Source organism: Benincasa hispida, chromosome 5 (genome assembly GCF_009727055.1).
Source record: "Benincasa hispida cultivar B227 chromosome 5, ASM972705v1, whole genome shotgun sequence".
NCBI classification, from domain to species: domain Eukaryota; kingdom Viridiplantae; phylum Streptophyta; class Magnoliopsida; order Cucurbitales; family Cucurbitaceae; genus Benincasa; species Benincasa hispida.
Window position 1 is genome coordinate 6149988 of NC_052353.1, and position 72089 is coordinate 6222076.

Genomic DNA, 72089 nt, shown 5'->3' on the forward strand with positions numbered 1-72089 from the left:
TTCGTGTAGTAATTATAATGCATACTTAGAAAAAAAATAGTTTATTGCTAAGCTATACTGTCAATTACCAAAACTTTAAGTATAGCTATACTGTCAATTACCAAAAAAATAGTTTCTTCAAAAACTAATTAGTTATGCATACTCATAATGTTCTGTAAACTACGATAATGCATACTTAGAAATTCAATAAACTACGAGCCTAACGCTTTGATACCAATTGTTGGAAAAAAAACATCTCACTTCTATTGCAATAATAATAACAAAAATAACAAATAAATTAAAAGTCAATAAAATTTAAAATACAAGAATTTATGTGGAAAACTCTGACTCGGAGAAAAACCATGAACCAAAAAAAATTATGCAATGTGAAAAATTATTACAATCACACATAGATCTCTCTTCGACCCCAATTATAAAATCACTCTCTTCAAAGCTTTTGCTACTCATATCTTTTTTTTTTTTTTTTTCCATTCTTAAACTAGAGAATGCAAAGAGGGAATTTAATTAGTACATGTAAGCTTTAAGTTTTTCCAATCGAAACATTTAAAAATGAAGGGTATGGGCTCCTTTTATAGGTTTGGAACCCACCCCCTCCTCTTTTCTAATTACCAATGTGGGATTCCCACATCTTGCCAAAATTTGAACTTCCAACTTCAAAAAGTTGGAGGACACCCCTTTACTGATTAGTCGAAGATCGGTGACGGCAAGAAAAGAGTCTAGCTAAGACATCAACTATTTGGTCATATTCATGCCCTTCTCCTAAGGAGTGGAAGAAAAAGCTATCGACTTAGCTTACTTTGACTACACTATTAAGGGGTAACCCCTAAAACCTGATAAAGTTGACAACGTATTAAATAACGGAAGATATTATTAACAACGAAACATTTAACCAACAATCATATGATCAGAAATCCTCTCCTCCCTCATAACCATTAAAAACATAAGAAATTTCAATTAGTGCTAAATTATGTACTCATTTTGGCCTAGTATATTGGATGTCACAAATATAAATATGAAAATCAAGTAGTCGGAAAGGAAAAGAGGTTAGAATTTGGACATCGAGCATTTTGTGTGAAACATGGTATGTTATACTCTTTTTTTTTTTTTTTGCTAGTGTTATTAATTTTAGTGCGACAATTAATAGTTTGAGTCTATATTTTAACTGTAATTTAAATTTTGTAATACTTATTTTAAAAAGTTATAGTCGTTTATGTTTTAGTCTCTATTGATTAATAAAGAGATTGAAACCAACATAAACATAGCTCAATTAACATCAAACATACACTATTTACCGCGATTAGATTTCCACCACAAATGATTGTGCTACAAGATAAAGAAATAATTAGTTATGAAGTTTGAAAAAAAAAAAAAATCAAATTTTCATTCTTTTCTCTCTCTCATATTATGAGCTAACTTTTCTTCAATTTTTACTTGCATATCAATTTCAACTAATAAATAAGGCACTATCACTTTAACTACTTTAGTACAACAAATGTCTAGTGAGAAATTTAGGCTTCATTTGATGATTATTTAGTTTTTAATTTTTTATTTTTAAAAATTAAGTCTATAGACACTATTTTCATCTCCAAATTTCTTTTGTTATCTATTTTTTTTATCAATTATCTAAAAATTAAGCCAAAATTTGAAAAATTAAAAAAAAAAACTTTTAAAAACATGTTTTTGTTTTTAGAATTTGACTAAAAATTCAACTATTGTTTTTAAAACATATACAAATTATAGTGAAAAAATGAGAAAGAAATAAGCTTAATTTCAAAAACTAAAAGTAAAAAAATAAAATGATTATCAAACAGAGCATTTAATTTAAAAAAATATATAATAAATAATTCTATCCATTAAACAATGCTTTAGTTATTGGTATTGTAATTATAATGTTAAGCTATACTGTCAATTACCAAAACTTCGTTTTTTTTCCTTATTATATTATAATGCTAGCGTTGTACTTAAAAGGAAAAAACGAAAGAAAGAAAAAGGATAGTATTAAAACAATGTGAGTAAATAAATTAGAAGAACAATGTCATATAAAATATTCAAATTCCAACTTGGTCATTTAATTTTCTACTTTGTTCATTTTATTTCATAAATTTTCGAAAGGTTTATTTTAGAACTATAAAACTTTCGAAAGATAAATATTTTGATCATATATTCTTTTTGTGGAAGGTTGTCTAAGACAGGGTTCTAAAGCCCCCGAATGAGTCCAAGTCTATAGAGTATCGGAAAAGGGCATAAGGGAGAGCACGTCCCAAATCGAAAAATGTCAGTACCTTAAGGTTTAGATCAACCAGCGAAGTTCGTGAATATATACTAACCGAAAAATAATCAATTCGGATTCGAACTAACATCCTACAGCTCGAGCGTCAGAAACATCCTTGACACCACTATTATCACACGTAACAATAGACATGTGTTAAATGACTGACCTATAAATAGTCGCACTTGACCACTCCAAAGGAGAAGGTAAGTAATATCTAAATGAGAGATTTGACCTTACTTCTTTTTGTGCATAGTTGAATTAGCTACTCCTAATACTAATTTAAGCATCAAAATGCAGTAGGTTCGACACCACATGGGTGCAACCGTACAAAGATCTCTTTTACAGATTAACTCGGAGAATATCAAGATTAGATCAAGGAGAAGAGTGGTGAAGGTCAAAATCACTGGATAAGATCCAAGTGCCAAAACTATACTTTCAAAATCTATCTATTTACTCATCAAGCTTCCCAAATGCAAACATGGTACCTAATGTATTATTTTGAAGCTTGAATATTCACTTCCATAATGCTTATATACGATATTTGATTTAAATCCTTACCCATATTAATAGATCACAATAAATATATATGTTCACACACTCGATACCACGTATCAATTTGTTAAATGTAAAGCTAGAGGTACTTTGAAAGTTAGTCACTAAAATATAGCTGACTTTTTAAACCTTAAATTACAATGTATTCTTCCGACTTTTAAATTTGAACTTCCAAAAAAAAAAAAAAAATCCATTAAATTTATAATTATGATGTCAAATAAATCTCTAACATATTTAAAAATTCTAAAAAGTTTGGTTTCTTACACATAAGATTGGATTTTGTGTTTGATAAGAACTTAAACCTTCAAAGCATAGTACAATAAAATTATAAATTTCAATACATGTTGAACTTGTCTATAATCTATTAGAGGCAAAATTGAAATTCATGAATTTACTGGACAAAAATTTAAAGTTTAAGTTTTTTTTTTTTTTTTTTTTAAAAGAAATCAATAATTGTAAAAAGTGATATATTAAACTAGTGTTGTTTGTTCCACGAGTTTCTTTGACACTCAAATATTGTAGGGTCAAACAAGTTGTCCTATGAAATTAGTCGAAGTGTACACAAGCTGGTTCGAATACTCGCAGATATAAAAAATAAAAAATAAAAAATAAAAAATACTATTATCATTTGAGATGATAATTGATACATTCATTCACTCTACTATACTCGTAGGGAAAATTAAAAGGATATTGTCCTTTTAGAAACTATTTAAGAAAATATTGTTGTTTTCAAACTATTTGTAAAAATATTGTTGTTGTTTTTTTTAAAAATAAGTCGATGGTTGAAAATTCGACCTAGATCCTTTCCACATTTGCACGTCGAACTTTGAACCCTCGACCTTGCCCTAACATTATTATTGAGTCTGTTTAATTATCATTCAAGAGACCTTCCTCATAATTATTTGATGTAGAGAGAACGAAAGACCTTTCTCATTCCGGAAACCTTCCTCATAACACTCATAATTATTTGATGTGTTAAAAATAATTTTGTATTGGGAGAGAACGAAAGAGGGAAGAGTAAGATTTTGAGAGAGCGAGATTATGAGAGAGAGCGAAATTTGAGAGAGAACGAGATTTTGAGAGAGCGAGATTTTGAGAGAGAGCGAGATTTTGAAAGCGAGATATCCGTATAAATTTCACTTTTTTTCTTTTTTTAATTATTACACATTCCACCTTCTTCTTTCTTTCTTCCTTTTTTTTTTCTTTTTTTTAATTTTCCATTTTATAAAAACAATTTCTAAAAATATTTTATTATTATTTATAATTTTTTTTTTAGAAAAAAAAAACTCTATCAAAATCTTGGTACCAAATGTACAAAATGAATCCAAGATCATTATTGTAAAATCTTTTAAACTATTGACCTCAGTACTATGATTAAAATTTTTGTTCTTTATATCAATAATATAGTCTTATTTATAAACTTGCATGTGAAGGTTTTGAGTGTTGATTTGATTTATTATGTCCCCAAATTATTATCTAAAATATGTAAATTTGAATATTGAAGTTTTTTTACCTAATTTTTTAGATTTAGACTATCTGATGTTATTATTTATGTTAGTGACATTTAAAAGCTTCTATATCAAAATATTACTATTCATAATATATAAAAAGAATATATAAAAAAATAATATCTCATAAAAATAAAAAAAGAAATTAAATATCTCATTTATATAAAAATAATTACAAAAATCAATGTGTCCCATAAGGCGGACGTCATCGATTTCGAGCTGGTTGTCGTCGTCGACTTCGAACTTGAGGTTGCTCGGGTTCTTCTTGATGTTGCTCTGGTACCTCTGCAGGCGCTTCATAATATAAATATTCATTATGCTCTCCATGACCCCGACCATGTCCATGCACGTATGAAGACGAAGGACCAGCCTCTGAGTCATAATGTCCTGAATCAAATGCTGACATCATCATCATCGGACTAACATAATTAGTTTGACTCTGCGTCTGCATCATAGGGGGCAACTCTTCCACATTACGTCAACCTCATCAAACTCATCATCTTCCCGAACAGGTCCTCTACGTCTAGGAGCTAGTGGAGGAACAATAGGTATATCGTACATATAATGAATTTCCTCCATATAGCTTTGGTTGTCACTACATATAGCAATAACCTGGTTTGGATCATTCGCAACCTCACGGAGTCTACGGTTGTTCGATCTCTGTGAATTATAAAACAATTAGACAATATTTAAAATAAATTTAAATTAAAAATAATTAGATAATATTCATTTACCAGATGACCCACAACTGCTCTCTGACGAGTGACGTAATGCCTTGTGATATTATTATACCAATGAATATATTCTGGAGTGACATCTGTGTCAAACTGTTCAAGAGAAACCCCATTGCAATAAACCTTGCACGATAGTGCCATCGCACTACCAAATATGCAACTTTTCCGGACCATTCTCCAGTCCTTAGGTCAATATCATGCAATACGGGTTCAGTATTACAAGGCGATAGGACATGGGACATTCTGCTGAAAACCGAATTGTCTCATCACCCTGTCAGGAAGATGACACTCACCAATGTGAAAACATGTGAGAGGACTCATCGTCCGCCATATGTTTTGACCATTCGTACAAAAATTAGGCAAAGTATTCATAATAATTTTGTACGGCTCCCAAATAACCTGAAACACAAAATATTATATTAAAGAATATTAAATACAAATACAATAAAAATGTGTATAAAATAATCAATTAGGTTCAGTGTAATGTACCTGTTCGGGTTTAAGCAGATCAAATATGTATCTATACTGGCTGACTACATGTGTGGTTGTCCTAGTCACACAAAATTTGTCTTTCCACCTAAATTTTTAAATTGATAATTTAGAATTTAAATTAACTAGATCAGTGATATAAAAATTAAATTGAATTAAAACAACATACCGAGAACCGTAGACTCGTCTAACTAACTGAGTGCCATTAACATGTTGTAGTTGTGGAACCATTGTTGGAAATCGTTCCCAAACCCATAGTTGCAAAAGTATGAAGCTCATAACTTATCTCTCGTAACCTCAAGGTTCTTGTGTTGAGCTAATTGATGATTGCTATTAGTTAAGTTTATCACAAACATGCAAGCATTGCTCACACAGCACCAAACGAAATAATTCTGACCCCACATCATGGAGAGGTTAGCTAATAGTGACAGGTAATCATCAAGTGATACAAAATGACTTGATTTTATTCTTGAATAATAGACTTCCACCCATCATTTGTAGTATATTATCTCGCGCATATCTATATGATGTGTTTCCTCGTCTGCATCATCTATGAGCTCACAAAATTGTGCACTCTCCAACAGACAATATAATTAATGTATACGTCTCGAGCCTCCATCTCTCGACAAGGCTATGATCAGATTGCCAGTCTATCTAATAATATCCTAATTTGGCAATCTCATAAAATCCAGATGGGCCGCAGTAGCGGTGGTATTCGAGGGTGGAGCGGATAGTGCATTGGAGAACTGCTCAACGCCTGCAAGATATTTATCCAATAGTACAATCTTGCCATACAACAAGATATGATGAATGGACTGGTCATACAAAGCATCGGGATCAACAGGTCCTGGTTTAAAGCCATGATCTAAAAAAAAAAATTATATATATTTCTCAATTAAAAAAATATTTGTTTCTCAATTAGAAAAATAATGTACAACTTAATTAAGATAATGTACAACTATTAAAGAATAATGTCAACTTATTAAAAGAATAATGTACAACTTAATTAAAAAGAATAATGTACAACTTAATTAAAAGAATAATGCACAATAATTAAAAGAGAAATGTATAACTTTATAATAAAAAATTGAATATACAATAAATTTATTTACTTTCCATAGAATAATATATATATATATATATATACATGACCAATGAGAAAAAAAGCTAGTAATCATTAATGAAAAAATAACAACAATAACAGAATTTTGAATTGTAAGAGAACGAATTCTGAGCGAGATTGTAAGAGAGAGAGAGAGATTGTAAGAGAGAGAGATTGAGAGCAAGATTATAAAAGAGAGGGAGATTGAGAGAGCGAGATGTTCAGAGAGAGCAAGATTGAGAGCGAGATTGTGTTACAATCTCGCTCTCAATCTTGCTCTCTCTTATAATCTACTCATCCACTATTCTTCCTTGTTAGAGGTTGAAGTTTCGACTTATGTATGCGAAACTTCAACCCTCGACAACCCTATTATACGTATTGTTTTCCAAGTGTTTTTCTTTGTTTGTCGAGTTCTGGCAACGTTTACGACCATCTACATTAGTCGAATCCTCAACCCTCGACTTCTAGCCTCAAACTCCCAAAACAACAATATTTCTCTAATAAGTTTCAAAACAACAATATTTCTCTAATAAGTTTTAAAAACAACAATATAAATATTAAAGGTCCACACTCGTATGGATGTATAAAAACTTAGAAAAATAGCAATTTATAACCCTAAATTTTAGGGGTTGTATTAATTCAAACCATAAAATAATAATTGTATTAATTTAAATCTTGAACTTTTGTAAGTATATTAGTGTAAGTGTACCAGTTTACACTCTCCATTATGTTCCATTTGGGAATACTTTGTGTGATACTTATAATTATACCAATTAAACCTCAAAGCTTTCATAGATGAATCAATAACTGAACTCTTGTAAGTATATTAGTTTACACTCTTCATTATGTTTCGTTTGGAAATACCTTATGTGATACTTATAATTATAACAATTAAACCCCTAAATTTTCATAAATGAATCAATTTAGACTTTTAGTTAAAACTTTATTTTAGAATCGTTCATGCGTATTTACTCTAATCGTCCATTTGGTAAAATTGACACTTGAGAAAGTCTACACATGATTGAGAATTAATTAATATATCAAATGATTTTATATATTATTTTACACGTATAGTTTTAAGGGCTGTTTTTAAATATATAAAAAAAATAACCAAAATATTTACAAAACATAACAAAATTTTAGAACTATTAATGATAGACGTTGATAGACACTGATAGTAGACACTGATAGAAGTCTATCAGTGTCTATCAACATCTATCATTGATAGTTCCAAAATTTTGCTATATCTTGTAAATATTTTACCATTTGAAATAATTTCCCTAGTTTTAATTACTTGAAAATAAAAGATAAAATAGATATTTATGAAATATTTAAAGGCAAAAGATGTGATTGTTTGTTCAAACACATCTCCATCCAAGTGATGATTTATATCTATGGTCTAAATCAAACCCATACATGAGAAATATTACTTTAGTCTGAATAGTTGTAACGTGATAAAGAACGTGACTGTCCGTTTAAACATATCTCTACTAGTAGATCATGATTTTTCATACTTGTACTCTATATCACACCCATACACGAATAGATATATCACTTCAACCCAACTAGTTGTAATGGGGAAAAGACTCGTCTGTTTGTTCAAACATGTCTTTGTTGTTAGATCATGATGTTCATATTTATGATCTAGATCGTATTTGCATGTAAGTGAATACATCACTTTGAGTATAACTATCTCTACTCCAATAGTTGTGACAAAGGACAAAGTAGGAAAATTGCAAGGGTAAAAATAAAATGGAATCTTTATAGTATATAGAAATTTAAGTATATATATGTGTGTGTGTATATATATATATATATATTTTATATTATTAATTTTTCTTCAAAAAATAAAATATTGTTTAAATGAGTAAAATAAATACGTTATTTAAAAAATGAAAAAGGAAAAACCCGGTCATCACCGTACCGGCATTCATCCGGTTGAAGCAATCCCGCCACCGCGCGCCCTTTCATACTTCTCATCCGTTTCTCTCCTTCCAATTTCCTTGATTTTCAGTCTCATGAGTAACCATGGCTTTCCAGAAGATCGAAGTAACCGATTTCTATACGGTTCTTCTATGGTTTATGGTCTACGCGATAACGCACTGCTCTGCGGAATCGTCAACGTGCTTGATGGTGTACAAGGAAGGCGGCGCTCCGGCCGTATTTCAATCCCCGAAATGCCCTCTTTGGAAGCTCTCCGACTACACTTTTCAATCTCCCAGCGCCCCTCATTGTCAAATTGCAATGCATCAGGGTCGAAGAAAGTATCAGGAGGATCGCGCTCTTTGTGCTCTCGACGTTCGAATTCCCTTTCCAAGTACCGCTATCTCTTCCTTTTCTGGATTTGAATATTCATTCAGATTTATGAATATGCATGTTGCTAAAAGAACTAGGAGCTCTGTTGCATACAAGGTGTGTCTGTTTAAGATTCGAGAAACCATGGAGTTAGGAGCTTATGCATGTCATTCACTTAGTTTAGTGAGGTTTTTCCATAGAAATGTCTCTCGCTTTTACTAATATGTCACAATTTCCCTTTTCCCGATTGCGTGTTAACTAAATGATAATCAAATCGTCGTGGACTGTTTTTTTCTTCTAATTTGGAGTATGATAAAGTGATATCTTTAAATATTTGTAGGTAAAACAGGTCTTAAGGAGGTACCTGTTGGAATTATAGCAGTTTTTGATGGTCATAATGGTGCTGAAGCTAGTGAGATGGCTTCGAAGATTTTGTTGGAGTATTTTGTTGTGCATACTTATTTTCTTCTTGATGCCACTTACTCTGGAATTTTCAAGAGATCCATTAAGACATCTTCAAATGAGAGGGAACATGGTATCCTCTTTAATCAACTTAGTTGGAGCGACAAAATTAGTAACCGTGATCTGGAACTCGGAAGGTGCTTGTGCTTATAGCTTTAAATGTTTTCTAACTTCGGTAGCTATGGATTTAATAGCATTATTGTTATTGTTTTTCTTTTTATTTTTTCTAAAATGTCAATTATTTTGTGTTTTGTTTGGAAGGAGAAAGAATTTGCATTCCTAGAATGAAAGTTAATTATCAAAAGATCCCCTATTAAAATTTCTATTGTCCGCATATCTTCCTTTTCACTTCCTTTGTCTGAAAAGTCCTATTGTCGCATTCTTGCCACAATTCCCAAATTCAAGCCTTCACCCCATTCATTCATTGAATTCTGCTCTCATTTGCAAGTTTGCAGCTGCATAGTATTTGAGGGCATCCCATTTTACCTTGCTATTATTGTTTTATTGTATTTTCTAATTTTCAGTTCAGCTATGCATAGGAGTGGTGGGGATTCAAAACCTCGCACCTCTTGAGGCAAGGACTATATACTGCCTCAATTAGTCAAGCTATACTAAGATTGATATACCTTTTAAATAATAAAAAAGAAGCAACCCAGCTATAGAGATTTCATAGGCCAAAGGAAGAATAAGTGATCTTGGTATTCTCCAATTAGGCTGGGGGAGTGACCCCAAGTTGGAAAGAGCATTGTCTTGGGCCATCTTCACTGTTTGATCTCCCTTGTGTAAATGCCTCCAAGAAGAAGAGTCTACATAAGGGACTTGGTACTTCTGTTTTGGTGGTTTTTTCTTCAGATTGCTTTCATCACCCTCTCGAGAGGGATTCCTCACTTGTTTCCTCTAAAAATCTGTACAAAATTTGATCGTGAAGTTATCCTAGCTTTCATGGAGCACTCATTTGATCCGGCATACTATTAGAGTTTCCATATGACTTTTCATTGAACTCCTTGCTTAGTCAGCCCATGTTTTAGAGGCAAATTCCAACTACCACCATTACAATCCCAACACTTCGAATTTGGAAGTTCTTTGACAGAGTCGGTTGGTGTATTGTTTTGCCCTCCGCTCATTCTCCCTTAAGTGAACTGGGGTATTGAGTTAGCTTCCACCAAGTGATTGAGCTAGCTTAGAGTGTTCCTCCATGAGCTTGTTTTGGAGATATTCCTCTTTTTTCTTGAAAACCCACTAATATGGTTGATCCCATGAATACTCTAGATCCCTGAATGCCAAAGAGTATTGGGTTTGACTTGTAATCTCCACAACTATTTTGTTACCATAGCCAAATCCCTTCTGCATTTTCTAATTTTATTTTGTAGCTTTCAGGAACATTGCAAGGTATTCTGGAGACTGGAAAAATACAGCGATGAATTAAGTAGACATATTGTGCTACCACTCTCAATCACCTCTTGGACAATTTTCTTTTACACCTTAAGAGTTTTGCTAAAATTCTTCCCCATTTTTGGGCATTCCTACGTCCATTACAGGCATAGGAACGACTTCCTTGAAGCATGTGTTAATTTCTTAATTTTGAAAAAATTATTGGAATAAACAACAGATTTTTTCAAGGGTATGGATTGATGCAAGTAATACAGTAAGAATGAGTAGTTTTGTGTCCATGGGAATTTTTAATTTACTAATGGGTGGTTATATCAAGTGAGTTAGAACTAGGTCTATTTGATTGATCTTTTATGCAGCAGCATAAGTTTCTACTAGGTTGGGGCTCATGGCTTGAACTGCAGTGCCATACATGAATACTTATCTATGTGCTTCTGTTAGAGAATTGACAACTAAAGTGGATAGGAAATTAACTTAATAGGGCTTACCTCATGTTTATATATCTCAGTTTAAGAGTATTTAATTCATTATGTTCAAAGTTTTATCCTTTTCCAGGCTTAAATACTTACTTCCAGCAGATTTTGACGATGATTTTCATTTGGAAATTTTGAAAGAAGCACTTATGAGAGCTATACAAGATATTGACAAAACATTTTCCGAGGTAAGTTGTATTTGATGTCTCTTTCTATTATTCATGTGAGAATTGTTGCACTGGATGCTGACAAAATCTATTGTATTATGAAGGAAGCACATAAAAATAATCTTGTTTCCGGTTCTACTGCTACTGTTATATTATTAGCAGATGCACAAATTTTGGTAGCGAACATTGGTGACTCAAAGGCTTTCTTGTGCTCTGAAAAATTTCAGTCACCTTCAGAGGCTAAAGGTCAGCAGGAAAGCACTTGAAATAAGATCGTTATAAATGTCCTTAATTGCATCAGGCTGGTCTTTTCTTTTTCTTTTAATTTTTTAGGGGTCTTCTTAACAGATTGAAGCATCAACTAGAATCAGGCTATTGACTAATCTAGTTTCATCCTCTATTTTTCTTCTTTTCTTCTTTTTCTTCTTCTTCTTGCCTTTCTTAAATCAGTGATGTTGAAACTCATAATTTGGTTTTGTTTGATTCACGGTTATTGCATGTTCCTTCCTTTTAAGAATAACTATTCTGGCTCTCATTGTACTTGTTTTTGGTTTTCAGAAGTAGAACCACATATACGTACTCTGGGCAAATAGTTTTTTGAGTCTTTTGTCACTGTGATGGTTGAGTGTTTTCAGCCTGCAATATTTATTATTTAATATCCTTTATTGGATATAGAATTGATACTTATACTGTTTTTCATTCACTTCAAGACCCAAGCAGAATTGAGCCTAACTAACTTTATTCTGGTCTATTATGGTACTATGGTATGATATACCCAAAATATCTGGTAGATTTGTTAATTAACCAAATTTATTACCTTGGTTTTAAGTTAGAAAAAACCATTTTTCTTTCTAACCAAATGTTGGAAAAATTGGGTCCAAAATGAGATAGTTATGAAAAATCGTAGTGGTACTTATTAGTTGAATATATGTGTGTGTGTGTGTGTGTGTTTATGGTTATCATATTTTTAATTTATCTGTTCATTATCTTAACATTCTTCTTTCTCATGTCAGTAAAATCATAGTAAAAGTTTTCTATTAATTGTTTTTGTTGAATTGAAGCCACCTTTGTAAGGTTATACAAGCAAAAAAGATACAGTGGTGCTTCACGTGCAAGGGGATATGGAAATTCTAGACCAGATTCGTATGATGGGCTGATGCATTTTTATGTCAAAGAATTGACGAGAGATCATCATCCAGATAGAGAGGATGAAAGATCTAGGGTGGAGATTGCTGGGGGTCATGTTGTTGACTGGGGTGGTGTGCCAAGAGTAAATGGTCAGTTGGCTATAACCAGAGCAATTGGTGATGTGTCTTTTAAAAGGTGAAATCTACAAAATAATTCTGTTGATTTGAGGGAATGTTTCACTTTAGTTCACCATAGATCTTGAACTTAATGCAAACTGATTTAAAAATCTTGGCAATGTATGATTAGTAACTAATAGGCATTTAGAATTTATAATCATCAATATTTGTACCAAATAACTAATTTATTTTAATCAATTATCAGCTATGGGGTTATATCTGCACCAGAGGTGACTGACTGGCAACCTTTGTCTGCCAACGATAGCTATTTGGTGGCTTCATCTGATGGCATTTTTGAGAAACTGAGCCCACAAGATGTTTGTGACTTGTTGTGGGAAATACACAATGATGGTATGTCAAGTTCTGAACATTCTCCTTCATGCTCATACTCACTGGCGGATTGCATTGTTAGCACTGCCTTTGAACGGGGAAGTATGGATAACATGGCCACTATTGTGGTTCCTTTAAGACCTGCTAGTTCTTCTCGGAGATTTCAGGAGGGGAGCTTTGTTGCACAGAGAGACTCAAGTTTTCCCATATCTGGAATAGAAAATCTTATTAAAGAGCACTCAGGTAATTTTTTGGGCTGTTAAAATTATAATGTCTACATGGATATACCTTACAGATGAAAGGAATCTCAGCTCATAGAAGTTCCATTTTTCTAACTAGACTATTTTCCATATCTACTTATATAAACTATGAAAACTGAAAACTATGAATTATGAAAATTTGTGTTGGGAAATTCTAAAGTTAAAGAGGGAAATTTGGATAGATAATTGGGTGGATGATTACAGTTGGTCCAATTTCGAAGATTTATAGGTGGGGAACCAAAATTCAGACCACCAGGTGATGTATGGGACTCATGATGGTTGATGAATAGTTCGAATATCGTCATGATAAGTTTGTTGAAGGAGGGGAACGTGAGTTTCTGAAATTCCTGGATTGCTGAATTTAATAATTGAGAATGATGGAAGTGTTCCGTTGTAGGAGAAGGAAAGAAGATACTCTGTTAAATCTCTTTCTTGTAATCTGATCGGTAAAGGTTGTGTTTTGAGGTATAAAATTTTTGTTTCAAATTTTAGAGAGGATATTGCCCTTAGACTTTTTGGTTTCAGATAACATTGGCAGGGGAGTCATAGCTATCAAGGAACCTTGCTGACTCCTTCATGCACTCAATGCTATAGGTATTTGGTTCATTATGAGAGAAAGCGAAGAGCTTTTGAGAGAGTAATTGTGAGTCTTTGCTGCTTTGATCAGGAGGATTGCAAGAGTAAGATTCAACCATTCATATTTATTTCAGTTTTGTTTGGGGTAGAGTTATGCATGGATAACAAGTGGATTTGGATGGTAAGCTTACCCAACATGTATGGATGCTGGTTTATTATTTATTTATTTTAAATTTAATTATTTAAGAAAAAAGTTAATTGATAGTTGAAATTTACAAAAAAGAACAGAGAGAAACCCCATGTAAATTGAAGTTTAAAGACTTGACGGGTTCCAAGAACTGGATTTACTAGAATGCGTGTTATATAGTTTAGAACTCCCCTCCCTCCAAAGTACTGAATTTGGCCTTCGGCAAGAAAATTATGTTCCATCCCAAATATTTGCCTATCCTAAAGATTTGCCTAACTTCTTAGACTCCAAAGACCAAACGAGGATGGGAATTTAAAATTTGTACCTTTATGTAGGAATTTGGTTGCTAATCTGAGATTGTTCAACTGGTTGAGGTATTATATTCTTGACTAAGACGTTGAAGGTTTAAATTCTCACCCCACATGTTAAACTAAAATTGTAGGAATTGATCATCTGGTTATATTTCACGTGCACCACACTTTGTTGGAGTTTTGAGCATTCAAAATGCTTGTAAGAATGGGAAAAATACGATATGCAATTAAAAATTGGAAAATACTTTGGAAAAAAAAGGAGGAAAATGTCTCCTCTCTGGAGGCAGTAAAATTTTTGGTGGTTCTTGCTGGAAATATTGTCATTAAAAATATTATTTGGACTTTTGAGAACGTGCATTTTCTTAGGATTAAACAACATAGTATAGAGTATCCTTGTTGAGATGTTCTACTTGTTTCATGTCTGGATGAAGTAATGATAGAATTCCATTATAATTTTAGAGGCAAAGTCATTTTTTAAAATGAAAATTTCTTATCGAGTTGAATAATTTTCTAGGTTTGTAATTTGTTTATTAGGTATTTACTATTTACGTAGAAGTTAACAATCTAGTTATTTTATTGACTATTTATTGGCTCAAATTCAATTTTCTTTATTGCACTGATCAGGCAAGGGTGTCTCTTCCAGTGCTGTGCAGTTGCAGCATTCTCATCCTGTTATGTCCAAGTTCAACAGATTATTGGTAAGGCTTAAAGAAATCTGTTTATTTGATTTGTCTTCCTTTCTTAAAGTTACTTATTTAAAAAATTAATTGATGAAAATAAAAGAGGAAGAAGAAGAGAAACACAAATAGTTTACATGGAAAATCCTAGAACCAGGGAGAAAAACCCACGATAGAGACTTGTTTTTTATTATTGAAGTGATACAAAATACAGGAAGACTTGCTCAAATTAATAGACAGACAGGAAGTCCTAGGCCCATGAGAAAATTACAAATAAGCCCCTAGGGCAAACCAAACATTTTTCGACACTCCCCCTCAAGTTGGGATGTAAATATCAGTAAGACCCAACTTGCTGATACAATAATCAAAACTCTGTCTTAACAACCCTTTTGTAAGGACATCTGCAATCTGCTGATTAGAAGGAAGGTAGGGAATGCATATGCTTCCATTGTCCACAGTCTCTCCTTGATGAAATGTCTGTCAATTTCCACGTGTTTGGTCCTATCATGCTGGACCGGATTGTTTGCAATACTTATTGCTGCTTTATTGTCACAAAATAATTTCATCGGAAGCTCACTGTCTTGATGAAGATCTATCAATACTTCAACCAGATTTCTTCACATATCCCTAAACTCATGGCCTTGTACTCGGCTTCTGCACTACTTTTGGCAACCACCCCCTGTTTTTTACTTCTCCAAGTGACCAGATTGCCCTAGACAAAAGTGCAATACCCAGACATTGACTTTCTATCAACAGATCCAACCCAGTCCAAATCAGTATGTTCTTCTATGCAACGTTTACTTGACTTCTTGAACAGTAGGCCCTTACTAGGAGTGCCCTTCAGATATCATAAAATGCGTTCAACGGCTGTCATATGTTCCTCGTAGGGAGCTTCATGAACTGACTGATAACACTCACTGCATATGATATATCAGGTCTCGTGTGAGATAAATATATCAACTTCCCGACTAATCGCTGATATATCTCTTTACTGACAGGAGCTCAATTGTTAATATTGCTCAATTTTGCATTATACTCCACAGGGATGTCCACTGGTTTACACCCAGTCATTCCTGTTTCCTTGAGAAGATCCAGAGTGTACTTTCGTTGTGAGACTAAGATACCCTCCTTCGATCGAGCCACCTCCATCCCAAGAAAGTACCGCAATTTTCCCAGATCTTTAATTTCAAATTCTTCGGCCATCTGTGTTTTAAGTCTCATAATTTCAACAGTATCATCACCGGTCAAACACAATGTCATCTACATAAACAATAAGTATTGAGATCTTTCCTGAACCAGACTTCTTTGTAAACAACGTGTGGTCTGAGTGCCCCTGATCATACCCCTGTGCTTTAACAAACGTGGTGAATCTGTCAAACCAGGCTCTTGGAGACCTTTTTAACCCATACAACAACTTCTTTAATCTACAAACCCGGTGCTTAAACTGGTTCTCGAAGCCGGGTAGAAGGCTCATATAGACTTCTTCTTCAAGTTCTCCATTAAAAAACACATTCTTCACATCCAATTGATAAAGATGCCAATTTTTATTAACAACAACAGATAACAGCACCCGGATCGTATTGAGTTTGGCTACAGGAGAGAATGTCTCAGAGTAATCAATACCAAAGGTTTGAGTAAAGCCTTTGGCAACCAGTCTCGTCTTGTATCTATCAATCGTGCCATCAGACTTGTACTTAACAGTAAACATCCATTTACATCCAACCGTCTTGTGCCCTTTAGGAAGAGCAACCTGTTCCCATGTCTCATTTTTTTCTAGAGCTCTCATTTCTTCCATAACTGCAGCCTTCCACTCAGGAGCTTCCATGGCAACATGTATACTATTTGGAACCTTGAACTCGGGAGATAAGTTACTATATGTCATGTAACTATGCATAGGGAACTTCGTACATGATCTAGTCCCTTCTCTCAAAGCAATGGGAAGATCGAGAGATGCATCACGACTTTTCTCCTCTCCAAGTTTCTTACTGCAACCAGCCGTCTGATCCATGGGCCTTTCTTTAGAAGGACTTTCCACACAATCACCTTCCCTTGCACTGTTCTCGTTTTTTGAAGTTATTTCCTCAGTGTTGTTCTTTCCATCAGTTTCTTCATCCTCCTCAATCCCTTCTGTTTTCTTAGCACTGTCACCCTTTTCTATATCTTTATCCACTCTGCAAGTATTAGTCTCAACACAATCATCAGTATCTAAAACAGGGATGTTTGTGAAATGAACGGAATGATCAGTGAGTTTCTTCCTGTAGTATGTTATCCAAGGGGCTTGATTGGTGGGAAGAACAGGACCAACATGTTCAGGTTCAACCGACACCCTCTAGGGGAACGAAATACGTGGACCAATTAGCCTCTTCACTAGGACTCTCCCCCTGAAGAGAATTAATGGAAAGAAAGGCTGATCTTCAAGAAAGGTGACATCCATAGAAACAAAATATTTTCGAGACAAGGGATGATAACATTTATACCTACATTGATGGAGAGGGTACCTAACAAGACACATCTCTGGGCACGAGGGGTAAATTTCGTACGATTGGGACCGTGAGTATGGATGAAGACAACACAACCAAACACCCGGAGAGGTATGTCGGGGATTAGCCGGGTGTTGGGATACGACTCTTTGAAACAGTCAAGGGGAGTGTGAAAGGCTAAAACACGGGAAGGCATGTGGTTGATGAGATGGGCTACAGTGAGGATAGCATCTCCCCACGGATAGGAAGGAAGAGAGGTAGATATCATAAGAGAACGAGCGACTTTTACCAGATGCCTATTTTTCCTCTCGGCTACTCCATTCTGCTGAGGAGTATAGGCACACAAGCTTTGATGGACAATCCCTTTAGAAGCTAGGAAGTCTCGGAAAGAGTTATTAACAAACTCACGTCCATTGTCACTTCGCAAAATGGCAATTTTTGTGTTGAACTGAGTTTTTACGATAGCATAGAATTTTTGGAATACAGAGGGCACCTCAGACTTATTGGCCAAAAGGAAAACCTAGGTCAGTTTGGTATGGTCATCAATAAAGGTGACAAACCAACGCTTGCCTGTAGAAGTGGTGGTTGGTGAGGGACCCCAGACATCATTGTGAATAAGATTAAAAGGTCTAGATGGTTTGTAAGGCTGAGAATGAAAGGGGACACAACTTTGTTTGGCCTGGATACACACATTGCAATGTAAGGACGATATATTAATATTATGAAATAAATGCGAAAAAAGATATTTCATGTATTGAAAATTAGGATGTCCAAGACGGTAATGCCATAACATAAAATCAATTTTAGCAGTAGAAAAATTCAAAGAAATAAAACTAGTCCTATAACCATCCGTAGAAGAAGTATCATCAGTTAGGAAATAGAGCCTCTTATCATGCCGAGCAGTGCCAATCGTCGTCTCCGAGCTCAGATCCTGAAACAAAACAATGTCGGGTGAGAAAACAGTCTGACAGTTCAGGTCTCTTGTAATTTTACTGATAGATAATAAGTTGTATGAAATCTTAGGAACATGCAACACATCACGCAATATTAGACCCTCAAAAGGAGAGAGATGTCCTTTTCCTGCAACAGGGGCAAAGGACCCATCTGCGATTCTAATCTTTTCATTGCTGGCGCTCGGATGGCATGATATAAAATGATCAGAAGAATCGGTTAGGTGATCTGTTGCTCTTGAATTCACAATCCAAGGCTTTTTACCATTAATGCTAATAAGACCGAAGGACTGAGCCGTACCTGAGTGTGCAATAGCACTGACCCTGATAACACTTAAGTTACTCTGACCATCTGCTTGAGGTTGAGCCTGGGCTTTGTCATTCATCGAGTCGCTCACCAGAGCCCGTCCAAGGCCGGACTTGTCCTGTGACTGACATCGTTTATAATTTGGAGGTTTCCCATGCAGCTTTCAGCACTGGTCTTTTGTGTGCCATGACTTTTTGCAGTGCTCACAAACAGGTGGAGGTTTCTTATCATTATCAGACCTGGAGGATTTTGTGGCAAAAGCAGCAGCGTCAGTAGATGTGACTTCTGGATTATTCATCGCACTAGATCTACGTATTTCAGAACAAACCTCCATAAGCGACGGTGTAAGATGTCACATCCATAGTCCCTTGCTTGCATTCGTGGACTTGCTTGTGTAAGGTATATAGACGGGATGCATTCTACTTCTTTGAATACAACTATTGCACTGCATCCCAAATATCTTTGGCAGCNCCATCGCACTAGATTTGTCTTCTTCTAAGCGTATTTCAGAATACACCTCCATAAGTGACAGTGTAGGACGTTGGCCCAATATCCTGCTATGAACACCGTTAAACTTTGGATTTAGCCCGGCCAGAAAATCATACACTCGATCAACTTCCTCAACTTTGGAATACTGAGTCCCGTCATGTGTACACTTCCAGATAATTTCACGGCATAAGTCCATTTCTTGCCATAACAGGGATAATTTGTTGAAGTATGATGTCACGTCCATAGTTCCTTGCTTGCATTTGTGGACTTGCTTGCGTAAGGTATATAGACGGGATGCATTATGCTTCTTTGAATACAACTGCTGCACCGCATCCCAAATATCTTTGGCAGTCGCCATATAGAACAACGGTCTGCCTATTTGAGGTTCCATGCTACTCACCAGAACTGATCGTAGCAATGAATCTTCTGCTCTCCAGATGTGTTCTTGGGGGTTACCAGATTTAGGTTTTGGTATCTCTCCAGTTAGATACCCAAATTTTTATCTTCCTTCCAGAGCCATTTTGATGGATTATGACTAGGAGAAATAATTTTGGCCATTCAGCTTTTCTCCAATAATAATTCCTGCAGAATGTCCCATTAATCTAGACAACAAATTTGTAGTAGGTAAAGTATGGAAAGAATTTACCGGGTTCTCGAAATACAACTGAAGATTGGATGGCTCTGGTTGAGCACTTTGTGAGTTTGTGCCAAGAACCGTCCCAAGATCCGCGAGCTGTTGCTGAAAGAAGCAAATCGTTTTTGAATCTCACCAGGGAAAACACCATTCACGGCTGTCGGAGAACTCGCTGGAAAGGAGCTGTGATCCGCACCACTGCAGTCGGACAGGGCTGGACCAACCACCGACGGCTGCTGTTCAATGAAGAAGCTGCGACTGGTCGAGCCGAGGAGATGGGCGCAGCTCCGGTTTGCACTCGAGAGTTCAAAGCAATATGGGTTTGCTGCGCTGACGGCTGGGCTTCGACCGATATGACGTTGCTGAAGGTTTGGGCACGACCCGATTTGTCTGTCGACGGAGTGGGTTGTCTGTCCGGCGGCACTCATATGTTGAAGAAGACGCGGTAAGGCAGCCTCTGGGTACTGTTGGACAGCCTCCTTAATCGTGGCAGCCATCTCTGTTGCTAAAGTATGGAAAGAATTTACCGGGTTCTTGGAATACAACTGAAGATTGGATGGCTCTGGTTGAGCACTTTGTGAGTTTGTGCCAAGAACGGTCCCAAGATCCGCGAGCTGTTACTGAAGAGAAGCAAATCGTTTTTGAATCTCACCAGGGAAAACACCATTCACGGCTGCCAGAGAACTCGCTGGAAAGGAGCTGTGAGTCACGCCACTGCAGTCGGACAGGGCTAGACCAACCACCGACGGCTGCTGTTCAACGAAGAAGCCACGGCTGGTCGAGCCGAGGAGATCGACGCAGCTTCCGGTCTGCACCCGAGAGTTCAAAGTGATATGGGTTTACTACGCTGACGGCTGGGCTTCGACCGATCTGACGCTGCTGAAGGTCTGGGCGTCGCCGTCGATAGGTTCCTTACCGCGCACGACTTGGGTGTCATCAATCTGCTGGGTGCGATCCTCCACGGCCAGGCGCAATCCTCCACGGCTAGGCCCGACCCGATCTGTCCGTCGACAGATTGGGTTGTCTGTCCGGCGGCACTCATCTGTTGAAAAAGGCGCGGTAAGGCAGCCTCCAGGTACTGTTGGACAACCTCCTTAATCGTGGCAGCCATCTTGGAGTTGGTCGTCGAAGGGGACTCATCAATGGTGGCTAGGGTTTCATCGCCTGGCTTTGATACCATGATGAAAATAAAAGAGGAAGAAGAAGAGAACCATAAATAGTTTACGTGGAAAACCCTAGAACCAGGGAGAAAAAACTATGATAGAGACTTGTTTTTTTATTATTGAAGTGATACAAAATACAGGAAGACTTAATCAAATAAATAGACAGATAGGAAGCCCTAAGCCCATAAAAAAATTACAAATAAGCTCCTAGGGCAAACCAACTCTTTTTCGACATTAGTGCAACAATTTTTCTGTTGTTTCATGGAAATTCTTGAGTCCTTGTTTATATTTTTTTTGCATTTTCCTATTTCACGGTGCTATTGTTACGGTTTGAAAGATGGAAGAATGTTGAATTTTGATAGGAAAAAATAAATATACTTTCTTTTTGTTTTTGAAATATTACAAAATAAGCAGTACTTTTTAACAATTTACTTATTTTTTTTACATTTAGCATAGACATCAAATTCATGGTCATCGATGTCAAAGACATTCTTATGAACATATCATTTCTTCTTAGGAAAATTTTCACAGATAGAAAAATGTCAAACTATTTATAGAAGTAGCAAAAAAATACTGATAGACACTAATAGACTTATATGAGTGATAGACTTCTATCAGTCTCTATCACTAATAGACTTCTGTCAACCTCTATCAAATAAGATTAAAATTTTGTTGTTTTGTGTAAATAGTTTCCCTTATTTTTCAAATTTTGAAAGTCCCAAAAATTGTTTTTGAAATATTAAATAAGTAGTACTTCGTAACAATTTACTTATTATTATTATTATTATTTTTTTACATTTAGCATAGACATCAAATTCATGGTCATCGATGTCAAAGGCGTTCTTATGAACATATCATTTCTTCTTCAGAAAATTTTCACAGATAGAAAAAATGTCAAACTACTTATAGAAGTAGCAAAAAAACATTGATAGACACTGATAGACTTATATCAGTGATAGACTTCTGTCAGCCTTTATCAAAGAAGATTAAAATTTTGCTGTTTTGTGTAAACCGTTTATCTTATTTTTCTATTTTTGAAAGTCCCCCCAAAAAAAAACCCGGTTGGACATAAAGGCAACTCAAATATTCAACAAAAAGGAAACATTCTTTTATACATATATATATAATTTTTATTTTTATTTTGAGGATGCCTTTTTCCACTTTGCAATTTTGTACTTATGAATGAAATTCTGTGATGATGAAATGAGCTTTTCATTTCTTTACCCGTGAAAAAATTGATTTTTTCAGGAGGGAGTAGACTTTCGAGTTCTCTCTCTCATTTTCTTTGTCTGCAGTATTTATAGCCTGCTCAATGAAAAATCTTCTACCTTTTAGTCTGTTTCAAGGTTATTGATCGTGTTGTTTATAACTGCCATAAGCTTTTCCCATTGTTACTAAAATCTGGTTTATGATCTGTGACGTGGTCTAGGTTGAAGGAAGGCACAATAGTCTGGGATGTTTTTATCTGTCTGAGAATCTGGATGAATACAGGGATTATGTGTTGCGAACTCAAAATGAAGAGGAAGAATATTTATGTGATCTACCCCACGCTCTTCCAGAATCCCTCAATCAGCCATATGGTAAATGAAGTGCTTATTTTTTTTATTACTATTATTTATTATTATTATTTTTGGGTGTTGTTTAACGGCTGACCACAAGGTTCTTGGAAATTTTTAGTTTGTAAAGGGACCAAGTCCGTTACTGTTGGTTTGTGAACCATTTTCTTTTTGTAAAGGGACCAAGTCCGTTACTGTTGGTTTATGAACCATTTTCTTTCTTTGGCTTCAGTGCCACATATGTCTTACATTCTCTAATCTATTATTATTGGTCAACTATATATCTCAGCTAAAATGTATGAGCACCTTATAGTAGAGGAGCGTTTTGATCCTAATGCTTATGAAACTGGCACATGATGGTTCATCTGTATTTATCTCTTCCCTTTTCTCTTCCCCTCCACCCTCCTTTCTTTATTCATGATTTGAAAATGACACGTGGTATTTTTGGTTGTAAAGGAATTGGCAAACTTTCAGAGAACGTTTATAATTTTTCTCTCTTTGGTATTTAAATAAACTGTAACCTTTTTAGTTCGACTCCTTTGGTTTGTTGTGGGTACTTTCTTTCCTCTTCTTGCTTGTTTCTTTCCCTTCTATCCTGGCATCTTAGGTTTCTCCTTTATGTACTTATACTTTCTCTTCTTCTTCTTCTTCTCCTTCTGTCCCTTCTAGTCACTCTTTAAGCTTTCTCCAATGTGTACTGTAGGTGGATCTGTCAATGTGTACACTGACCAAAGCTTGTGCTTTCATCTTGGAATGATTGGAGCTAAAGATCAGTGCTTTAATCCTGAAGGCTTTGCTAGTTTTATTGGTTTGCTTGAATCAATTCCTTTTCACGATCCTGGTCCAGACAATCAACTATTTGAGCATTCACCACCTGTATTGAGGTGTATAAATTTTCTGGCATTTTATTTTTTTATGGAAGAAAAATAATTGTATTAGTAAGTTTAAGATGATTGTAAAACATAAAATAAGGATTCCTCAGAAGAAAGAAATTATAAAAACATTAGCCCATGTAGAATAAATTGAGGCAACTAAAAATCTAAAATCTAGGAAATTCACACTTTTAAATCAACGAGGAATGGAGAATTTTATGTTAACTCAATGCATCATAATCTCTGATTTGTCTTCAAATTTATATGGTAAGTTAAAGATGATTGTAAAAAAAAACAAAAGGATAAGGATTCCTCAAAGGAAAGAAGTTACAGAAAAAACTAGCCCATCTAGAATAAATTGAGGCAATTAAAAATCTTAAATCTAGAATGAGGGAAGAAGAAGAAGCTGCTTTAGAATGACTAGAATAATAGTGAAGTGAGGGGGGCTAGGATAGATGAGTGTGTGAGAGAGTGCTCCATTTCAGAGACAAATCGTGGTGGATTTTTGTATCCTTCATTGGGTATTATGTTTCTTCTTGTGGTTTAATCCTTGATTGATCTTGATGGAGAGAGAAAAGAACAGTTGTCTTGGAGATCTTGGATTTTGCATGTAATGTCATTCTTCCTTTTGAAGGCTTGAATTTCACTTGTAATTCTCTTCTCCCCTTTTGATAATTTGTATCTTCAAACACTTGCAGTGAAAAATTTCGCCATTGTTGTAATCGTTTGGAATTGTGCCCCTTTACTCTGTATTTTTCACTTATATTTTAAAGTTTCATTTGAGTATCTATTTTCTTGGAGGGCAGCCAAATGGTGTGCCCCTGGGGTCTGGATCCTGTGTACTGCATCCATGCACGTTGGACTTACATGGGGAATTTTTGCAGCGATCACATTTTCCTAAAAGAACACACACACACATATGTATATGTTCAACTGTTGATACTTCAAAATTCTAATCCTATTCATCGTATATATTATATACGGTACAGTCGATAAACTTCCCTTGTGGTCCTTAGGTATGTGTTGAAGAAAAGGTTTGGTCGTGGTTCCTATGGCGAAGTATGGCTGGCTTTTCACGGGAATTGCCAGGAAGCGTTTAGTGCAGCAGGAGAGAATATTAGTGTTCCGTGCAACTCATCTTTTGGAGACACCAATGCCAGAAATTATAGCAGCTCTTCAAATAGTTCTCAAGCCCATTCTCCAGACGATAACTTGTTTATCATGAAGCGTGTTATGGTAATTTTTTTAGATGCTTTACATTTCACTTTTGCACTTAGATCCATAATGATTTGATTATTGTTAGATGATATATAATTAAATTTACCTTTTGGGTCAATTGGTGATCTAAGTAGGTGGTCCAGGGAAGTCTTGTGTTCAAGTCCTTACAATGTTATTTTCTCCCCAATTAATTAATTTCTACTTATTTGGCTCTTCTTTACATTTCAAGCCCGCAAATGAGAGGGAGTGTTAGATGATATATAATTAAATTTACCTTTTGGGTCAATTGGTGATCTAAGTAGGTGGTCCAGGGAAGTCTTGTGTTCAAGTCCTTACAATGTTATTTTCTCCCCAATTAATTAATTTCTACTTATTTGGCTCTTCTTTACATTTCAAGCCCGCAAATGAGAGGGAGTGTTAGATGATATATAATTAAATTTACCTTCAGCTGATGGGTCAATTGGTGATTTAAGAAGAGTTCTTTCCATCCCACATTGCTCTCTAAGACGTGATAGTAGGTTTGTGTTATACTCCAATCTAATACTTCCATCTTCATCATAAGCTTGACAATTGGGAGTCTGGGACTACCTGGGTTGATCGGTTAAATGTGATAAAAATAAGTTTCTCAAAGAATTCTTAAACCATTTGATCAATTAAAGCTCTCTTGATTGTCCACTGGAAGAACCTTCTGAAGATGTGCCAATCAACACAGAAGTTTTCAAGCTTTTAGCAGTGACAAGAATGAAAAGAACATTTTTATATGCCTCTCCTGCCCATGTTGGTGGGCATTGCTCGAGGTAGAATTTTGTTTCGGAAGAAGTATTGGGCTCTAGTGTCTGCTATTTATATATTGACATCGAATACGTGATGCAGTTATGGAACTGTGTTTATTTGGGGTTTTAAAATTGATATTCTTGTTGATGTATGTCCAAGTTGAGGCATCTTTTACATCTTGAACTGAATGTTTTCTCGAATTTATGCCAAATGAATTAATCTTGAAGACCTAGAGCAAGTTATTAAGATATGACTTACTTCGAGTAGTGATGTAGTGATGCTTGTTAGGTATCGGGTCCCTGCACACAGAAAATACACAAACACTCTCAAGAAGGACACCCAAACACCACCAGAACAGGGGATATCAGCCTCCGTGTGTTCTAATATTATATATCAACAGATATCACACAAGAGTTCGATGATTAACAAGCCCAAAATATACCACGAATGGAGCAAGAACAAGATAAGGAAAATAACAAGAAAGGAAGGAAACCAATTGGCTATTCGAGAGAGCCATCTCTCCTCTAAGTGAGCTCTCACTCCCAAAACATTCCTCCTTTCGCACTGAATTCCAAAACCCTACAAAAAAACCCCTCAGATGGTCCCCACACGTACAATATTCTTCAGCTGTTCCCCTAGCCACTTTCTGCTTGTCTAATTCCCTTCTTACCCTTCTTCCTTTCATATACTTTCATAATTGGAGGTCTTACATGCTAGTTCTAGGTTATGACTGATCATTCATTTGGAAAGTATCTTCTTATTCAAATGAAGTATATTATTCAAGGTTAATTTTAATATCAATATTATACATAGCGAAAGTTGTCTATTAATAAATATATGCTGCAAAAATTGTTACCTGCAGGCTGCATAATGAGTTGATGTTCATGAACAGGTTGAAAGAGGTGCTGGAGTCTATTTAAGTGGCTTACGGGAGAAATATTTTGGTGAAATATTTTTGAATGCTTCTACATGCCTTGGAGATGTGTTGTCGACGGGAGCATCAAACTTTGTCTTTGAAGAATCACCACGGGAACCTAAAGATTTATTGACAAAGGATGAATCACTGGGTTATACAGTAGGGGAAACTAGGCATTTTAAAAATATTTCTCTGAATTGGTTTAGACCAAGGAGAGTAATCTATGAAGAAGGTTTAAATCATATTGTGAGATATGTAGAATCTTTTGAATCTCGGTCTAATGAAATATGGCTGGTATTTCATTATGAAGGGACGTCCCTCTCGAAGCTCATATATTCTGTTGAAAATGCTGATGAAGAAAAAGTTGAGCAAAAAAACCATGTTCAAATATTACGACCTTCTAAGTGGTGGCGTTGGTTGAAAACAACAGAAGCAGGACAAGAGGAGATGAAAAATTTGATACGTCAGTTGGTATGCGTCTGTTTGTTTTTACATGTCTTTCTTTATCCAATGAATTTTGTTCTCCCAAATTTTTAGCAGCAGTAATGTATACAAATAAATACATTTTTAATTTTCTGTTAACTACTTTCTTTAAGAGAAAAAGTTCCATTGATCTATGAAATTTACAAATAGAAGTTTTGTAAAAAGGCACTCCAACAAACGTGGCGGTGGAAGGGAACAATTATAAAATGTCCGGAGCATGAAATCCAGAAATGATGAAGGAAAAAGTTTTTCCATAGAACTGGAGAGACCTTGAGCTATTCTAGAATGATCTTTCTATTTCTTTCACTCTGGATCTCTTAAAGAGTTATCTGATATTTTTTTCAAGACACTTGCACGGCTAACTGAGGATGGATTACTTTTGGCTGTGATGAAAGCCCCAATTGTATCCCATGATAAGGGGTCTAGAGTGTGACCAAGTCGTCTAGAGAATGAACCAAAAGAATACCATTTGTAGTAGCCATTGACATACCTAAAGCACCAACTTCTCAGGGAAACTATACCGCCTTCCACTTAATGAGATGACTTCCTCCAGTTTTTCCTGTCATACTGTTGTCAACATCTTTAGTCATTCTTACAGGAGCCTCTTAGAACTGGTAAGAAACATAAGTTGGCAGCTAATATGAGCATAGAAGTGAGAACTTCACTCCAACCTCCATTTAGTCATTTTTTGCAATTTTCCCTAGAAAAAAACAGTGTACTTCTCAGACTACCACTGCCACAATCTTCTCCAGTGGCATCGATGCCCACTGCCATCAATTTATGATGATCAACTTTAAGAGCTGAAGCATGGTAAAGATCTTTGGTCAGTTTTAATAACCTCTGGAATTTTAGGAGGGTAAAAAGAGCAACAATGTCTTGGGGGTTAATGCTTCTGGTTTTAAGTCTCTTGAAGCTACATTCTTCCTCTGGTTTTTCTTTGAATAGAATAGTGAAGGTGGTAGAAGCAGGGCCCTTTTAATCCCTTGGCTCAATTTTCCTCCAAAAACTTCCCATTTTTTCAAGAAAGGCATGAAGAAAATCCCAATCTACTTTAGAAATACATATTTAGTATAACGTTAGTTTTTTTTTTTTTTTCCCTCTGGACATGTTTGTCTGGTATTAGCCCTTTTATCCCTGTCAATTGGGCAAGAATGAATATATCTGAGATGTTTACTTGATTTTTCTCAGTTGATGGCACTCAAGTCTTGTCATGACCGCAATATCACTCACAGGGATATTAAACCTGGTAAGGGAGACCGGCCATTGTATCGACTATTTGAAGCAATATCGTTGCCTCTTTTTGGCTTTTTATCATTTTCATTTTTCAATCAAATTTCTGGTTTGTTCATACGGACACTCGTTACTTTATAATGTTAATTTCAAATTGTAATTGTTGTCCCATCCTCTGTCATTTTTATTTATTTATAACAAAACAAGCTTTTTCATTAGGCAAAATAAAAGAATATATAAGGCAAAAAAAAAAAAAAACCTTTTTTTTAAGAAATGAAACTTCATGAAGTGAAAAAAAAAGTTAATTGTCATGCCCAAATGTTAAATGAATATGAATTNAATTTATAATTTATTATTGTTATTATTTAAGGTAAGAACTCATATGAATATAAATTATTGGGCTAACTCATTGATTTTTATATGGAAGAGAACATGGTGATATGCTTTGAAGATCAGGCTACTGGAAAATGCTTGAATGGAAGTCAAAGGGGAGATGAGAACTTCTCTACTAAAATGTATCTTAAATTTATTTGATGATTTCCATTGTTATTACAATTTTGTTTTAAGTTTTATTTTATTGAAATTTCTTCTGTTTCATTGGATCCAAAAAAAAAGGAAATTCTTCTGCTTCATGATACTTCTGTGAGTGTGGGGGAAAAGTTGGCACGTTACAGATTCTGATGATGTCTTGCAATTACCTTATGTTACTAGCTACCTCGTATTTCTCTAAGTTTGTGGTATCTGGGCAGTTTACTATACATCAGGAGGCCTTTTTATTTTTATTTTTTTTTTGCAATGTTATATTGTTGGTCTTAGTCTCCGATAGTTTCTCTACTACTTATTAAGGTGGATATTCATACCTTGAACATGATCTTGCTTTCCATTTTATTTTATTTCTTTGGAGTATAATTCTTTTTGGGCTAAATTATACAAAATACCCCTAAACTTTGTATTTTGTGAAAAAAATACCATTGTCATTAATTTTGGATGGAAACCGTTAAAGTTTTGTGTCAAAAATACCTCTGAACTTTCAAAAGTTTTAAAAATGCCCTTAAACTTAAAAACTAACGGCAAGGGTATCCTGCCATCTTAGGTATTTTTGAAACTTTTGAAAGTTTAGGGGTATTTTTTATAATTTAACCTTCTTTTTACTTGGATATCTTATGGTTTCGCTGAAATTGTCACTTAAACAATCTTTTCAGGCGCATTATTGACTTCGGTAGTGCTATTGATGAATTCACAGTTAAGCATCTTTATGGATCTATGGGGCCTTCTAGGTATCTCATTCCCCTTTGAGGCATTATTATTATTTAAAAATTTTGCAACGGTTCTACTTGTATCTTCTATTTCTTCATTATTTTTTCTCTTTAGGTGTTTGTATTGTCAATTCTTAACGATAAAATTTCTGTGTAGAGCAGAACAGACTTATGATTACACACCTCCTGAAGCCTTGCTTAATTCAAGTTGGTATCAGGAGATGTCTAGTGCTACATTGAAGTAAGTTGTGTTTTATCTGATCACAATTACAGCTTTCTACAACCTTACTTGAACAAGATCTGTTCTATATATAGGTGTTGTACACCACTATAACTGTGTCCTAGAAAAACAATTACAGCTTTCTTACTCTTTGTTCATGTATTAACCAAGTATTTATAAACATTACTTTTGAAATTATATTTTCCTCTTCTAGTTATTAGAACTATTTTGTTGCTGTTAGGCCAACTATGGCCGAGTGTAGGGTTTTTAGGAACTTGGAAGCTTAGGGGACTTTCATATCTGTCGATCTAGAGTTGAACAATGGAGTTCCAAAGTTAAATATCCCTTTTGATTAAGGTGGTGTAGAAGGAAAAGGTGCCAAGGAAAGGGTGGTTCTTTATTTGATGTCTTGCTCAGAATAGTTCAAATTTCTTAGAATAAGGTACAGAAAAGAAAATTGGATGGTTTCTAGGTGTTCAAGGTTTTTGATGGGACACAAATGTTGTATCCTCTGTCAGGTTTCATGTTTCTCTATGGACTTCAACGTGGTGTGTATAAACTTTTATAATTATCCTTTATTATTGGATCGGAGCCCCTTTTGGTTCTAGTTTGCCTACTTTTCTTTGTATTCTTTCATCCCATCTCAATGTCTGCTTGTTGCAAATATAAAAAGGACAAATTTTGATGCCTCCTTTATATGGGTCCTAATGATTAAGTTTGGGATTGATGTAGCCATTGACATAATTGCTGCCAACTGCTCTTTGGAAAAAGAAAAAAAGAACGGCTGTAAATCAGTATTGGGTAAATTTCCGTTTTAAACCTAAAATGGCAGGTCATGATGTTTGGTTCAGGAAGTCGATGTTAAATTTGTTTTAGAATAAAGGAGAAACTACTTTTTTAGTCCCTGAGTTTTCTAAAATAAGTGCATGTGGTCCCTAAAGGTTCAAAATAGCCATTTTAATCCCTGAGGTTCTTATAATAGGTTTACAAGGTGGTCCTTACTTGACAAAGCTGTTAAAACAAACAGAATGTCCATGTAAGCTTTTTAAGTCTTTGACGTGGCTTGATGACTAAGCTGGGTTAACAATTGGATTTTAAATCTTATATACAATTTTTTTTCTAAAAAGACAAAAGAAAAATGAAAAACAGTAATCGAGCCGTAACAAAATATCGACCTAACATTCATCATCGTTCTGGATAAAACAGAGGTCATCCGATGGCACCCATTTTCAGAGAGAGAAGCCATTGGTGTTTCAACTTCTTGATGTAACTTGCATCCTTTTGGTTGCACGAGTCGAAGAATTTTGGGAACATCTTCTTCTAGATCTTCAAGTAAAATAAAAATCCACCAAAAAAGGGCTCTTCCTTTGTTTTCTTCAGAACCCAACTAAAAGAAATGGATATTTAAATATATAATTTTGATTATAGGTGAAATATTCCAGGTATTATTCAGAGTTATAAGGAATATTGTGAGTGTAGTCTTCTCTCTTGTATTCAGTAAATTAAATTCGCCATTTTTGTTCCAGAAAGAAAGCTCCTTTTTTATTTGGTATTCTTTCTATTTCAGTTTTTCTTTAAGTTGATTTTTCTTTTTGTGGATTTCATATATCCGAGATTGGTGGGATTTCTTCCTTCTTAACTGTAACCCCAACATTTTGTTATGACCTCTGTTCTCCATCTCTACCATTGCCGGGGTCCAAGCTTTGCCTATGGTTGGTACTTTTTTTGGTATGGTTGATGACAGAGATATGCATTTCTCCATCTCGAAATCGATCAGAATCGGTTGAATCTTCACTGGAGGCCAACGTCGTTCTTTTTTTTGTGTAGGTTCTTGTGTTTTGTTGGGGCTCAAATTGGGTTTTATTTTCTTCCTTTTCTTGGGGAAAGATGTAATTGAAATTGGAAACTAATTTTCAAGCTACATAAGCTTGGTCAGCAAGCCACATCAGCAATTAAGAAGTCTAGTTGGACAATCTGTTTGTTTTAACTATTCTGTTAGTGGAAAGGGACCTTTTAAACACATTCTCATAAACTCGGGGACTAAAATGGTCAATTTGAAAGGTTAACGACTAAATGCACCTATCTTAAAAAACTCGGGGACTAAAAAGGTAATTTTTCCTAAAATAAATTAAAATTTTAAAATTGGTTGGCCAGAGATGTCTGTTTTGTTTTTTAAACATGAAAAGGGGTTTAAAGTCTTTTGTAACCATCTTGAATGATTCTAAAATAAATCCCAAAAGGGCCAAAATCTTTTTGTGATACTTTTACGTTTCTATTTCTACGTTACTTCTTACTTTTTGGCGTCCTTATGATTATCTTTTGGTTGCTCCTTCATATGGTTTGTGGCTAGTATGTCTAGATGATTTATCTTTTGTTGTGCTTTATTGCTCTTGATGGGAAAAAAAGTTAATTTATCCCCATTTCATGTTAACAGGTATGATATGTGGAGCGTTGGTGTAGTGATGCTAGAATTGATCTTAGGATCACCCAACGTTTTTCAGGTAAGTGATTTAACCCGCGTTCTCTTGGACCAGCATCTTCAAGGCTGGAATGAAGGCGTAAAGCAGCTAGCATACAAGTAAGTTTATTCAATATGAAATTATGTGATCATTTTGTCTGTTGTTACAGTCATGCTTTATCTGAATGAAAGCTTAGTTCTTACCCCGGGCCCCGGGGGGAGGGGAGTATTAAAGAGTATGAATAAAAGGGCATATGTAGTTTGGAGAATGTTTGGGGTGCACGGTTGTGCAGTCTGGCTTTATGTAGACTGTGTACAAGATGTCAAGTTATGTAGCGTTTGAGTAGTCTGATATTCTGAAAGAAAGGTTTTTTTTTTTTTTTCCCTCTTTTTTCCCCATTCTATTTTACTGAACCGTTAAAATTCGACTTAATTTTATTTCTTTTCCCGAAGTCTTAAAGGAATATTTGTTTCCTTAAATTATGAAATTGAGATTTGACTAAAGTTAGAAAGTTTATTTATTTATTTATGCACAATTTGAGATTTTAATACAATCAAATGAATTATCTAATTGTTATTAATTTGTTTTAGATAACTGAGTTAAAAAATGAAAGTATTGATTTAAAGGTTTGATCCGAATGTGGATAAGTTTGTGTTCAATTATTCAACCCATATAATTTGACTCAATAAACGGAAGTAAAAGACTAATTTCAATACTTTAACACTCCTCCTCACTTGTGGGTTTAAAATTTGGTTGAAGGCTCAACAAGTGAAATTCAATCTCAAGTGAGAAGGTAATGTTTTTACATGAATTCAAACTTGGGACATCTTGCTCTAATACTACGATAAAACACCAATCAATCCAAAAACTTAAGCTAATGAGTTATGGTAAATTTAGATCTTCCTATCATTGTGAAGAAGAATTCACCAAGTGTTGGATCGTCCACTCACCTTTAGGGAACGTGAGTTGGGTTTAGACCGTCGTGAGACAGGTTAGTTGTACCCTACTAATGACAGTGTCACAATAATAATTCAACCGCAATAGTAATGAACTGGCATGAGTATCCCCCGTGGAACCCTTAAAGCCTTTCAACTGCTGTCCCAACTTGGATGATAAAGGGCTAGATCTGCTTTCTCACAAATGTTGAGGTATGAACCCTCAATGCGTATTTCAGCAAACAAAGCAATGGAACATCTTTATTTTGATGACTTGAACAAGGAATATCTCTGACGCTGTGTTGAAGATTTGGGTAACTTTTTAACCGCAGAAGAATGGTTGCTTTTCTCAAGCAGGAATATGGAGTATATTGGAAGGATAACTATTTGTCGTAACCAAAATGATGAAACCAGGTTTTAAATCGGTATTTACTGTGAAGAAATGACTAGCTTATGGAAATCTCATGTTGCCATAGTGAATTTGAATTCTCATTTCTCATGAGCTATCCCCAGTCTCTCGAGTGACAAGGTTACTGAATTTTTCTACCCTGTTTTATTGATATTAATGGATGATGTTTTGTGAAAAAAAAAACCTAGTTACAAGAGGAACCGTTGATTCGCACAATTGATCATCGCACTTGGTTGAAAAGCCAGTGGCACGAAGCTACCGTGCGTTGGATTATGACCGAATGCCTCAAGTTAGAATCCGGGCTAGAAGCAACACATGCGCCCTTTGCTCAATTTCCGACCAGCAGTAGAAGCCTTCTGGCCCCCAAATGCACGTGTTATTGGTTAAGCCCTCGTGACGGATGAGTTGCTGGGGTTGTCTTGTAACGTAATTCCCACTGAGCATCGAGTAGAATCCTTTGCAAACAACTTAAATACGTGACAAGGTACTGTAAGTTGCAGAAAGGCCTTGTTGCTATGATCCATTGAGATTCAGCCCCTTGTTGCTCCGATTCATCCCTCCTAAATACTATGTAGATACTTTAACAAATAATTACTGTCAAATGCTAACTTGAACATTAAGGTGGTGTTTGTTCCACCAACTTAAGTTAAGTTGGGTTGGTTAAAGTAATCAACTCATTGTTTGACCCACATACTTCTGATGTAGCCTAAGGTGGTGTTTGGCCCATGGGTTTGGAATTGGGGGGTTTGGCTTTTGAAGCCAAGCCCATGTTTGGGCCATTGGAATAAAATTCCTGGGATTAAGAAATCAAACCCATGAGTTTGGAATAGGATTTTAATATTTTCCATGAGTTTGAGAAAAAATTTCCTTAATCTCACACCTCTTATCAATGGTCGTTGATGACCGTTGGCCAACTTTCATGATCGACCATTGGTGCTCAACCATCAACGATCGAACGTCTAGACTATTGGCGACTGACCGTCGTGACCAACCGTAGAGACGGCCGGCGTCGTGACCATCAACAACTGACCGTTGTGATTGTCTTTGACAAATGCATGGTTGCCTGTAGTAATTGGCAATTGTCGTCGGCAACCTTTCTTCCCCCTCCATTTCTCCTTCTTCCTCCCTTTTCCCTTAGATTTCTCATTCTTTCCCTTCTTTATTTTTACAAACAAATTAATCAAAAGAAACTATAATTATAGAGAACTTGAAAACAAACTAATCCTAATCCTAATTAATCAAAGAAACTAATCCTAATCCTAATAAACCAAGGAAACTAATCCTAATCCTAATCAATCATGGAGACTAATTCTAATCCTAATCATGAGACTAATCCTAATCAATCAATTAAATATTTGACCAAGATACCTTAATTTATCCTAAACATACTACATCAACTTCATAATCCAGTGCTATATAACTCATCTCTACCAACTTCAACGATGTTTACAATTGAAACTTGCACATTTATCAAAGAACTCTATCTTCTTCTCTTTTTCTCTCTCCATCTTCTTCTCCCTCCCTCCCACTGATGTTTTCAATAACTCTACCCTACAAAAAAAAAAAAAAAAAAAAAAAAAAAAAAAAAAAAGAAGAGGAGATTAATATTGAAAAATAAGTTTTTATGTTTTAAATAGAAAGTTTATTTTAAATAAGCTAACCATTATTTGGAATCTTATCAAATTAGGAATTTCTTTCCAATTTATAATCCACAAATTGGTCCAAATTAAATCAAAAGATAAATTAGATAAATTTCAAATTTGATTCTGTTTCCATCAAATTGAATTTGGGTTAATTAGATTTTCAATAAATTCTCCAAACACAACTCAATTCAACGCCCCAAGCTTGTTATCACAATATCACCTATGTGCCTTTCTTTGGGAAATCTGAAAGGAAAAAATTAAAGGACTTTTTCCAATAGCGCTAGAGAGTTGCTTCATTTGTGGGGCTTAATTTTTTATATTTGTGGAAACCAATTGAATTAGTTATTAAAAAAATGATGACCTTACTTGAATAGGATTTGTTCTATAGGTTGTACTGGATTATAATTATTCTTTAAATTGAAGAAAGCTATAATGAAGTTAACACATTTGTGGGGCTTAATTTTTTATATTTGTGGAAACCGTTTGAAGGATGCATCAAATTGTTTACTTATGTAGTTTTTTTGTTGCAGGCTTAGGTCGTTTATGGAGTTGTGCATTTTAATTCCTGGGATTTCCTCAAGAAGTTATAAAAAAAATGGTCATGTTAGTTATGTGCAACCTTTTCTTACTGAATTTCTATTTAGTATTGATGTGTGCAACCTTTTCTTGCTGAATTTCTATTTAGTATTGATGTGTTCCTTTTTCTCTTTCTTATCGTTTGCATAGTTTTTAAACAACTTTGTTGTCTCATGCGTTTGGGTTAACTAGTATTGTGCACGTTAGTTAGTCTATGAGTCGAATAGTTGAGATAATAGTTGGAGGGATTTGAAAATGTCTAGTGGTTGTGAATGTAAGAAAGACTGGCAATGTGTGAGATAAGGTATTCTGCTCGGTGGTGTCTGGAACAGAAATATAGCATTCTATTTCTGTATGAGTAAATGTTATTTTCTGTGGTAGAGAGGGTTCCTCAGTAGTTGTGGTACTCATGACTTTGGGAGGTTTTCGGTGGTTGCTGTTATATTAGTTCTTGAAACTGTGGTCTTTCTTTCTCAAGTGTTTTTTTTTACCTTATTTCTCTGCTTTTTCTGGCTTCTTTACATTTCCAGTAATTTCTAATGTTCTTACATTCTCTTTAATATGGGAGTTTGTATGGAAGGTGAGAAACTAAAATAACCAATAGTATACTTCAAACGTAGTCGCTTCGTAACCTATTTGCAGGTGGGGTACGCTCTTCACAGGCTTACACAGTAGGTTTCGTCCTTTTGATTTTTTGTTTGTTTCGGATGAGTCACAGTTGAGTCATTTAAAAGCAATGTATACATGCACTCATACAGTCATACCTACTTGCGTTTTCTCTCATTTCACTTTGCTTTACATAGTTGCTCTTTAGACGAACGGTTTATACCGATTACCGTGCAAATAGTTTGATATGTACTGACATCGATAAGATATCCATGCATTCACACATCAATGAAATGTTTCTACTTTAAAAAAATAATAATAATAAATAAGATATCCATGCATTCATATTAATGTCAGTTGCATATGCACACATTTGAAATTTTTACGCATTGCACTTTGATGTACACAATGTTTCAATTTGTGATTTGACATTTGGCTGGTACTAATGAGATTTTCGACCATTATAATCCAGCATGGAGGTTCACCAGCATCTTGGAAATGCTCTGAAGAAGTTTTTGCTCACCAAATAAAGCGTAGAGATCCGCTTAAACTAGGGTCGGTTGATTATTATTTATTTTAGTTTTATTTCTTTTGCTTTTCTGCATGGTATTCTGATGTAATGCATATTCTTATACAAATAACTCAAAATGCTTCTGATACCAATGTGCATCTTATTATCTATATTTTCAAAAGTCGCCCTTATTATTATGTTTTTTTGTGTTCTTTGACAATTTGAAAGTTTAACTTAATACATACTTGTTATGGGGCATCGTATGAGCATGCAATTTACTTTTATTGTGGGGGATTAGCACATGTTCCTTAGAAGGTATTGTGTGAAAATGGAGTGATATTCAAAACAAAGATGAAAAGAAAAACAGGGATAAATGTTGAGAAGAATGAATTTTGGCTGACTGAGGGCTTTGACCACTTTTTGGGAGTTCTCTCTTGGGTAGTTCTATTTGTGATGCCTTCTTTGAGGAAATCAGCTTTTAGTTTGCTCGATGGTGAGGAGTTCCTTTCTCCTTTGCCTTGTCATGAGAATGATTGATTTTTATCGCTTATGGGGTTTGTGCAATGCTATGATGTATATGGTTAGAGAAGAAGAATAGAGTTTCTAAAGCTTTTGAGAGATCTAAAGATGTGTGGACCCTTGTTGTTAGGTCCATATCTCTCTCTGAAGCATGATCTTAAACCCTACGTTTAAACCTCTATATGAGCTGCGTATGTTACTTTTACACAAGGAGAGAGCTTAAACTTAGAGAATCCACTTTAGATCCTCGCTTTTTGTTTTGGTTTTGGTTTCTTTGTATCTCGAGCATTAACCTCTTTCATTGATTCAACGAAAAATATGTTTTTGTGAGACAATGTGGGAATTTGTCTTTTTCAACTCTCTATAGGCTTTCAGCCATCAAGGAACATGCATAATGTAACAAAGGGAATGTGACAGATTCTTTCATCATTCTAGATTTCCTACTAATTTTGTACTCATCATAATTTTATTTTGGCATCAGGTTTCCAAATGTTTGGGCTCTACGATTGGTCCGCAATCTACTACAATGGAATCCAGTGAGTTTTCAGTTTGGAAGTATGAAGGTTTTGTCTTTATTGAATTTTGATTTTGGAATCACCCATCTTGCACAATGTTTTAAAAGGCTAAAGGTGCCTTGAGACTTTTCCTCTTGAAGAGGTGAGGTGTAATCCCCGAGGCTATATGAGTTGTAAGCCTCAAGTATTACTGAAGATAATAGTCATATAAAAGTATATATATATATATATATATATATATGTTCGAATTGTCACTAAATCTTTTAATATTTTTGAAGAATGGGGAGATTAATATTATTCTTCTAGTTATTACACGAGGTGTAGAGACTTTTTAAGACTTGTTACATTTTCATAAAGACGTAAGCCTCTTAATGTTCAAAGAATGCACAAGTCTCATGGCTATAAGTTAGAATATTGCCTCAATAGCCTTGTAAACATTGATCTTGCATGTGGTGGTATAAATTGGATCGAGGGAAAACCTTCTCCTGGAAGTTGTTTATACTTTTAGAATCTTTGTCTCTGAATTACCTGTGAAAAAATGCAGATGGTGTTTTTTATGTTGAAAATTTTGACGTGGAAAAGCTATTGTATTGGTATAAGACCTTGGCATTTTTATCCTTAGGCTTATCCAGAAGCATTTAATAAGACATGCTTATACAAATCCAGAATTTTATTTTCAAACCAAAGAAATTGGGTTGTCATCAATAGGAAGTGCTCAACCTCTATATTTGTGTACTAAACTTCTCCGGCTTTTTCTATATGTATTCCCCTATCAATGTCATCGGTGTAGTGTGGTGAGGGATAAATAGCTCGTTTGAAAGAATTCTGGGCCAGATTGTGTTCTCAGTAAATAGTTTTTTCTTTTTGCTTCATGGTTCCCTATCAGATCACTGAAGTAATCTGTTAACTAGTATGTTTTGAAATGCATGTGAACTGTAGGAGGACCGTTTAAATGTTGACGATGCTTTGCAACATCCTTACTTCCACCCTTCTCCTAAAGGAGGATGAGTTTGCGGTTTGAGAGATGTTATTACATAGATTAGTTATTCTTCCACCAAAGGTACCCCGCTTTTTCAATGGTCTCATATAATAGTGAATGTTGTCTTACAATATGTATAATTCTCTTTTACATGTATGCAGGTTTTGTTGCCGACAATCAGAAGCTCGATTGATGCATTTTTTTATTCTTCTGAATACGAGTACCTGATACGAGTTGGATGGAGCTTATTCAGAGGCCCTGTCTAGCGCCAATTATTGCCAGGCTTACGATTCTTTGAGTAATGTAATCAACCATACCGATGATGTTTTCTAGACCAAGGTTCGAGATGCTCTGCTGATGTTGTACTAATAGCTTATTTATGTAACGAACGATAATATAAAATGAGATCACTCCCTGAAACTATTGAACCAAAAACCTCACTGTTCGTGAAAGGATTACCAGTCGCTTCAGGAGTTTGTGTTGTTCCCTCCTTTCAAGGATAAGGGGGAAGTTCTTTGACATGTTTGTATGCTTACGATTTTGTGGTGCGTTGAGGGCATCTCCAGACTTGAATGTTCTTTGGGATAAATATTAGATTTAATACATAATACTTTCCAACGGAAGCAGTGGTCTTTTGAGGTCTTTTGTAATTGTCAATTAGGATTTAAGTGCTGTTTTTTTTTTTTTTTTTTTTTTTTTTTTTTTTTTTTTTTTTTTTTTTTGTATGCCCTTGCATATCCTTTTATGTATTAAAGTTTGGGTTCTTAAAAAGAAAAAATAAATAAAAGAACTTGACTGAGTTTGGGATTTGTGAACTTTGAATGTGGAGAAAAAAAACTGAGAAAATTCTTTTACTTGGCTTTGTACAAGTGAATGACCAATTTTTGGTTGCCAAATAAACAATGAGCAGGTGGCCTCAATATGCAATATCCTATGACCTATATTTTGTTGCTCACAACCAAGCTAGGGCCGTTGTGGGTCTGTTTTTTTGCTCTCTATTTACCTGCACTGGTTCCAAGGTCTTAGTTCTTGTCTCTCTCTTTTATTTTATTTTATTTATTATTATTATTATTTTTTTATGGTCAAGTGAGTTGTTCTGTACATGTAAATTGACTCACGCACTCACAAATATCAAAAAAAGTTTTTTTTTTTTTCATTCTAAAAAAGTGTTTTGATATGTGACGGAAGGGGTGCTTTCGAATGTTATATTGTTTATATTTTTGTACTTTCTTTGACATGTCCCATGTTCGATCAGGTCTACAGAGCAGTTGGATTACACATGCTGTCTTGATCGAAGCTGAAGCTTATTTCTCGGAGTTTTCTTGCCAATCCTTGTGTAATAAACTTGTGATTTTAACTATTGTACTTTAACATCTTAGATGTTACTTTTTTTTGTATTGTATTTTAGTGTTTACATTCTATTTTGTACTATTATTATTAACTTGTATGCTAAATTTATATTTTTTTAAGAAAAAAAATATATCTTCAATGTATTAATATCCTTATTTTTTAGAAATATATATATATAAATGACGTATCTTTAGACGTATCCATATTCAATCGTATCCGTATCGTATAATCGTATCTGTTTATGTTTTATAAGCCCGAGCTATAAAATAATACATGCAATACTAGTCAAGTTTTGTTGATACAAATTCTATCATCTTAATAATCTATCAATAATTAAGCTCTACTAACTGAAAAAGTTAAAGATCGTTCTTGGGAAGGACCGGCAAAAATAAACCCACATTTTCTTCTTAATAGTTGGAAATGATTTGATTTCTTCCCCACTGTTTTAAGCCGCTTTACATTAATTCATCAGAATACATCAAGAACACAGAAATGGAAACAGATGATTTTACATTAATTGATTATAATTACCAAAAACCTTACAAATTTATAACTTACAAAACCTGAAATATGGGGAAAAAAATCTATGAAATGGTCGTTACATACACATGCTCTAGTATACATTGTGCTGATGACATTGCAACTTGACATTTGTTTTTATCACCCATTCTACATTCATGGTTCATGGCTGTTTACCCGGCTATGAAGCTCCAGCATTTCTTGATGGTTTGGGTCAACCGAAAGAGCAGCTCGACAATCCCGTAGAGCACCCAAAACATCATTAGTATGCTCATGGAATGCCGCTCGAAGGTGTAGAAGGTGAAGGTCTGCTTTGAATGCTATCGCCCTTGATAGTTCGGCAATCGCTTCATCGACCTTGTGGCTATCCATCAACACTGCTCCCACAGAAAAAAGTCAATTTAGCTTACAAACAGGAAGCTACTTTGTTTTTTATAGGGGCATATAGGCAAACAAGCTAAATCCTTTGGCAATCGCCAAATAGGAACAGCAAATACTATACATTTCCAACATTTGCAAATCAAAACGGAAGAAATTTAACTTAAAATTATTGGCTCATTCAGACCAAAAAGGCAACGGGTCTCTAATATAATCCATCTAAAAGGTCAAAATGGATAATGATTATCAATCACATGGCCCTATGTCCTCGTTCCACATTTATGCTTTATTGTGTCAACTTCTAATGTGGGCCAACAGTTCCTCAAGTAATTACTATCATCAAGGCTAGCTAAATACCCTGAAGTGATTAGATTGGCTAAAGACAGTAATTTATAATTCATATTGTTGTTAGGCATCATTCTCACAACAAATAATTTGTGCTTAATATGGCTTGAAATATAAGGCAAAAAATGATCTCCTAATTCCAGAATAAATCGAAAGTAAAAAATGAAGGATATAACAACCTGCGGCACGGTATCTGTATGGGTACACCCGAAGAGGGTCCAATTGAGTGACCATATCTAGATCGGCTTTGGTCAAGTCACGGTCACCATACTCAGACCTCTTCTCGTATGCAGATGCATTATTCCGTGCTTTTTCAATTAGTTTGGTCATCTCCTCATATGCAGCAGCCTTATCATTTCTGAGATAATGAACCCGAGCAAGCCCTTGATGCGCTCGAGTGTGACGGATTTTGAGGGCATTAATGTAGCAATCAGCAGCCAGGTCCAGCTTCCCACAGTCAACATAAACACTTCCAAGATTGTTCAGTGCCTGGAAAAGCAATGCCAGTTCCACGACTTAAAAAGGCAAATTTTCAATACAAGCCACAACTAGTTGACAAACTGGCCTAATCACAATGAATATTAAATACTAAATATTAAATAGTAAACTTTCATGCTAATACTCCATATACTGCTTGTACTACTGGTTGGCAACTAACGTACAATAAGAGGCAAGAACTTATAAAGCTAAAAATTTAAAGAGACAAGAACTTAAAAGACTACAGTTCTAGAGAAAGGTCTCCAATTAGCAATGATGGTTAGGGGTAATTACAAGGTATCAAACTGTAAATAATTAGAGTAGAGCTCTCTCTCTCTCTCTCACAAAGATGTCAAGATTTTAAAGGATATCTAGTTAATTTAATAAGACAAGTAATAGATTCATCTTGAGTAATATTGAAAGATATTCAATCAACGATCAATACCACATGGTGGAATTCCATTCTGAACATGTAGGTGCTTGAGAAAACCATACCTGACCTTTGCGCAACCTATCCGAAGGGCACTTCAAAGCATCTTCTAGGAGGGAAATAACTGTGGAAGAACAAGACGGATCTTGGCTTGAGTCAGCCAGTGCATAGGCCTTCAAGAAGAAAGCTTCAAAGGATCTCTTAATTTTAATTGATTCCTCAGCCTTTTGGAGCCCTTCCTCGCAGTGGCCTGTATCATACAAGATCCAGCCCTCATAAACTAGCCTCTCATGTTCGCTGGATGCATGTTGACGAGCTAATTGCAAACTCCGCATGGCAGCTTCTGGACAGTTCAACCTGATAAGTCAACGAAAGAAATCTTCAACACACTTGAAAAAGAAACTGACACTTGGAAAAGATTAGCTTTCCCACTTCACAAATGTGTATTGCACAGAACTGAGTGAGAGCCAGAGCAGGAAGGGATATGCAATGACATGGCAAAGTTTCAAAATAAGGGACTATATTATTAATTCTTTTATATTTATTCAGTTCAAATATATAGGAAATGCTATGAAGACAAACTAAAGAATTTAAGCAATTAGAAGTAGCTAAATCTCATATTCATATAGTGTAGATCCAGATCTCTCGTCTCAGCATGATATTTCCAGCATAAATAACGTTCTCACTCTCTACCAGTTATGATGTAAGGCCTTTAATCAAAGCTGATCAAATGTTGAATGTGCGAGAAAGCATATTCTTCACGTTACTTTGAAAAGAGCAGCATGTCTAAGTTAGAAATCAACAGCCTGAATCCAGAGCATACCTGTCTTGTCGCTGGTTATGCATTCAGCATGCATAGATTTTACAATGAAGTTTACATGTTCGATGTTACTGATTTATCATATCTAAAAAAACCTAGCACATATCCAATAATCTACCAAAATTTAATTTAAGTAAACAGTGCCAAAAAACCATCTATAACTTCGTGTCCAAATAAAATAAATAAATAAATAATTATAGAAACAAGAATAATAATAAATAAAGAAAAGAAGTCATCTAAAGCCTAGACACAAAAAGATGACTTATTGACCCATCAGGAAAAGTTTAGGCCTTCTATTCTAACAATTGCTTACAGAAAGTTGCATCCAGCCAATCATCGCTGACCACCAAACCAAAATAACTAAAATAAAAAAAGTCACAAGCTGAGGTTAATAGCATACCGTAGAAGAAGCAAGGACTGCCTAAAGTACAGAACACCTTTTGCTGCATCAGACTCAAGCATCTGGTAGATTACAGACAGAGACCCAATATCATCAACTGAAGACCATCTATCATACAACTGAATCCAACAATCTGCCGTTGTCCAATTGTTAACATGCTCACGCACAAGAGTTCGGAGTTGAGATGCGGCTGCTTTCCCCTCAAACATCCGATAATCAGGGGAGAGAGTAAGAATGGCTTGAATGTCACAGATGGCTGCTTCATAATCTTCAAGAGCAAGGTAGAAGCAAAACCGGAGTTCCAAACATTCAAGTGCAAGTTTAAATCCAAGAATACGGTTGATTTCGGCAAGAGCTGCATGAACATCTTGTTTCCTCATTAAGGAAGCAGCTCGATACATATAGGGATAAGTCAGAGTTGGATCCAAGCCAGTTGCTTTCTCAAGATCTGCCAATTTTTTATTGGCATCACAATATAATGCTCTCTCCTGATACATCCACCCAAGTGGGACACCAGTAGAGATAACAGAGGTCAGCTTGTCATAGGACCATTGCTTGTTACCATTTATGTGACTTAACCGAGCCAACCCAACGACAGAATAAATATGGCCTGCATTAAAAGCAGCCTCAAATAAACGTTTGGCTTCATCATACTCTTTCCTCAAGAGCCTCACGCATCCCAATTGATGACAGGCAAAGAGTCTCTGCCTATCAGTTTCGGCAAATTCCACCAACCTTTCTAGGAAACAAGCAGTGTTATCTGATCGAGGATCAAGGTTTATGAAAACTTCACTTAATAAACAATAAAGGGAAAATGAGGCATGACCCACCATAATTGACCTTTGTTGTCTATTAGCATGCATAAATATTTCCACCACACGATGATCGCTCAAGCAATCAGGAAGGTCATTTAGAAAAGTTTGCAGACATGATGCAGCAAGAATATGGCAACTTTCTTCAAGGGCATAGTCCATGAGCTCCACAGCATCTTCTCTAGTGGATGCAAGAGATGCTAGTTTTCTATCACATGCATCTTTGAGAATTTCACAACAAAATTTATTTGCAAAAATCAATATTTCCAACAAAAGGTCTGGAGAAACTTCACCCAAATTCCCTGTATTGCTGAACTCCCTTATAGCCCTCATACCCGAAGGGGAAAGATTGTTTTCAGACAGATCAATTACCTCACGGTTTGATTCAGTGAAGCACCCATTAAGCATAGCATGAAAAGGAGCTGAGAGACCTGAAATTTTCTGCCTATCACAAACGATGTCCTCATCATTAATACTAAACGTGACATGTTTCGATAGTGGGTTCCCATCAGCTGCACAAGTGTCATAGGGATTTCCAGCATCTACCCCATTATCTACAGGGAATTGGGTAGCAATATCAACAGGTCCATACTCTTGTGCGCATTTTTCACAGGTTGCAAGTAAGTCGGTAATAATCTCTTCCCCCTGCTTCTCATATTTTAACCATGCTCCAAATATAAGCTTTTCGTGAACAATGCTAGCTTTCTGCCAAGCAGAGCGAAGACTTCTTCGCATAAGTTTAACCTCGCCAAGCCCCCTAAAGACCTGAAACTGAAGCAAATAGAGATTCGATCTCTCATGGGCAGGACATGACTCAAGTTCTTCATGAATTTGAGCTAATACTTGTACGTAATCAACAGGTTTGAAGTACGGCAGAATTGGTGGCTCGGGGACCTTGATAAGAGATTCTCTACAACAATTTAATCAACCCTAAGGAATTAATAAATACTATACTACAAAACATCAATGGAAGAAAACAAAAACGCATCTTACATCGAAGAAGAAGAGGACTGTAACGAGAGTTTGGAAAGTTTCCCTCTTTCAACCTGAAGCCAAGCCTGTGGATAGAAAGCATTGAGCTGCGTTTCTTTACAGGACTCGGAAGGGAAGAAAGTCCTCATCGCGCACAAGAGATCAACACGACTTCCAGATCTCTAAAAATGCCAGATTGCTATCTTTCCCCAACCGAACTAACCTAACAAATACCAAAAAGAGAGAACACTGAAACATATAGATTACAAACAGAAAAACAAAATCGTCAGATCGCAAAAACCTAATCCGGTCGGAAAATTCCATCCCCAAGCATTCAACACAGATTCTCAAACAACGGAAAAGCAGCTCAAAATCTCTTAAAGAAAAAGGGGGACAAAAACGCAAAATCGAAATAACTCAATGAATCAAAATCAAAACCAGTTCTGTTCCAGGATTAAAATCCGAGCAATTTAGGATCCGAAGAATAAAAAATTGTAGGGAATCACAGAAGAAAATTAGGGCCAAAAAACTGACCAGAGATAACGTAAGATCTCACTTCCAGAAGAAGGTGGTTGAAGAAACGAAGAACAGGATCCATCCAAGTCCTTCATAGATGTGGAAGATAATGGTGGAGATTACAAGAAGAACTCTGGAATCGTGAAGAAGATGAAATTGAAAGAAGAGAAAAGGAAGAACAAATTGGAGTTTAACATTTTTTCTTTTTTTCTCTTTTTCTTTTTTTTCTTTTTTTTCTTTTTTTTTTTTTTTTGCGTTTTGGTTAAAAGGAAAGTTGTCTTCTTTTTGTCTTCCTTTCTCACGTTCTTTCCGTTGGGACTCCAGAAAAGATTGCAGCCACTGTTTTTCGTTAAAAGGGAAAATATTGTTACAAATTAATTATTTTTATTCGAAATTTTTTAGACAAAAATCATTTTCTTTTTTCTTTTTTTAACTGCTGGAATTGAATGGAATTTCTCAAGTTTGACAAGGCTTGTTAAAACGCTGTCGTTTCATTCGAATTTCTGTTTCTTTTCTAATCTGGTCATTGTTCTCTGGTTGTATTGTATTATATTAGATAGGAAAGAGATCGATTTTGACTTTTAAGTTCAACTCTATTTTCGATTTCATCCATTTTGACTCTAAATTTATATTGGTATTACAATTTTAACATTAAAAATTAAAATTATTTCAATTATTAGTAAGATTTACTTCAAATGTCGTTTAAAAAGTCCCTTCTTATGGGTTTAATAAATTATAAAATATGTGAAATTGATAAATTTATAATTTTTTTTAAGAGAAAAACAATAATATGGCTTTTTTTTTTGTTGTAATTTTGGACATGTTTGGATAAAAAAAAAAAAAATTGGATCTCATAACTAAAAAACATCAATTTTATGACTTATTAAGAAAAAAAAAAGTCGGTCTTTATAAGACTTTGCTAGCTAAACAATGTTGGAGGTTCGTGAGAAACCTTGAGAATCTTCTTGGGTGAATGTTGAGAGGGCAACACCTTCAGACTGGATCATTCATGTTAGCTTCATTAAGTTCGAATTGAATTCATACATGGCAAACCATTTTGTGTGGTTGAGAGCTTTTTCAGTAAGGGGTTTAGGTGCCAGGTGGGTAATGGTCATTCTATTAATATCTAGGATGATATTTGGGTTCCAGGTGTAGGTAGGAGTAAACTTTTGTTGCTGCACGAGTCTTTTAGAGATGCGTTTGTGGCCTCCTTGTTGTCTTGGGTTAGGGGTTTTTTTTTATCGACATTCCCATTGATTCTTTGTGGAGGGATAATGAGGTGTATTGAGCCCTTAAGTAGAGATTTTCACAATTCAAAGTGTGTATAAATTGGGGCTCATATTGGATTCAACGAGTTTAGGATCGTCTTCTAGTATAGAATTGGTGTGACTTTGTGGAAAAGTTTATGGTAGTGTCAGTTGCCTCACAAAGTGAAGATTTATTGTTGGAAAATCCTAAACAACATTATTCCAATGAGGAAGAATTTGACTTTCAAGAGTATCAATGTCGATAATGGGTGTCCTTTGTGTCACGATGAATCGGAGATGACAATGCACCTATTTTGGAAATGTCATGTGATTAAGGACATTTGGCATCATTTTTTACCAACTGATGCTGTTTTTGTTTTTATGTGGTAGGAATACCTCATTGGTGTTATATCACTTCGAATGAGTTTGAGAGCATTGTAGATCAGAGTTGCTGTGCCCATCTAGGAAACTCGTAAATGGAGATGATGGTTCATTGACGACTCTAATTGCCTCGGTTTGGGGGTTATTTGTGGAGTTTTTGGAGACAGGTGTGCTCGCAGGCCAAAAAAAATGATGATAGGTGGTATGATAATTGACAACGAACAGGATGGCAGAGGTGCCCTTGATCAGTGGCTTGCCTTGTCTTTGTGATGTTGCTTGGGACGCATTGGAGTGTAAGGGTGGTATCAGTTGGATTTTTCAGGATCATAATGGTGTGATAATTGTGGTGGGGGGAAGCCTATTTGATGTGTTTGTTTGCAGAGGTTTGACTGTTTACTGTTGGGTTGCAAACACCAAGTTTGGCAGTGCAGTTGCCTCTGGTGGTGGAGTTGGATAATGTGACAACAATACGATTGTTGATAAGAGAGGAAAAGACGTTATCCATGGTGAAATTTGTGGCAAAAGATATTCTATTCATGAAAGCATAGTGGGTAATCCAATTTCGACATATCGACGTATTTAGAACCTGATGGCTAATGGTATAGCTCGATAGGCTGCTGAAGAGGATGATTCTCACTCTTGGTAGAATGATTTTCCTAATTAGCTCTACTGTTTGATTGAGGCTGATTTGGCCTTGTTAACTGTGTGATGCTTTGATATTTTTCTTCTAAAAATAAAAAGTGTGCTCATGATTAATCAAGACTAAATAACTTCACTCTTTGCTCCCAACATCATTTTTATTGATTTTGAATATATTATTCAATGATTAATTTGTATTCTCATTGAAATTAACGAGTTTATCAAAATGTCATTATTATTTTTTTTCTATTTGTAAGTGAGCTAGGAAAAATTGAGTTAAAAGGTTAAATTTGCAATATTTATATAAGTTTAGAGTTAAAAAAAAAAAACGGAATTTAGTGTCCAAATAGATACCATGAAACAAATCGAAGGTCAAAATTCACATTTTGTCTATTACAAAAATTGCCCAAAATTTATCGAAAGCCACAAATGTGTCAATGTGGTGCGCGATTTAGAATAAATGAATGGGAGAGTAATGTTGGTATGTTGCGCTCGTACCGTTGTCTTTGGTACGAACGGATTGTTGATGGAATGTTGGGGTCCTCATTCCATGTAACTGTGGGATGTGGGACCCACTCTTCACCCCTTCCTCGTTCCCTACACACAAATCATTTCAATCCAATTACTCCTATTTCAATTATTTGTCACAAATATTTTATTCTTATATTTGTAACATTTTTTTTTTACCATAGTAATTTATGTTTTTACCTCTGTTCAGATTCTAATGCTTCTAGCCCCCTTTTCGCATATTTAACTTAACAATATGGACGAGATTTTAGTGATTGTTAGGGATCTTTGTTCTGTTATTTTTTTTTCTTTATTCAATGAGTTTCCTCCGTATTTTGTGAGGATGGATGTTGCACCTAATTCTCTTTTATAAATTACAGTCAAATTTTACTAAATTAATATTTAGATAATCTCAAGATTTTTTTAAATAATTTTTTTGAGTTTTTTTTTTAAGGATTTAATTGATTTTCTATTATTCTTTCTTTGAATCATGGGCAAAAACTCTCAATTCTTTAACCACCTCTCTTAAATGTCAAGCTAATACAAATCATAGACTTTATTTTCAATGTAATATTTTTATTCAAAGTTAATTGAGTACAAGTTATCCAACCAAACCCACCTTTGAGAGGTTAGGCAAGCTTATCGAAGAGTTAATACATAAACATAATAATGAAAAATAATGAAAAATTTTTACAGATAAAAAAAAGTCAAATTATTTATCGGAATAGAAAAAAAATCGATAGACAACTTCTATCAATATCTATCAATAATAGATTTCTATTAGTTTCTATCACTAATAGATACAGCTAGACTTCTATCGATCTATCAAAGAAGATTGAAAATTTGCTATTTTGTGTAAATAGTTTTTTATTTTTATTTTTTTTAATCTAAAAATAAATAATTAATTAGAGCAAATAAAAAGGAGGTGAAAATTTTGAATGAGGGACAAAATGGGAAATTTGGTGTTACGTGGGACCGGGGAAAAGCATGCTAGGAAATGGTATGAGTGAGCACACGGAAACAATTAGCGTGGGGTCAGAAAAGCAATTAACAACTCATACCATTAGGCAATCAGGCCACCCAATCAAACCAGCCAAGTGCCAATGTTTTCGCAATTTTATCGCCTCAAATTACTAAATTGCCCCTCACCCTCTACTTGGTTATACTTATCCTCCAATGTGATTGGAACTTACAAGATTATCCACTTATTCCTATATTAAATTTTATTTTCCTCTCTCCATTTTCATATATTTTTAGTTAAATCCCTAACGTCCTATCCGGTTATTATTCATGTTCCATTTGATAATTATTTGATTTTTGGTTTTTATTTTTAAAATTAAACCTATTTCATCTACATTTCTTATAATGATTTTTCATCTTTCTTAAATACAATGATTGAATTCTTAACCAAATCTAAAAACAAAAACAACTTTTTGAAAGCTATTTTTTTAGTTCTTAAAATTTGGCTTGATTTTCTAAACCATTGGTGAAAAGTAGATAACAAAAAAAGAAACTTAGAGGTGGAAGTTGTGTCCATAGGCTTAATTTTTTAAAACAAAATGGTTATCAAATAGAGCCTTCGTTTTTTGTTTCTATTTTTGAAAATTAAGCCTATATCATCCACGTTTCTTACCATGAATTGCATCTTTCTTAAACATAATGGTTGAATTCTTAATCAAATTCTAAAAATAGAAACAATTTTTTGAAAGTTACTTTTTTGTGTTCTCAAAATTTGGCTTGAGTTTTTAAACTATTGGTGAAAAGTAGATAACAAAGGAAAAAATTTGGAATTGAATATAATGCCCATTGGCTTAATTTAAAAAAAAAAAAATAGTTACTAAACAGGGTTTAAAATTTTCAAATTATAAGTTTAGTCCTAAACTGTTGAACTATTTTTTAAAAAAATTTGGTCACTGAACTTTAAAACGTACCTAATCAGTTCTAAACTTTCAACTTTTATTAATACATCATTGGATTTTTAATTTTGTGTTCAATAAGTTTATACTCTATTACACATTTTTCAAAAATTCACAGATATATTCTCTACAAAAGTAAAAGTTTAGGGTCTCATTAGAGTAAAAAAAAATGTTTTTATTTATATTAAATCAATTATTTTTTTAAAAAAATATTTGAATACTTCAAATGTCTATCTATATTGGACAAAAGGTTGAAAGTTGAAGAATTTATTGAACATTTTTAAAGTTCAGGTATCTATTAAACGTAAAATTTGAAGTTTATGGACTTATTCAACATATTTTAAAATTTAGAAACAAAAAATATACAAAATTTGACAAAATTTAACTTGTAATTTAATTTGACAGAATTATTATTATGGGAGAAATTCCTAGGTTTTATTAATCTCAAAATCCTAACTTTTAGGAATTATGCATTAGTTTGTAGACTAAACTTATGATTACAGTACAAATCTAATTTTATATAACAATTAAAAAAAAAATAAAACGTATAATATAAGTTAGTAACACAAAATTAATTTTTCCTGATATAAAATGTTTGTCAAATATCATATTATTTTAGGGTTTGAAATGGGAGGGTTACTCAGCTTTCAAAAAGCATGTTTGGTTGACCATTGGCCTTTTTCTTTTTAAATCTGGCCTCGGGTGTTGTATAGGGTTCCTATAAATGCACACACCACTATGTAGAGAAAATTTTCATATGGAGGGTTTTTGGGATTTTCTTTTATTTCTTCTTTTTATGAAAATGGGATTTTGGGATTTGGAGTTTGTACAACCAAATTATATTACAAGATTAGCCCAAATGAGAACTTCCAATAAAATTTTGGTATTATCAATTTCGACATCAGATGTTCAATTCCTCTAAAAAAAATGTCATTACAAAACTATATTTGACAATCTTTCTATCTTGGTTGTCAAGTGAGAGAGTCGACTCAAAGTAATTTGAAAAGCCAAATAGGCTAGTTGGTCTAAGAGAAGGAATTTAATTACAAATTTTTCATTATTTAGGACATGTTTGATAGTGATTTTATAAATGGTTAAAATTACTTTTGTCCAAAGTGATTTTGAATATGACAAAAGTGATTTTGACAATTTTAAAATCATTCACAAACATGCATTTAAAATACTAGCTCGTAAACTTCATATTACCATTTCATTTTTGTTATTTCAATACATACAAGTGTGGGAATTCAACCTTTAAGTTGGTAGTACAATATCTTGATAACTTGATTTGTATTCAAAATGACTCTTTATTATATTATTTTTGTTTTGTGTGCAAAATTAAATATTTAAGGGGTTGTTTGGCCTTTTGAATTCATTAATCAGTTTTAAATAACTAACTTCAATTGTGTTTTATTATTAAAGTTTGTCCAGTATCGAAAAACTTTATTTTTCATTTTTTTCCTTGCACATTTATCGATGAATTTCACATTCACAACTTTGCACTCAACTCAACATTCTAACTTCAACATATTAACTTCAAATTTCATAACTCAACTCAACTTCCCAAACATCTCCTTACATTTTAGAATAGATGTATGCTGTACTCTTTGACTAGCATAATATCATTCAATTGTAATAATACAAAATTAATTATTATTATTTTTTGGAATATTTCATCATCACCTCCCTATTACTTATCGAAATCTTCTCATCGATTTAGGGTTATTACTTAGACTCAGTTTGATAACTATTTGATTTATTTTTTTTGACAGTTAAACTTATAAACACTACTTTACCTATGTATTTTGTTTTGTTATCCATTTCCACTAATATTTCAAAAACAAAGTCAAGATTTTTTTTAAAAAAGAAAAAAAAGAAAAAAAGAAGACATGTTTGATAACCATTTATTTTTTAAAAATCAAGCTTGTTAGAGTTATGTGGTTGATAGTATTTATTTAAGTCGTGTTGTGGTGTTTTTACAGTAGATGTTGGACAAAATATCTTAACACTTGTGGTTTCTAATAGGCTACTGTTGTTTTTAAGATGTGTTTCTTGAAAATCTTTTTGTTTCCTTATCAGAAAGATTTTGGTAGCCTACTTTCCTCGATTGTGGTTCCTTTTCTGCAAGATCCAAAATATCTTTAGGATTTCCTTTTTCATTTTAGTGCATATTTAAGGGTCGTGATATTGTTTGCTAAGGTTAGCGATTCTGGTGAGAAAAGGATTATTGTTGGCTATCATTTGTGATCTTCTTGAAAACCTTACTATTGTGTGTCCTTCTCTTTGAAAGCTGTGTGTTTGGTGCCTATACATTCTCACTTAAAGAACACTTATTAAGTTCATATTGAAGTTGAGAGTGATTCTCTAACTTAAGGGGAGCTTAAGTTCATAGAGTGAAGTGATCTTCACTTGAAGTAAGAAAGATAAACAACACATTAAGAAGAAGTCTCATACTTAGAGAGAGCCTAAGCGTTTATCCACAATACTCATTCTTAGGAGGAGCCTAAGATATATTGAGAGAGAATTTCACATCTAGGGAGAGTCTAAGTGTTATTTCAAGGTGTAGACATGTGCCATTGTTATTGACTGTCTCAATAAATAATTACAATGTTGTGATTGTTTTACTTTACATTAGTGGATTTATCTTTCTTGGGCACACCATCTCTCAGATGTAAGTGGTATTCATTGAACTTGTGTTGCTTCTGTTTGCTTTACTCTCTATTTCTCTGAGTTGTTCTACTCAGTGTTACAACATTGTTTTTAGCATCTGTTATTTAGAGTAGTTTTATTTTCCTTTTTTTTCCCAAAGCTTATAAACACTACATCCATTCATGATTTCTTTGTTTTCTTATCTACTTTTCAAGAGTATTTTATAAATGTTACAACAAATTATGGTTTTCATAACACAAGAAGAAAGCCAAATCTTGGAAGGAGAGAGAAAAAATTGTCATAAAAGTCGAATTCGTATGTTTTTGGCCGAAAAAGATGGAGTTTGACTTCATATATTCGGTTAAAAAAGGTGAAAATTCTACTAAAAAAGTCGAACCAAAATCAGCAAAATTTCCCAAAATCAACAACCAAAAACCAAATGGGTAATTGTCAAAATATGCATGTAATTTTCATAAACATGTCTATTTATTTCTTTATTTATAATTAAACTAAGAATCCAAGTGTTTCATTAAAAAAAAATGAAAATTATAATTATTAGAGTTGTGTTATTGGAATATTTGTTTAAGGATTATTTATGTTTACTATATGCTCTTTGTTGTCCTTTTTCAATAGGTGTTTGTTGGAATATCTCAACATGTGTGGTTTTTGGTAACCTGGTATTATGTTAAGATGAAAATTTTGCAGTTTGATAGTTTCCTTATCGGAAAAATTTTGGCAGCTTATTCTATTCGATTTTGTTCCTTTATATGTTGGGCTTATAATATATTGTTCACTACTACAAAATCTACATTACTTGACACTTGTAGTTTCTAATTACTTGACGTTTCTTTGGAAAAAATGTCAAGTAATAACCTTTTAGAAAAGAAAATGTCAAGTAAAAGAGCTAAAAAAGCGGATGTTGACGAAACTTTTCAGATATTTTCACGCAAACCATTATTTGACACGTTTTTCGTGTCAAGTATAAGAAGCTCTTACTTGACATATTTTCCGTGTCAAGTAAAATATAAAAAATAATATTTTTTTAATCTTTACTTTTTGTTTCCCTCCTTCCCCATTTTCATTTCCCTCTTCGTAGGAGTCGACTTTTCCTCTCCCTCTCCCCACCGCCGACAGTCGTACAACCAACCTCCGTTTGTCAACCTTGCAGATCCACTATCCCTCTCTTCGTTTGTCACCCCAGCAACCCCTCCCCTTGCCCTTCGTCAGCCTAGCAAACCCCATTGTCCCTTGTTCGTCAGCCCAACCCTCGCTTGCGCCACCTCGTCGTTTTGTCCGCCAGCCCTTGCCGCTCTCCCTCTCCTGTTCCACCGTCGATCTGGCGGCGGTTCTAACCTCTATGGGCAGCCAAACAAAGATCCATGGTCTCTAACGCTTACTGTTACAGATCCGGCGGTGTAAATGGAATCTGACTGAGACATTGGTGATCCAAACGCAGTCCTCCTGGGAGCTCTGCAGAGAGTTTTCAGATTTGCCAACTCTGGCAAATAGTTCGGTCAATTTTCTGCTAGGAGTTAAGGTAAGGTTTAATTGTTTAGTCTTTGATTGATTTGTGTAAGAAGTTTTCAAAATTTTTTGTTTGGGATTTTAATTAAATTTTTTACTTAAATAACCTTTCGAAATAGAATACTTTGCTGTGAAGTGTTTTGTTTGGGTATCAATAAATATGTTGGAAGTATTGGAATATTTTACTTAAATAGCCTTCCATTTGTGCTTAGGTGAATTCTAAATTTTCTTTATCAGATATCATTCTAAGGCTAATTTGAAGCAGGATTCCTCTTGTACTTATCAAACATATTTTAATTAAATATTTTACTTAGATAACCATATGAAAAAAGATTGTTGGAAGCAAAGTTGTGTAGCCATGAAGAATTGTAGCATCTTCTCTAATGATTGATTTTGAAGTATTGGAAGGAGTTGAGTTTCTGTCTAATAGGTTTGAGACCGATCTTGGCAAGATTTTGGTAAGTTTGGAGGGTAGTATTAATAGTTATTTGTTACCTATTGAAGTATTGGTCTAATAATTGAGCTATTTTTAATTTTTGATGTTCAATTCAAAGATTTCAAAGGATTGGAGCCACTGTCCAGCAAAGTTAATGATGTTTAGATGTTTTGATAGGTATTGAGGCCTTGAACTCTTTTGAAATTATTACATAGTTGCTGGAATTTGCGTTTTGTAACCATTATTATTGAACGTTTTGTAGGTTGGATTACTTTGTTGTAGTTTTGAGGTGGCATTCGAATCAAGCCACACTTTGGGTAATTTATTTAGAGTTAATTGGTTATTTTGATGAATAAAATTTTGAAGAAATTTTTTATTGCTTGTAGATAAGATTGAGCTTCCAATATTCTCTATTTTTTTTGTGAAAGTTGTGAAAGTTGGGGGAAAGGTATCTGCATTCTTCTATTTTAAATTTTAGCCTATGCTTGATTTGTTGATAATCTTCTTCATCTTTATTATATTTTCTCAAATCTCTTCCATCTTCCTTTGTTTTGCAGCGAAAGGTAATTGTTCCTCCTGAGGCTGGATATGGTCAAAAGAGAATGAATGAAATCTCAGTAAGTCCATAACTTTAAGTTGTAGATATTTTTTAAGTTTCGAGTATGATATTTTTCCATTGCATAAAGTAAGCCAATTATGTACATTTTTCCTTGTGCGTGACTTTTTGTCGTTGTTGTATCTTGATGCTTATTTATATATTTTGAAATTTGATGTTATCGCCCTTTATTCTATTTTACAGGTTGACTTTGCTTAAATATGACTTGCCTGACCCTTTATTCTCAATCTTTAGACTTCAAAGCTCAATGTATAGATTAAATAATGTACTTTGTTGAGAGGTTACTTATTAAACAATTTTTCACTTTTGTGTTTATTGAAAGTTGAGTTTTGTATACAAAAGCAATAGTTGAGATTTTATTTTGTGCATGTACATGTGAAAGAGAAATATTGTTGTAATTTGTGAGGAGTGTTCATATGAAAGGTCATAGTTGAACATATGGATTTTTAGTGAATATATTGAGTTGATAGATCTTCAATGTATATGTTTATTTAATTGATTTAATTGTATTGTTAGAATACAAGGCAAAAAAATGAGAATATCGATTGGGGCATTTAATTTTTTATTTTTTTTAAAAAGACATATACTTGACACATAAAAAACGTCAAAGAGTTATCATATATGATACACAATCAATGTCAAGAATCAAATAAACTCGACATACCACCCAATGTCAAGTGTATTATCTTTCTTGACACGAAAATTGTATCAAGAAACATTTGTCTTGACGTTTTTTCGGAGTCAAGTTATCACACTATACTTGACACTCGAAAAACGTCATTGGAAAAACGTCAAGTAATCCAATTTTTGTAGTAGAGGTTAGAGAACCATATTGCCGCTGTCGTGTGATCTTTTGAGGTGAGTTGCAAGTGTGTAATCTTCGTGGAGAAGACCATGAGTTCTGTATCTCAATAGTTTTCATATAGAGACTACTGATAAAGTAGTAAAAGGAGAGGAGAAGGATTCTCTAACTTAAGGTTGTTGGGATGTATGCCTTAAATCCTCGTAGTTGATAAGTTATTTGAAATAATGGTTGATTATTTTATATAAGAAATTATTCATTAAGGAAAAATCCAAGGTTAGTGAGATTTGAACAGTATATAGTAGATATATAGGTGGATCATGTTCAAGTAAAAACCTAAAGGGTCTATAGTATATGGATAAGGCTGGGTGCTTTATCATGGTAATACAATGGATACGACCCACCTTATAAATGTTACAATTGTTGTAAAGTATTACAAAAGATGTGATCCAAATCGTTTATGCGGAGACATGCGAGTGGGGATATCCTATACAAAGAGTTTGTATAAGACTGGACTGCGAAATATTTACTCACTTTATAACACTACTGATTGAAGAGATTCATATTTCATAGGATAATCATGTAACTCGATCTCAATCCTGAGTGAGTTATTGGCTCCTGTTTGTAAGGGTAGTTCTTCGATTTGTATGGGTGAGAGTGGCTCGACTCGTCGACTCAATAAGCCTACCATTTTGGGGATTTATTTGAATAGAGAGCTGGGAACATAGCTACACAAAATGGAATTCACTCATTCATACCTTTAGGGTAAATAGATGAGTAGTTGCTTAAGTGTTGATTCCGGGTCTTGAACAAAGGGCATCTGCTCTCTCATTGGCCCAAGAGGATTTGGTTTATAATAGGATTATAAACTGGTTGTTCATTAGAGGGATCAGTAGTACTTAAGGAGTAAGATGCAATTATAGGGGTAAAATGATAATTTGACCTAGCTGTAATTACCAATAACTCGTGAAGGATCGATTTACTTGTAATGGTTAAATCTATGGACGCAAAAATATTTTACAGTGTGTAGAGCGTAGCTGTGGGTCTTTAGCGGAGTGACCCACAGTGAATGAATATTCATTAACTTAATTAAAGAGTTTAATTAGTTAATGTCGAGTCATTGGAGCTCCTAATCTATATCCATTAGCTAGGGATGTACATGGGTTGGGTTGGGTTGGATTGGGTTTAAGGTGTTTTTAGGACCAACCTGAAAATTCGGTTTGGTTGGGTTGGAAACCCAAATGATCCAAATAAAGTCTCAAACCCAATTAGGTTGGGTTGAGTTTAGGGTTATAACTTATTTTTTATTTTTAATTAAAAATATATAAATTTATATACAACACATGACTAATAACTAAAATTTCATAAAATTCAAATGCTAAATTCCAAATATCTATGATATTTATTGCAAACTTTAAACAAAGACAAATATCATAACAATTTAAAAAAAATTAAAAAATCACAAATTAATTAATGCAAACTAATCAAACTTTAAACAAAGATGTATATATATTATTAATATATATAAAATTTGGATTAGGTTGGGTCAACCCAAATTATTTTTAGCCAACCCACGACCCAACCCAATCCAACAAAAATAGAAAAACTTGAACCCAACCCAACCCAAGAACAAAATTAACCCAATCCATCCTTCCATTTTAGGTTAGATAGTCCGGGTTGTTCGGGTTATTTGAACACCCCTACTATTAGGTCCCTTGTTAGCTCACAATGGGTAAACAACGAGCACGAGTTTTGAAAGAATTTGAAATTTGAATTGTTCAAATAAGATAAGGAAATAACATTAACTGGATATGATACAATTAATATAATGTATCTAGATACATTGTAATATGAAGTTAATTTTGAATGAGATTCAAAACTAAATTTTATAATACAAGGAGATTTATTATTTGAATATTATTCAAATAATTAATATGAGTAGGATTCATATTAATACTATAGGTCAAAATTTAATGTGAATTAGATTCATATTAAAACTATAGATCATGAGAGAGATAAATATTTGCACAAAACTCAAATATATAATAAAATAAATATAAGATATTTAATTTTTGTAAATTAACGAATTAATTTAATTATTAATTATTATGATTAATAATGATTAACTAAATTAAAATGTCTAGTTTAATTAAAGTCATGAGTGGTTACTTTAACCACTTCTTCATGATAAAGAATGGGAGAAGTTATATGATCTAATTAAAATGGATTTCATTTAATTAATTAAATAGGAAGTGGATGAAGTAGGAGTTCATCCACACTTCACGTTAAAGAAAGGGTAGAAGTTACTTTATCTTTGTGCAGTTTATTGTCTCCTTCAGAAATTCTCTCAAGTTTTTCACAGAGAAAGAGATCTCTATGACAATACTCACCAAAAATCACACATTTTCTTTGCTCTTTCAAAAAGTCGGTTCCCAGAAACTGGTCCTTATCAAGAGAATAGCGAGGAAGACTTTCTGGTAGCGTCTTCATACTATTCATGGGAGATCTCAAAAGTGAAGATGATTTTTTTCTTCTGAAATTGGTGAAGACCTGGAGAAAATTTGAAAAATAGTTCTTCAAAGGTAATGTTTTCTTTCTTCTCTATTTTTTTTTTAATTTTGATGCTTAACTTGTAATTTTGCAGCATTGTGACCAATGTTTTGTACTGTTTTATCTTTTTTGTGATGTAAATTTCAAAACAAATGTCAAGCAATAAGTGATCACTCGCTTCCGTTGGGGGATTTGATCCCTTCAAGGAGGATCCTAAGTTTATAGAGTAGAGTGAGCTTCACTTAAAGAGAGAAAGATAAACCTCTTGAAAAGAAGAAGTCTTACACTTGGGGGAGCTTGAATGTTCATGTACTAATATACCTATATTTGGAGGATCCTAAGATGTTTTGAGAGGGAGTTTCACATTTGTGGGAGTCCTAAGTGTCAAATTAAGAAGTCAAGCTTTCATGTATCATTGTTCTAATATTGTTTTTACAGATAAGTACAATATTGTAATTGTTTTACTTTATATTAGCGGATTTATTTTCCTTAGGCACACTGCCCCCAGACGTAAGTAATATTTCACTGAATTGGGTTTTCAATTTATGTATTGCATATATGATTATCTTCTCTGACTTTATTTGTGTTGCTTTGCAAAGTGTTACATCATTGTTCTTAACATCCGTAACTGTGCGCTAGATTCCTTTCTATTTTTAACAGTAAAAAATAGAAAGGAAACAAACACATAAATTTTAAAAAACAAAAAATATTAAAAAACTATATCAATATAAAAAATGCCTACTTATGAAAAATTCAAAACGTCATAGGAATTAGATGAGATATATAGCTGGTAAAGCTTTTTTCAACGGAGAAAAATTTGGGTATAATGTACTCATCTTCATGCATCTCCCACCAACTATACACAAAAGATGAATTGAAAATATTTAAAAAAAAAAGGAAGAAGAATTTACCACGTGACAAATGACAATGAATCAATTTATTGGTCCAACACCCGAAAGCATCCAAATATAGTTTCCTTTCCAAAATTCAACCCCACAAATGACTGGAGAAAAGTCTAGATCGGTGAGATAGCTGAATAGCTTCTGGTAGGAACAGTCTTAATAGTAGCCCACACAAGATCCACATACAAAGGAAATTGCGCAATGGCAAACAATGTCACTGGCAAACATGTCACTGCATACACAGGCAATGCAGCATATTGAAGCTTATCACTAAGCACAAAGTAATGCCCAGCACAAAACGAAACCAACATTGCTGCAATTGACACAAAAAGAGACGACAATCCCAACAAAAGCTTTGTTGGAAGATTGCCTCCAAAGTCCTTTGCTTGGAATCTTGAGGTCAAGATTGAGAGAAACATTACTAAAGAAGTTACTGAGCAACAAAGGGCAATGAGTGATGCTATGGCAAATATGTTGAAGGCGGGTTTGCCATGGAGTAAAGGGGTGCCTTGATTTTGATCGTTGCCGCCCGGGACAGTAGCAGAGGTGGCGAACGCGACGGTTGCGATTAAGGCAGCTACTAAAGAACATGATTCAGAGGTGCTTGTTAGCCATGCTTCTCCATCTTTTACTAGCTGACAATGAGTCTCACAAAACATTACTTTTGAAGTCTTTCCTTCTTTGTTGTATGTGGGAAAGAAGTTTGGTGGCATGGATCCCTTCACAAACTGTCACAAATTGGTGCTATACTTTGTTAATAATACTATGATCGATCACGATACTTACCTGCTAGCTAGACTACGTCATCATTTATGCATCTCGGACCAATAATGCGATAGGAAAAAAACACAAATTATATTTATTTTTAAAAAAATGGGTAATCTTTGGTCGCTTGATTGAGATGAAAAAATGGATGTAACCCAACTAGCACATAAGTATTTTTTCTTATGAGTAAATGATTCTTGGCTTTATATTTGATAACTTTTGGAAATGTTTGGTAGGCAATCTAAAAACAAAAACTTGAAAATAAAGGATTCAATAGAAAAAAAAAGTTTGTATTTTTGTGTTTTCATATATGTGTTTGATAGTAGATTTTAAAGCCGAATCCCAATTTAAACCATTATTCAAATTGTAACAAAAATGAATTGTGGCATGGGTCCCTTTGACAAACTGCTACAAATGGTGCTATATTTTGTTAACAATACTTACCTGGTAGCTAAGCAGGAATGCACTCATATTTTGCAACTCAGTCCAAGAACAAAGTAGAACAAAGACAAAATATAATAATAATAATAAAAATAAAAATTTGTTACGTGGTAAATTATGATCGATTGTTAGATTGAGAAAAAAAATAGATGTAACTCAACTAATAAGTAAATATTTTTCTTATGAAAAATGATGATTGAATTTATATATAGTAACTTTTGGGTATGTTTATAAGAAATCAAAAACTTGAAAACAAGAAATTCAACAAAAAAAAAAAAAAAAGTTGCAGTTTTTCCATTTTTTCATATATATGTTTCAAATTAGATTTTAAAAAATCTAGATAATCAATGAAAACGTAAAATTTCAAATTCAAAATCTAGATACAACAAAGAATTTTGAAACTAAATCGATTTCAAATTCATAGTCACTTAACTGAATTCGTCAAAATTTGAAAACATAAAACAAAATTAACCAATTACCTTATACCATTTAAGTTCCCATTGCATTTGTAAGGCAGCACCAGGGATAAGCCAAGGCTTATGATCTCCAAGCTTTGCTGCAAGGTGCAAAGCACTGTTTCCTTGAGAATCCACCATTCTAAAAGCACTTTCTTTTAGAATATTTTTATGGAGCAATAGTTCATAAATATGGGGATGTCTATTCTCCACAGCCAACAGAACAATATTCTTTTGGTCTGCATTAAGATCATGAATTGCCACAGGAAATAAATGAAGGATTTTCTCTACCATTTCAACCACTCCATTCTTTGCTGCTATCAACACAGGGGTTTCTTGTCTTACATATTGCATATTTTGACTATGATGAAGCTCTATTTTTTCCCCTGTATTTGATGTAGTTGTTGCTGCTCTAAGAATCACTTTCTTGTTCTTGTTCTTGTCTCCAATGCTTATTGGGAAATGTTTTAGGATTTTATCAGCAATGCTGCTCTTTGATTCTATAATAATTGTTGTTGTTGCTGCTCCTTCTTTGTTTTCTACTACTATCATCAAACATGAAATTAACCACATACAATTATTATTACTCTCTTTAATATTTAAGAGATTGAAATTTCTATAAGACGAAAGTACTGTTTTTAAATATAGAAAAATGAACTAATTTATTTACAAATATAGTAAAATGTCATTGACTATCAGTGATAGACAGTGATAAATATCAAATTGTCTATCACTGAAAGACAATGAAAATTTGCTATGTTTGTAAATATTTCAAGTAGTTTTGTCGTTTAAAACAATTATCCTTTTGAAAACTACAACTCGTAACCATATAGTTTTTTGTTTCTTGAAGTTAAGTCTATAAACATCACTTTTATCTATTAGTTTCAATGATTTGTTTTCTACACATGTTAGGAGTGTTTTAAAAATCAAAGCCAAAAATTGAAAATTTAAAAGATGTAGTTTTCAAAAACTTATTTTTATTTTTGGAAATTAACTAAAAATTTAAAATTTATATAAGAAATTGAAAACTATGAGTAAGAAATTGTTAGAAAACAAATATAATTTTTTAAAAAAAACAAAAAAAATCAAATAGTTAACCAATATAACATTTTTTTTTAAAACTAAACTTATAAACATTATTATTTTACCTATAATGTTTTATGTTTTATGTTTTGTTATCTAATACTTCCTGCTCAAAGTTTTAAAAGTCCCATATGTTTTCAAAACTAAAAAAAATAGTTTTTTAAAAACTTGTTTTTGTTTATAGATTTTGACTTAGAATTCAAGTGTTGTTTTTAACAAAAATGATGAAAACCATAATTTAGAAAATTGGGATATATGAAACAAACATAAATTTCAAAAACAAAAAAAAAATGAAATTACTATCAAACACGACTTTAGTTATTCTGTTTTTACCCATTCCATATTTTTAAATATACAAACTGAATATATCAAAATCATATATATCCATTGGAATATATCAATCCACCTATATCATTGTCATTGGTTATCCCTTTCATATAAGAATCTTAGATATTACACCTATATAATGACCAACATTCGTATCAATGACATAGAAAGCAAATATATATAACATAACATAATTCAATAAGAGAATCTGAATCGAAAATAAGGTATATTAACGTTCATACCGTCGTGGTTAACGTTGTCGTAGAAGTCGGAGATGATGTTTGGTTGTTGTTGTGGTGGTGGTGGAGGTACTCCATGTTGAGAGATGTTGTAATCATCAAATGTGACATTGCCATTGGCAAAGTTATAAGGTTGTGTTTCTTCCTCTTGTGTAGTTTCCATTGGTGTACTTCCATTGTCATCATATTCATAAATTGAAGCACATTTTAGAAGTTGGTTCATAACTTCATATGACCACATGTGCTTCTCTTTCTTCTCTTCAATCTTCTTTATTCCTCTGGATCCTTTCAATATAATATTTATTAACATATTAATTTCACTAGCTACATGAATGTCAAGAAATAAATTAAATAATACTACACCTTAATCTAGAAATGATTTTATTTTATTGTATTTTTACTCCCTTTAAAATGGAAAATATTTTAAATGAATGTATTTAAAATTGTATTTGAATGGTTGATAGCCGAGAAATAAAAAAAGGTTAAGAAGTTTACTAATACATAGAGGTGAGGATAAAGACATCAAAAACCAATCTGATCAATCGAAATCGATCGAGATGAGGTGGACGGTCGATTTTCACATTAAAAATTTTTGGAAAATCGACCGACCGATATATAAATATTAATTATTTTTTTCCCCCTAAAAAGTAAGTATAAATATTATTGTCTTGGTATTGATTTATTATTTTCTTTTATATGTTGCCTAAATTTCAAGTCCACTACATAACCGATCGACTGGATTTCACGCACCTTTTTGGTTGGTTTTCAGTGTCAATTTTCTCCTAAAATTGATACCGACCAATATATACCCCTAAATTACATACTTTTATTTATAATTTGTTAACTAAAAATGATACCATGGCAAAATTATATAAGTAATTTACTTTCTAAATTAACTTCTACGGAATCCTGAAATATTTGACTATTTTAGTTTGAAAAGTTCATTTTTTTTAAAAAAAAAAATGTAAAAACAAGACTTGAAATCACCCCAGATTTGAAAAAATTTCAAGTATAGGAAAAGGTCACCGTTTATTAACGATATAAACGGACAAATGGCTATACTGCAATAGACATCTATCACTTACACTTCTAGATGGCCATCGCACAGTGAATAAAATTTTGCTATATTTATGAATAAATTATTTAAACCATCCTTAAAAATTCGTTACAATTTAAAGTTCCTTTCAATCATGACGTTCTAAACGGACATATATAGGGGGCCCATGACTAAGGTGACAATTAATAATTCATTATAAATACCTAGCCCCATGATTATGAGCACGGCCTTGGAGACCAATTTGAGAAAGTTGAAGCAGGTTGCATAATTTTCTGGGAAAATTGCAAGCCCATGATGTTTCACCGTTAAATCATACTCATCTGTAATAATAATATTAATTATAAGCAATTCAGTTAAAGATAATAAGATTAAAATTCTACTCAACCTAAAATTTCAAATTCAAAACCTTTTTGATGAGGATTCTCTGCATCTATAGTGTCTTTAGCTTCATCATTGTTGTTTGGATTTTTCTCCGTCTTCCCCACACTACACACTACAAAGAAAAGACCAAATAATGTTGTATATGGTTTCTTAAAAAAAGAAAAAAAAAAAGAGTAATACTTGAATGAAAAAAATAATTATAAAATAATATCTTTTCTTAAAAAGAAAATTTTGCTACGTTCATTTATGACTAGAAACTTAAATAAATTGTACAAAAATGAGTGTAACACATTCAATTGTCCAACCATCACGTGACAAACTTTTCTTTTTCCTTTTAAAAACATTTTGGAGTTTTTCTCCTTAGGTGAATGGAAAAAGTTACACGAAGATAGTTGCACTTCGAGATGCACCAAAGAATTACTCTTTTTAAAACTATATGATATCAATTTAACGGGTTGTTATTGCATACATTTAACGGATCAAAGTTTTCAACCACATTGCCTTAACCATCTTAATTACATAATGAACAACTAGGCTGCATCTAACATATGCTCCAAATTATCACACGCTAATTTTTTATTAGACAACTGTCTGAGCTATACAAAAATAAGCGCCACCCAGATAGCACCTAAATATTATCCTAAATAATTTGCCGAGAAGTTTAGTTAAAGGGAGGATAATTTTGTGCATTAGAAGAAGAAAAAAGAGAGAATTAAAAGAAATTACTAACCCAATCGAAATGCTTTCCACAAAAAATTGAAGAAGTGGGCGCATGTTGTGTAGTTGGGTGGAAGCAATCGTCGGCGAAACGATAGCGGCTTTGTCAGAAAACCCCGAAGAAATGACGTTGGATCCATCTTCGTTTCGTCAACAAATACACCTTCCATGGTCGTTGCAAATAGAGTAATTAGATCCAAAATATTTATAAATATAATATAATGTAAAAGAATTTATAAATATAACAAAATCTAGATTTACTTTTGAAATCTATCCGTGATAGATCATATTGTTAGTAAGGGACTATCATGTATTTACACTTAATTATTATTTTTAAAAGTACTATCCAATACAATTATCCTAAAAAATAATAACTTGTTTAAAAAGTGTAAAATGTTTATTAATTAATCTAAATATTTTCATATTATGTTTTTATAATATTTTAGAAATTTTCATCAACATCAATATTTTATTCGTTATTTCCATAAAATTGAGACGTTGACATCAATATTTGAAACTTTAGACGATTTTAAAACGTTCGTAGATAGATTAATAGTATTGATAAAAGGTCCTCAATTTGGTTCTTTATTTTGTAGGAAAGGATATATATCCACTTTAAATATATATATTTAGTCTTATACGACTATCATTTTTTGGGTTTAAAACGGATGGAATTAGGAAAATTTGAATATTTGATTTCTTGATTGATGATACATATTTTAAGTAATTGAATTATATTCATATTGATATATACTAGTCTATATAAAGAGGATCTAAGATAAAAAATTTAGATATTAATAGACAAAATAATAAAAATTTGTATTAAATTTAGAGGTAGAAAGGTGTGATTAAATAGATATATATACTTACAATGATAAACAATCATCTTCCATCTTCCTAAGTGGGTTCCACTTTTGAAAGCTGAAGGCTTGGTGGCTAAAAGATGGAGTGGAGTGAAACCTTGCACATTCACTGAGTTCACTAACTCCTTGTATAGTTTTATGATATAAAGTGCCAGTTCTGTTAATCCATTAATCAAATTATTAAGAAGGATTTTTAAAAATGGAAAAATAAGGGAATTATTCACCTTAAATAGCAAAATTTTATTTTATTTTTTAATAGAGATTGGTAGAGGCAGATAGAAACTGATATCATCGATAGATTGTCTATTAATTTTTTTTTTATTATTTCTATAAATAATTTGACATATTTTCTATGAGTTAAAATTTATCAATTATTAGTCTTTAAATGAACATAAATACAATTTAATAGCAATAATAATAATAATAATAAAATTGAAAATGGTGGTATATGTATACAATACATGTGTCTAAATATATGTTAACAGACAATTATTTAACAATGCATCAACAATGAAGGAGTCTTCTAGGGGTAAAATTGAAAATTTAAAAAGATTATGGATTAAATTTGACCCAAAAAAAGGAAAAAGGGGATGTAAAAGAAAATATGCTTGTGTGGAAGTAAGCTAAGAATTTTTTTTATAATAATGTTTCTATTTCTTGTTTTCCATTTTTAATTAAAAAAATTGAAATTACGTGCTTTGGTAAATGTTTCAGGTTTGTTGTTTTTTCTTTATGGAAAAACAGTAATATGTTTGGTTATTATTTATTATTTCTTATTCTTTGAAATTTTAAATTAAAAATGACAAAATTTCACATAAAAATTTAGAAAGATTTGTTATGCGTTTTAGAAGTAAAAAATGATAAAGTAATACATTAAAAACGTTTGTAATAAAAGAAAAAGAAAAAGAAAAAGAAAAAAAGCAAACTGAGTACAAATTAAACCTCGTTTGTAATGGCTTCGTTATTTATTTATTTATTTATTTTAATTTTTGCTGGTTTAATTTCCAAAACATAAAAACAAGTTTTCAAACTTTTGACTTTTTAAAATCTTAGTAAAAAATAATAACAAAACATAGAAACTTATTGTTGGAAGCCGTATCTATAAACTTGTTTTTTATAGATAAAAAACAAAACAAATCCAAAAGCGAGAAATTATTCGTAGTTTTAACTTTTTGAAATTTATGCATATTTTATTCATGAATAAAATAAAAAAAATAATAATGAAAATAATAATATTCACTATTATTTTCTTTGGTATGGGTTTCACATTTCTTAAAAAAACGTTGAAGTCTTAGTCAAATACAAAATAATAATAATAATAAAAATAAAATAAAATAAAATAAAAAGTAAAAATTAAGGTCTCGTTTAGTAATTATTTGATTTTTAGTTTTTAAAACTTAAGCTTATAAACAACATTCTTACCTTTAAATTTCTTGGTTTGTTATTAACCTTTTACCAATATTTTAAAAAACCAAGCTAAGTTTTGAAAGAAAAAGTAATAGTTTTTTAAAAACTTTTTCTTTTTTGAAATGGACTAAGAATTTGACTCTTTTGTGACACTTCAATTTCTAAGGTTTGGAAAAATACTCACGCCATCATGTTAAGTTGGTAAAATTTAAGTGAGGTGATAATTTTTACTAATATATTATTTGTTTTTCGATGATTTGGATTTATGCCGCCTCTTTTGAAATCTTCGGTTATAGAAGAGAAAAGTGATCTCTTAGAAGGTATTTAGTCTTAGGGGTTGAAAAGTAGGAATTATAAACTTCACTCATTGTTTGATCCAAAGAATTTATAGGGTCTCACTATTAAAAAACATCAATTTTATATCTTATCAACTTCTTACACGGTGAATTCCAAGAATTCACGATTCCTTAGATTTCATAATTTTTTGGAACTCACTATTTCACTCGTTTCCCAAACACTCTCTTAAAGACATGCTCATCTTCGGCCATTCGAGTTCTGATAGTCAAGTCTAATGCCCTACATTGGATCAAATTTGAAAGCCATTGGACTAATCCAAGAGTATATTCTGAACCCCCAAAAACCACCAAGACTGTTCATTAATCCCATCTCCCTCATCCCACAAACAATAACCCAAATCAATAAATTCCAGTTCCTCTCTTGTTGTCCAGAGAAAGTAGAAAAGAATAAAGTTTAAATAAGAAAAAGATTAATCCAAGAAAGACAGAAGCAACCCAGTTCTGAAACAATTGTAGAAACCACATTGAAAAAGAAAAATGAAAAAAGAGAGCAATAAAATGGGATAGAATCGAATACCATATCAACTTAATATGTCATGTCACATAGGTCAAATTAATCAAGAAACCATTTACAAACATTAGCGGGTATTTAGATTGATTATTATAGTATGTGGATTATAATCAGTAGCTTATTACAAAAAAAAAAAAAAAAAAGATGAGTAGAAAATAATAAATATTATAACAAATAGTGAGATTAGGGATTTGAAATAATAATATTGTGGTTAATTGTGAATTATAATTATAATTTAAGCTTAAACATGGAGTGAGCTATAATAATTTACTCTATCCACCGAAGTTGGTGGCCCAAATACACTTTAAGGATTAAAGTATTCATTTTTAAACTTTACGATCAAATTATAGATACTAACCTAACTTTAGAGACTAAAGTACATTTTTTATCATTTTAAAATTTGATTAAAAATTAAAATATTTCCTCAATAAAGATGAAAATCAAACTAATTTTTAAAAATGAAATAATTATAAAACTAAAGAGATGAAAATGGAGAGATAAAAGAGAAAAATGTAACTGACCGAAAAAATCACCCATAATGGCACAATGAAGAATGGTCTGCCCATCTTTAGATCTTCGACAGTGATCCGTTGTGTGAGCACAGAATGAGTGAAGGCAAAGAAAAGCATCTTTGTTGCCATGCAAAGCCGCCAAGAACAGCGGCGTTTCGCCGTCATTGTTTCTAATCCCCACCAAACTATGATCTACATTCGCTATATCATAACACATTTTCACATTCCCGAGCGTAGCCGCTAAGTGCAGCGCCGTGGCGCTTCTGTCGTTTGCCATTGCAACCAATTTCTTACTATTATTCTCCTCACCTCCTTTCTTCTCCTCGGCCGATATTATTGTCGTCAGCTCTTCCACTACCCCGACTTGCCCGTCGCACACCGCCACGTGCAACACTGTGTCTCCACGCTTCGTGATTTTCACCTCCCGAGCTCGAACATCCGTTGCGTACCTCTTCACCACTTCTTTCCATCTTCCTTTCATCGCGTTCTTGAACAAGAATTTCTTCAGGCTTTCCAACTCCATTATTTCCTTCCTTTCTTTTCTCGACACCTCCATAATTAGTCTCTACCACCTATTCATGCTTTTATATAGTGAAATAAAAACCTTTGGGTGCATCCTTGCTGCGTTCAGCTTAGATGCATCTCAGTATCGTTCAATTAAAAAATATATTATTAATTATTATTTTATGTGAGATTTGGTATTATTGGGATATATGGGGAGGGGAAGTGGAGTTCCATTTTGTAACTTGGATATCAAGTTATGAATCTACCTCGATCCTTCTTGGTTTAATTAAGGTTAAAGTGGAGTGACAACTTTTTAAAGATGTGTTTGCCTTCTCAAAGCTTTTGATTTATTTATTCATTATATATATAGATAGCTTGAATACAAGGAAAAGCATATAGTACATATAATATAACACACTAACAGAATAAAGCAGAGAGTGTGAGAGTTTGGTTTAGGTATGTGAGGGAATATATGGGCTTTGTAAAACGTCATCTGCTTTTATGAGTAAGAAAACTTAGAATTAACTTCTAATTAGCCGACAATTTTGTAACATACTTTATATTTATTTCATTAAAATAATTGGCTTTATATTTATTTCATTAAAATAATTGACTCCCTGCATAGATAACAAAATGAACACTACAAGAAATTTAGACTTTAATGTCGGTTGGAAAAACTAAAAACGGATGTATAATGTTGATTTTTTATTTTTTTTTTAAAAAAACGGATCTTTAGTGTTGGTTTTAAGCCGCCATTAAAGATAAATTTTAATTAGGCTACAATTTCGGTATATAACCGGCATTGTAGATGTAAACGATAGAGAGAAGCGGAGAGTAAACCATCGTTGTCAAGAGACTAAACGACAGAAGCAGAAGTCTACACGATAGAGATGAGAGTGTAGACGATAGAGGCAGGAGACTACACGACAGAGTTGAGCGTGTAAACGATAGAGGCAAGACACTACACGATAGACCCACGAGTGTAAACGATAGAGTGTATACGATAGAGTGTAGACGATAGAGACAAACGACTACACGATAAGTCGAGAGAGTAAATGACAGAAGAAAAGAAAGAAATTTACTATACGATCGGCCTTCCGTGATAATGAGAGCCCATTGTGTAGTAGCTATTTATTAACGTATATATTGCCACATGACATAATAACACTGGTTTAATATGACAACCATGAGAGAGAAAGTAGAAAATAATAACCAAAATAGTGGAACATGAAATGCTAAAGGAAAGCAGCAGAAAACGAAAGAAGAATTTGTTGTAATTAGCAGACGTGAACGACGCTTTTATCATCTCCCTGCAAGCGAACGAGGAGCTGTCACGACTGTAAGCTTGGTCTTCAAACTAAGAAAATGAGGACTTGGTAAAGCTTTTGTCATGATGTTGGCCAGTTGATCTTCGGAGGGAAGGAACCTGACTGAAAGCTATTTGGATGCAACATTTTCTCTGAGAAAATGAAGATTAATCTCAAGATGTTTCATCCGGTTGTGAAGCACAGGATTGACGCCTATGTATATGGCACTGAGGTTGTCATAGAGCAACAGAGGGGTGGAGATGCGATTGACACCAATTTCAGTTAGAACTGATTGGATCCAGAGAACCTCAGCGGCAGCATTGGACAGATCGCAATAATCTGATTCAGCACTGGATCACGAGACTACCTTTTGCTTGGAGGAGTTCCATGAGATGAGGCTGGAACCAAGAAAGACACAGAATCCACTTGTGCTTCATCTGTCATCTAGAAAACTGGCCCAATTGACATATGTGTAGCAAGTTAAAGCCAAAACAGAGGATTTGGTTAGAAGAATACCATGATTGGTCGTGCTTTTGAGGTATCGAAGGAGGCGTTTTGCTGCTTGAAGGTGTGAAGTTGTTGGGGTGTGCATGAACTGACAGAGCTTATTGACACTAAAACTGATGTCTGGTCTGGTCAGCATACAATATTGGAGGGCTCCGACTAAGCTTCTGTATTCAGAGGGGTTGTCCAGTGATTGTCCATTAGTGAGGGACAAGGAGGTGCCAATGGCCATTGGAGAGTGAATGAGCTTGTAGTCAGTGAGTTGTACACGTTCAAGCAGGTTGTGGATGTACTTGGACTGAGATAAATGTAAATGATCTGATGAATGAACTACTTGAATGCCAAGAAAAAAGGATAGATCACCTAGATCTTTAAGTGAAAATTGAGTATTTAAACAGGTAATGAAGTGTTGGATGGTTGCAGAACTATTTCCAGTTACAATAATGTCATCAACATAAATGAGAAAGATGATTAAAGTGTGTGAGTTGTGAAAAATGAACATGGACGTATCAGATTTCGCATTCGAGAAGCCCTATTGCATCAGACAGGTCCTAAACTTTGAAAACCATGCGCAAGGACTCTGTTTGAGACCATACAACGCCTTGTACAGAAGTAATACATGATCGGGGTGTTGATCACTTATGAAACCAGGTGGTTGCTTGATATACACTTCTTCAGATAAGT

General features: G+C 33.7%; 3 protein-coding genes across 12 annotated transcripts; 1 reads left to right on the plus strand and 2 right to left on the minus strand.

The window, feature by feature from the left end:
• Positions 1-8536: 8536 nt before the first annotated feature.
• Positions 8537-40204, plus strand: LOC120077725 (probable protein phosphatase 2C 51). 8 transcript variants are annotated; one of them, XM_039031690.1, is made up of 23 exons: positions 8540-8974; positions 9293-9551; positions 11359-11464; positions 11548-11689; positions 12505-12766; positions 12953-13320; positions 15036-15109; positions 22541-22691; positions 23371-23551; positions 24556-24775; positions 26424-26918; positions 28119-28176; positions 28588-28675; positions 29363-29437; positions 29574-29657; positions 32071-32214; positions 35613-35685; positions 36737-36819; positions 37776-37830; positions 38749-38869; positions 38950-39127; positions 39699-39807; positions 40044-40204. In XM_039031690.1, the coding sequence occupies exons 1-20, from the start codon at positions 8686-8688 to the stop codon at positions 38815-38817; spliced, it is 3276 nt and encodes a 1091-aa protein (XP_038887618.1). In that variant the 5' UTR covers positions 8540-8685; the 3' UTR covers positions 38818-38869; positions 38950-39127; positions 39699-39807; positions 40044-40204. The 8 variants fall into 8 exon arrangements, with proteins under 8 accessions (XP_038887620.1, XP_038887619.1, XP_038887622.1 ...); XM_039031689.1 differs by lacking the exon at positions 39699-39807 and having other exon boundaries at positions 40044-40202; XM_039031688.1 differs by lacking the exons at positions 39699-39807; positions 40044-40204 and having other exon boundaries at positions 38950-39411.
• A 333-nt stretch (positions 40205-40537) lies between these two features.
• On the minus strand, positions 40538-46137 carry LOC120077706 (ETO1-like protein 1). 2 transcript variants are annotated; one of them, XM_039031670.1, is made up of 6 exons: positions 45826-46137; positions 45313-45509; positions 43508-45229; positions 42353-42644; positions 41560-41869; positions 40538-41034 (listed from the first exon to the last, which is right to left on the minus strand). In XM_039031670.1, the coding sequence occupies exons 2-6, from the start codon at positions 45438-45440 to the stop codon at positions 40814-40816; spliced, it is 2673 nt and encodes an 890-aa protein (XP_038887598.1). In that variant the 5' UTR covers positions 45441-45509; positions 45826-46137; the 3' UTR covers positions 40538-40813. The 2 variants fall into 2 exon arrangements, with proteins under 2 accessions (XP_038887598.1, XP_038887597.1); XM_039031669.1 differs by having other exon boundaries at positions 45313-45514.
• A 13739-nt stretch (positions 46138-59876) lies between these two features.
• Positions 59877-69752, minus strand: LOC120077673. 2 transcript variants are annotated; one of them, XM_039031628.1, is made up of 8 exons: positions 69100-69752; positions 66312-66461; positions 65455-65604; positions 64750-64836; positions 64547-64663; positions 63290-63571; positions 61662-62179; positions 59877-60704 (listed from the first exon to the last, which is right to left on the minus strand). In XM_039031628.1, the coding sequence occupies exons 1-8, from the start codon at positions 69644-69646 to the stop codon at positions 60090-60092; spliced, it is 2466 nt and encodes an 821-aa protein (XP_038887556.1). In that variant the 5' UTR covers positions 69647-69752; the 3' UTR covers positions 59877-60089. The 2 variants fall into 2 exon arrangements, with proteins under 2 accessions (XP_038887556.1, XP_038887555.1); XM_039031627.1 differs by having other exon boundaries at positions 59878-60704; positions 61662-62182.
• Positions 69753-72089: the final 2337 nt, after the last annotated feature.

Bases quoted from the DNA above. Each gene is read 5' to 3' on its own strand.
- LOC120077725 (XM_039031690.1), top strand. From the start codon at position 8,686: ATGGCTTTCCAGAAGATCGAAGTAACCGATTTCTATACGGTTCTTCTA. The intron at 8,975-9,292 runs GTACCGCTATCT...AAATATTTGTAG, and splicing joins CGTTCGAATTCCCTTTCCAA to GTAAAACAGGTCTTAAGGAG. The intron at 36,820-37,775 runs GTCGGTTGATTA...TTTTGGCATCAG, and splicing joins AGAGATCCGCTTAAACTAGG to GTTTCCAAATGTTTGGGCTC.
- LOC120077706 (XM_039031670.1), bottom strand. From the start codon at position 45,440: ATGAGGACTTTCTTCCCTTCCGAGTCCTGTAAAGAAACGCAGCTCAAT. The intron at 45,230-45,312 runs GTAAGATGCGTT...AAATTGTTGTAG, and splicing joins CAGTCCTCTTCTTCTTCGAT to AGAATCTCTTATCAAGGTCC. The intron at 41,035-41,559 runs GTTGTTATATCC...CTGTGGGAGCAG, and splicing joins ATACAGATACCGTGCCGCAG to TGTTGATGGATAGCCACAAG.
- LOC120077673 (XM_039031627.1), bottom strand. From the start codon at position 69,646: ATGGAGGTGTCGAGAAAAGAAAGGAAGGAAATAATGGAGTTGGAAAGC. The intron at 66,462-69,099 runs GTCAGTTACATT...ATGGATTAACAG, and splicing joins CATTATGGGTGATTTTTTCG to AACTGGCACTTTATATCATA. The intron at 64,664-64,749 runs GTTTTGAATTTG...TTATTATTACAG, and splicing joins AGAGAATCCTCATCAAAAAG to ATGAGTATGATTTAACGGTG.